At 42.2% G+C, this 72,089-nt stretch overlaps 3 protein-coding genes and 1 pseudogene across 3 annotated transcripts; 1 reads left to right on the top strand and 3 right to left on the bottom strand.

Annotated features, from left to right (window-relative positions):
* Positions 1 to 18,285: 18,285 nt before the first annotated feature.
* On the bottom strand, positions 18,286 to 20,104 carry LOC123040265 (probable cystathionine gamma-synthase 2). Its single transcript, XM_044463156.1, has 5 exons — positions 19,460 to 20,104; positions 19,162 to 19,365; positions 18,943 to 19,029; positions 18,510 to 18,839; positions 18,286 to 18,402 (listed from the first exon to the last, which is right to left on the bottom strand). Exons 1-5 carry the CDS (start codon positions 20,102 to 20,104, stop codon positions 18,286 to 18,288), a joined length of 1,383 nt encoding a protein of 460 aa, XP_044319091.1.
* A 7,996-nt stretch (positions 20,105 to 28,100) lies between these two features.
* LOC123038902 (desmethyl-deoxy-podophyllotoxin synthase-like) lies at positions 28,101 to 30,932 on the bottom strand. The gene is made up of 2 exons (XM_044462292.1): positions 30,045 to 30,932; positions 28,101 to 28,715 (listed from the first exon to the last, which is right to left on the bottom strand). The coding sequence occupies exons 1-2, from the start codon at positions 30,930 to 30,932 to the stop codon at positions 28,101 to 28,103; spliced, it is 1,503 nt and encodes a 500-aa protein (XP_044318227.1).
* Positions 30,933 to 35,338: 4,406 nt separating this feature from the next.
* LOC123040264 (desmethyl-deoxy-podophyllotoxin synthase-like) lies at positions 35,339 to 38,186 on the bottom strand. Its single transcript, XM_044463155.1, has 2 exons — positions 37,290 to 38,186; positions 35,339 to 35,965 (listed from the first exon to the last, which is right to left on the bottom strand). The coding sequence occupies exons 1-2, from the start codon at positions 38,184 to 38,186 to the stop codon at positions 35,339 to 35,341; spliced, it is 1,524 nt and encodes a 507-aa protein (XP_044319090.1).
* Positions 38,187 to 50,596: 12,410 nt separating this feature from the next.
* On the top strand, positions 50,597 to 52,769 carry LOC123038901 (uncharacterized; annotated as a pseudogene).
* The last annotated feature ends 19,320 nt before the right edge of the window (positions 52,770 to 72,089 follow it).

Here is a 72,089-nt window from a genome sequence, read left to right as displayed (position 1 = left end):
GAGCTTTTCACATCTGGTGCTTCGCTTATTTACTTTCCCGTTGCTATTGTTACAATCCCTACAAAACCCAAAAACATTACTTTTGCTACTGTGACCTTTATTATCATACTACTTTGCTACTAAATACTTTGCTGCAGATATTAAGTTATCCAGGTGTGGTTGAATTGACAACTCAACTGCTAATACTCAAGAATATTCTTGGGATCCCCTTGTGTCGAATCAATAAATTTGGGTTGAATACTCTACCCTCGAAAGCTGTTGCGATCCCCTACACTTGTGGGTTATCAAGGCTAATCTCTGGCGCTGTTGCCGGGGAGCATAGCTCTTTTCTCTGAGTCACTTGGGATTTATATCTGTTGATCACTATGAGGAACTTGAAAGACGAAAGAACCAAGATTTTTCCCTCAACTACGAGGGGAGGTAAGGAACTGCCATCTAGCTCTGCACTAGATTCTCCTTCTGTTTTGAGTAAGCTTGCGACGCCTAAACCTGTTACTGCTATGAATTCTGATATGTCGCATGTTATTGATGAAGCCACTTCTGCTATGCATGATACTTATGATGAAACTACTTCTGTGTGTGATACTACTTTGCCATTAGGTGAATTTCTTGATGAACAACTTGCTAGGGCTAGAGAGAATGAAATTATTGAAGATGCTATTATTGATGATAGTGATGATGAAAGTTCTCCCAATGATTATGAATTTCCTGTTGTTCCCGAGGGTTATGTTATGGAAGAGGAAGCTGCTAGAGCTAATTTTGCTTGCAAAGATAGATATGATCTTAAGAAATTATTAGCTAAATGGAAGCAACAGTCTCTTAATGCTAGAATGAAACCTGACCCTGCCTTTGCTACTTCACCTATCTGTGTTACTAATAAGGAATATGAATTCTCTGTTGATCCTAAAATTATTACTTTGGTAGAATCTGATCCTTTTTATGGCCTTGAATCTGAAACTGTTGTGGCATATCTTACGAAGTTGAATGAAATAGCTACCCTGTTTACTAATGATGAGAAGTCTCGCTATTATTATATCCTTAAGATAATTCCGTTCTCATTAAAGGGTGATGCTAAGACTTGGTTTAATTCTCTTTGCTCCTGGTTGTGTGTGTAGTACCCAGGATATGATTTATTACTTCTCTGCTAAATATTTCCCTGTTCATAAGAAACAAGCTGCCTTGCGGGAAATATATAACTTTGTGCAAATCGAAGAAGAGAGTCTCCCACAAGCTTGGGGGAGGCTTCTCTGATTACTTAATGCTTTGCCTGATCATCCTCTTAAGAAAAATGAAATACTTGATATCTTTTATAATGGACTAACCGATGCTTCCAAGGACTACTTGGATAGTTGTGCTGGTTGTGTTTTCAGGGAAAGAACAGTCGATGAAGCTGAATTACTATTGAATAATATGTTGACTAATGAAAATAATTGGACTCTTCCTGAGCCAATTCCTAAGGCAATTCCTGAACCAATTGAGCCAGCTCCTGAGCCTATTCCTGAACCCGCTCCTAAGAAGAGGTGTTTTATTTCTCAGTCCTGAAGATATGCAAGAGGCAAAGAAATCAATGAAAGAAAAATGTATAAAAGCTGAAGATGTTAAGAATTTACCACCTATTGAATAAATACATGGTCTTAATATACCTCCTGTTGAAGAACCACATTGTCTTGATAACCCGACACAGGTAGTAAAGGTAAATTCTCTCTATAGATATGATAAAGTTGAAATTACCTCTACTAAATTTCATAGCCCATGCTTAGATGAATTTGATGACTTTATGGCTAGGCAAGAAAGTTTTAATGCTGATGTTGGTAGAGAGCTAAAGAGCAATGCTTTCGAGATAGGACGTGTGAGCGATCATATGGCTAGAGTTAAAGGTGAACTTAAACTCATTAGCAAATATGCTTCTATGGTTGCTACTCAAGCTGAGCAAGTACTTAAATCTCAAAATTATTTGCTTGATGAATTAAATAGTAAAAATGACTTTGTTGTTAGAGTGGCTACTAGAACTGGAAGAATGACTCAGGAAACTTTGTATCCTAAAGGCCACCCTAAGAGAATCGAGCAAGATTCTCAGAGAAACCATTTAGAGGCACCCAATTCTTCTAAAAAGAAGAAAAATAAAGACTATATGACTTTGCATGCTTCTAGTGAACCTACTGTAGACACACCTGAGAACCCCAATGATATTTCTATCTCTGATGCTGAAGCACAATCAGGTGATGAACATGAACCTAGTGATAATGTTAATGATAATGTTCATGTTGATGCTCAACCTAGCAAAAATTATGAAGTAGAGATTGAACTTGCTGTTGATCTTGATAACCCACAATCAAAGAATCAACGTTATGATAAGAGAGATTTTGTTGCTAGGAAGCACGGTAGAGAAAGAGAACCATGAGTTCAAAAACCCATGCCCTTTCCTCCTAAACCATCCAAGACAAAGGATGATGAGGATTTTGAGCGCTTTGCTGAAATGATTAGACCTATCTTCTTACGTATGCGCTTAACTGATATGCTTAAAGTAAACCCTTATGCTAAATATATGAAGGATGTCATTACAAACAAAAGAAAGATACTGGAACCTGAAATTTCCACCATGCTTGCTAATTACACTTTTAAGGGTGGAATACCAAAGAAACTTGGAGATCCGGGGGTACCAACTATACCATGCTCCATTAATAAATTATGCTAGACTGCTTTATGTGATCTTGGAGCCGGTGTTAGTGTTATGCTTCTCTCTTTATATCGTAGACTTGAATTGAATAAGTTTACACCTACTGAAATATCTTTGCAAATGGCTGATAAATCAACTGCTATACCTGTCGGTATTTGTGAGGATGTTCCTGTTGTGGTTGCAAATGTCACTATCTTAACGAACTTTGTTATTCTTGATATTCCCGAGGACGATAGTATGTCGATTATCCTTGGTAGACCCTTTTTGAATACTGCAGGGGCTGTTATTGATTGCAAAGAAGGCAATGTCACTTTTCATGTTAATGGTAACTAGCAAAAAAGCCATAGCATTGCAACGGGAGAAAAAACATAACACATGCTCTTAACCCAACAACCATCACTCAATAGGTCCATCTCTTTTATTTTTGCGAGGCATCACATTTGTGTTGCCACTTATCCTCCTTCTCACCCTTGCCGGTGATCGCCTCGGTGTTCACACAAAACAAACAAAAACATGTTTGAATATGGTTAATCCTAAGGTCTCTCTCTCTCTCCCTCTCTCCTCCCTCGCCCCCCCTCTCTCTCTCTCTTTCTTTCTCTCACTCTCACGATGAGAAATCTGTTGTTTTCCCCTGCGGTATTTTTTAGAGGTATGCATGTGTAGTTATCGATGTTTTCTTTTCCCTATATGATTGTAGTGGGGTGTTTATTTGCAATCGGGATCGCCGCCAGTACGAAAGAAAAACAGATCTTGCACTATAAATTATAAGTTCGCTTCCAAAACAATATTTTATAAATAATTAATAATAAAAATTAACATCATATTTAGATTCCACGTATTTTTCTAATAAAATTTCATATATAATATGTTAAAATCGAAGTTACGGTTTAAAAGATACGGATAATATAGAAAATCATTTGTTTGATTTAAATATATTCCAAAATAATATTTAAAAATACTTAATAGGTAAATATAATCTCATATTCATATTCTACATATTTTTCTAATCAAATTTCATATATAACATGTTCAAATCGAAGTTACGGTTTAAAAGATATGGATGATTTTAAAAAGTATTTGTTTGACTTAAATACGATCCGCGGATGAATTACCTAGAACTTCAGGGGGGTATTCGAAAAATGTAAAATAACGGTTCGGGTGTGACTTAAATCTGGACGGCGGGTTGATTTCAAGAAAACACAGGGACTTTTGTGTAAAATATGAAAAAACGATTCGTTTTGACTTAAAGCAGGACTGCGGGTTGAATTCTCTGAAATAGAGGGACTTTTCTAAAAAATGCCATGACGGACGAAAGAAACCCAATTTTCTTTATTATTAGGTAAATATGAGCATATAGTACACTTTCCGAGGAAACAATCTCAACTTCATAGCATCAATTCTATTGGAAAAGTTCCAACTATCATTATTGGAGGTTTTGAATTTCCTCTTCCTACTGTCAAGAAAAAAACACGATATTCTTATTACTGGGGATGTTCATATCCCCGTTGAGGTAACTTAGTGTTATTCGAAATTTCACCGGTTCTGTGTTATTTGGAATGAGTTTGTTAACAAGACTTGATCAACCTTGTTAGTGGATTCATTTTGATGATCATGAGATGGATGAAACTAGAAGGTACAACCTTCTGTACCCTCTTTTTACTTTCTGTTATTTAGAATAAATAAGGAAAAATAGTATTATCTGTTTGTTTTCTGAATTATCCATACAATAAAAGATATCCCAAAAATAAAAGTGCTCCAAATGCCCAGCAAATTTAGTATGATTTTTTAATGGAATATTTGAGGATTTTAGGCACTGAAATCACTACAGGAGGGGCAAGCACTAGGCCACGAGAGTGGAGGGCGCGCCCACCTTCTCTGGGCACACCCCCTGTCTCGTGGGCCCCTGGTGGCCCCCCTCCACTTATGCCAGCACCCACACACTCCATCTTCTTCCCAAAAAAATCCCCATCCAGCTCAAGCACGAGTTCTAGCTCATTTTGCTGCGATTTTCGATCTCCTTGCTCAAAGCTCCATTCACAAAACTACTTTGGGAGATTGTTGCTTGGTATGTGACTCCTCCATTGGTGCAATTAGTTTTTGTTATAGTTCTTTATTCATTGTAAATTTTTGCTACATAGGTGACCATGTTCTTGAGCTTGCATGTTAAATTTATGAGGTCCCAAGAAATTCTAATGCATGATATAGGCTCTAGGCACTTGTAGGAGTAGTTGCCACCAATCTTGTTTAGTTTTATTCACTTCTATTTTGAAGTTACTAAAATTTCAGAAATTTTTCAGAAAAAGAATTATGTCTAGGAGAATGTACCAAGGTGGTTCCTCGGTAAAGAAAGGACCCAGGATTGCTATATGTGAGCAAGATGTTGAATTACCGAGGGACGCAGATGTACGAGCTTGTGAGTGGCCATCCGACGATTTTATGGTCGAAGCATGCTTTAAGGAGGAATTTGATGCGTATGTGCGTAATGCTGATCTGGAGGACTTCTTACAAGATAAGTGTCCTCAGTACTCTCAATTGACTGATTCATTTATGTGAAGGTTTAAATATAACTGTACACGTAATTCTCCTAGTGTCCTATTTGATATCTATGATACATCTTACACCATGGACTTAGTGGACTTTACAACTGCTTGCAAACTTCCGCAGTGGGGTAATATTAATGATCCCCACAAATCTGAATTTTAGAGATTTCCTTGCTAGTATTACTGTGGGGGAATCCAGGGATATTGCACAAGCTACCATAGGGAGCATTCATTTTCATGCTATACATTATTTTGCTCTCTTCATTGTTAGATGCATTAAAGGTAAAGATGAAGCATGCCATATGTGTGTCCCTGATCTTTGTGTCCTCAAGAGTGTTGTGTTAGGTTATAAAGATTATAACTTGGGGGAAATAGTTGCACGTAGGTTGCATAACAATGGTAGAGCGGGAGATTTATTTGGAGGAATTTATGCGACCTGTGTGGCTAATTATCTTGGTATAGCCCCACGTGAGGGGGATATGATGTTACCTCCTGCTTATTTAGATTATGACGCTATGGTCCAACATCATTTTCTTAAGAGTAATGAACAATTCCTCCAGTATCGACTAATCTATGACAGACGCAACGCTGTCCATGTTACTCTTCCTGCTCCTCTCCTTTTTGATTATCAGGCAAAAGGAAGATATGTTGTTACCAGGGAGGAAGCAGTTGAACACGAAGGTAGAGCGGAGGCGGCTCGCCAACATGCCGCAGCTCAGGAGGCATTTGCTGCTGCATCTCAGTACGACCCCAGTTACAACTACGGATATCAGCCAGGCTATCCTTGGCATTAGACCAACTTAGGCCAAAAGCCTAAGCTTGGGGGAGTACGTATTTCTCACCAACTTTACATTCATGTTCACACACTATTCGAGTTGTCGGTGCTCATACTCTTTCATTGTACTATCCATGCTAGTTTAATTTTCTTTTTCTAGCTCTCTTCTTGTGTGATTGATAAACCTTAAGAAAACCCAAAAAATTAGTTAGTTTAATTTCCATGCTTGTAGTAGAAATTAAAATGAAAACCCAAAAAGATTTCTCGTTTTTCTTCTTACTTGTTGGGAGCTTTCCCGTGTAAATAGTTTTATTTTCTTTCCTTTGGGGTCGAGAGTAGAAGACCATATTGAAAATGTTTAGTGGCTCTCATATGCATGATTGTTTATTTAACTTAGAGCCCATATTACTTTGTCTTTTCTGTTGAGTTGAATGCTTGCAGATTCCAGCTTAGTCCAATGCACGTGCACAATTATTATTATACACATCGTTCGGTCGTGCAAGTGAAAAGCAATAAAGGCGATATATGATGGACTGATTGAGATGAGAGAAGCTGGTATGAACTCGACCTCTCTTGTTTTTGTAAATATGATGAGTTCATCGTTCCTGATTTAGCTTATTATGAAGTAAACATATTTGCAATGACATTTAGAGATTATAGTTGCTTGTGCCATGCTTGATTAGCTATGAGTTATAATGGTTTACCTTGCGTGCCAACATGCTATTAGAATGATTATGATGTGGTATGATGGGATGGTATCCTCCTTTGAATGAATTGAGTGACTCGACTTGGCACATGTTCACACATGTAGTTGAACCAAATCAACATAGCATTCATGATATTTATGTTCATGGTAGATTATATCCTACTCATGCTTGTACTCGTTGTGAATTAATTTTAATGCATGTTTATGACTGTTGTCGCTCTCTCAGTTGGTCGCTTCCCAGTCTTGTGCTAGCCTTCACCTGTACTAAGCGGGAATACTGCTTGTGCATCCAAACTCCTTAAATCCCAAAGTTATTCCATATGAGTCCACCATACCTTCCTATATGCGGTATTTATCTGCCGTTCCAAGTAAATTTGTATGTGCCAAACTCCAAACCTTCAAATGAAATTCTGTTTTGTATGCTCGAGCAGCTCATGTTTCGACTAGGGCTGCCTATATCTTCCATGCTAGGTGGGTTATTCTCAAGAGGAGTGGACTCCGCTTCTCATTCACGAGAAAGGGCAGGTAACCGGGATGCCCAGTCCCATGATCCAAAAAGATCAAAGCAAATCAATTTAATTAAACAAAACTCCCCCAGGGCTGTTGTTAGTGGGAGGCACTCGTTGTTTCGAGCAAGCCATGGATTGATGCTTTTGTTGGTGGTTGGGGGAGCATAAACCTTTACCATTCTGTTTGGGAACTGCCTATAATGCAAGTAGTATGGAAGATACAATCATCTCATAGTTGTTGCGTCGACAGTGAAAGTATGCCGCTCAAAATGTTATTCAATCTCTATTTTAAAATCGAGCTCTGGCACCTTTACAAATCCCTGCTTCCCTCTACGAAGGGCCTATCTATTTACTTTCATGTTGAGTCATCACCTTCTTATTAAAAAGCACCCGCTAGAGAGCACACTGTCATTTGCATTCATTATCATTGGTTTATATTGGGTATGACTTGACTGGATCTCTTTTACCATGAATTACAATGTTTAGTCAGTCCTTGATCTTTAAAGGTGCTCTGCATTTATGTTTTGCGGTCTCAGAAAGGGCTAGCGAGATAACATTTTGTTATATCATGTTATGATTGTTTTGAGAAAGTGTTGTCATCCGAGTTTTATTATTATGGCTCGCTAGCTGATAATGCTATTGATATGAGTAATTGTGAGACCTAGGTGTTATTGTGAGTATGGTTAGTTTATAATATTTGTTGAAACCTGAATGCTCGCTTTGCATGTTTACAACAACAAGAGCAAACAGAGTTTGTAAAAGTTTTTCTTTATGACTTTCAGTTTATCAACTGAATTGCTTAAGGACAAGCAAAGGTTTAAGCTTGGGGGAGTTGATACGTCTCCAAGGTATCTACTTTTCCAAACACTTTTGCCCTTGTTTTGGACTCTAACTTGCATGATTTGAATGAAACTAACCCGGACTGACGCTGTTTTCAGCAGAACTACCATGATGTTGTTTTATGTGTAGAAAACAAAAGTTCTCGGAATGTCCTGAAAATCCTCGGAGGCACTTTTTGGAAAATATAAAAAATACTGGCGAAAGAATCAAGACCAAGGGGCCCACACCCAGTCCACGAGGGTGGGGGCGTGCCCACCCACTGTGCGTGCCCCTTGTCTTGTGGGGCCCCTGAGGCTCCGCCGACCTCAACTCTAACTCCATATATTCTGTCTCGCGGAGAGAAAAATCAGGGAGAAAGTTTCATTGCGTTTTACGATACAGAGCCGCCGCCAAGCCCTAATCTCTCTCGGGAGGGCTGATCTGGAGTCCGTTCGGGGCTCCGGAGAGGGGGATTCGTCGCCGTCGTCATCATCAACCATCCTCCATCACCAATTTCATGATGCTCACCGCCATGCGTGAGTAATTCCATCGTAGGCTTGCTGGACGGTGATGGGTTGGATGAGATTTACCATGTAATCAAGTTAGTTTTGTTAGGGTTTGATCCCTAGTATCCACTATGTTCTGAGATTGATGTTGCTATGACTTTGCTATGCTTAATGCTTGTCACTAGGGCCCGAGTGCCATGATTTCAGATATGAACCTACTATGTATTCATGAATATATGTGTCCTCTTGATCCTATCTTGCAAGTCTATAGTCACCTATTATGTGTTATGATCCGACAACCCCGAAGTGACAATAATCGGGATACTTCTCGATGATGACCGTAGTTTGAGGAGTTCATGTATTCACTACGTGCTAATGCTTTGTTCCGGTTCTCTATTAAAAGGAGGCATTAATATCCCTTAGTTTCCGATAGGACCCCGCTGCCACGGGAGGAAAGGACAAAAGATGTCATAGAAGTTCTTTTCCATAAGCACGTATGACTATATACGGAATACATGCCTACATTACATTGATGAATTGAAGCTAGTTCTGTGTCACCCTATGTTATAGCTATTACATGAGGAATCGCATCCGACATAATTATCCATCACTGATCCAATGCCTACGAGCTTTTCACATCTTGTGCTTCGCTTATTTACTTTTCCATTGCTATTGTTACAATCCCTACAAAACCCAAAAACATTACTTTTACTACTGTGACCTTTATTATCATACTACTTTGCTACTAAATACTTTGCTGCAGATATTAAGTTATCCAGGTGTGGTTGAATTGACAACTCAACTGCTAATACTCAAGAATATTCTTGGGCTCCCCTTGTGTTGAATCAATAAATTTGGGTTGAATACTCTACCCTCGAAAGCTGTTGCGATCCCCTACACTTGTGGGTTATCAGACAATCTCTTAGGAAGTATCAGGGTTTCGGACGAAAACTCATCTGTTACACCGGCTATTCAATATTTTAATAACTTAGTACAACTCCGGACTTTTTTTGCGTTTAGATGCACAATTCAAATCCACGTCATCAACTTTCAACCCTTTCTGACATAATTTGCTATTTTTAATGCATTTACTGATTTGTTTTCAGAGCTAAATCACTGTGAAAGTGAAAAGCAGTACAAAATGAACTCTGAAAAGGTTGAAACTTGGCAAGGTATCATCATTTCACCCGCATAGCATGTGCAAAAAAGTAGAGAGGGTTACGGCAAAAACTAGAAGGACTTTCTGTACAAACTGGACAATCTCTTAGGAAGTATCAGGGTTTCGGACGAAAAATCATCTGTTACACCGGCAATTCAATATTTTAATAACTTAGTACAACCTCGGACTTTTTTGTGTTCAGATGCATAATTCAAATCCACGTCATCTACTTTCAACCCTTTCTGATATAATTTGCTATTTTTGATGCATTTACTGATTTGTTTTCAGAGCTAAATCACTGTGAAAGTGAAAAGCAGTACAAAATGAACTCTAAAAAGGTTGAAACTTGGCAAGGTATCATTATTTCACCCGCATAGCATGTGCAAAAAAGTAGAGAGGGTTACGGCAAAAGCTGGATGCACTTCGTGTACAAACTGGACAATCTTTTAGGAAGTATCAGGGTTTCGAATGAAAATTCATCTATTACACCGGCTATTCAATATTTTAATAACTTAATACAACTCCGGACTTTTTTTGGCGTTCAGATGCACAATTCAAATCCACATCATCAACTTTCAACCCTTTCTGACATAATTTGCTATTTTCGATGCATTTACTCATTTGTTTTCAAAGCTAAATCACCGTGAAAGTGAAAAGCAGTACAAAATGAACTCTGAAAAGGTTGAAACTTGGCAAGGTACCGTCATTTCAACCGCATAGCATGTGCAAAAAGGTAGAGAGGGTTACGGCAAAAACTGGATGCACTTCGTGGACAAACTGGACAATCTGTTAGGAAGTATCAGGGTTTCGGATGAAAACTCATCTGTTACACCGGCTATTCAATATTTTAATAACTTAGTACAACTCCGGACTTTTTTTGCGTTCAAATGCACAATTCAAATCCACGTCATCAACTTTCAACCCCTTCTCACATAATTTGCTATTTTCGATGCATTTACTGATTTGTTTTCAGAGCTAAATCACCGTGAAAGTTAAAAGCAGTACAAAATGAACTCTGAAAATGTTGAAACTTGACAAGGTATCATCATTTTACCCGCATAGCATGTGCAAAAAAGTAGAGTGGGTTACGGCAAAAGCTGGATGCACTTCATGTACAAACTGGACAATCTCTTTCGAAGTATCAGGGTTTCAAACGAAAACTCATCTGTTACACCGGCTATTCAATATTTTAATAACTTAGTACAACTCCGGACTTTTTTTGCGTTCAGATGCACAATTCAAATCCACGCCATCCTCTTTCAACCCTTTCCGACATAATTTGCTATTTTTGATGCATTTACTCATTTGTTTTGAGAGCTAAATCACCGTGAAAGTGAAATGCAGTACAAAATAGATTGAAAAATCACTACAAATTTGAATATAACGATAAATCACACTAATATTAAACATAATAAACTCTAAATACAGCAAAAAAACTACTCAGAAATAAATAGAAGAAAATATATAAACCAGAAAAGAAAAAAACTATATGAAAAAAATTATTTCCGTGCTGTCCAGTGGGCCTGCTCGGCCTTGGGCGTGCTTATGCAGGCCCATAAGGCCCAGCAGGCTCACAGGGCAGCGCAGCAAAGTTAGGCCCAGAGGCCTGGATTAGATAGGAGCTCGAAGGAGCAGCCTCGGCTGGGTTTATAAACCAGTGCGGCTGCCCTTCGCTCGGCGAGGTGGGACTAAACATTGTGCACCGTGGAACAGGAGCGCACCCCCTTTAGTACCGGCTCGTGGCTCCAACCGGTACTAAGGGGCGTGTCATTAGTACGTGGTGGAGCCACGAACCGGTACTAAAGGGGTCGCTTGCCGCTGCTTCGCCTGGCAAAATTTAACCTTTAGTACCGGTTCATGGCTAAAACCGGTAATAAAGGCCTCCCCTATATAACCAGCACTTCGAAAATTTTCAGTTATCATCCATCTTCGTTGCGCCCCGTCCCCGCATCGCCCCCGTCGCCGTCGTTGCCACCCCCGTCATTGCCCCAATCACCGTCGTCGCTGCCCCCGTCCGTGCGTCGCCCCCGTCCGTGCGCCGCCCCATCGCCGCGTGCCCCCGTCGCCGTATGTCATCGCCGCCCCGTCGCCGTCGTCGCCGCGCGCCCCCGTCGCTGTACGTCGTCGCCGCCCCCGTCGCGCCGCCCCCCTGCCCATCGCCCCCGTTGCCGTCGTCGTCGCCCCCCTTGCTGTAAGATCGATTGCCGCTCGCTGGCGGCATCCTGCACACACACACACACACACACACACACACATGCACACACACACAAACACACGCACACACACACATGTTTAATGTCAAAATGTTAGATTATATAAATGTTAGATTATATAAGAATTAGATAATGTTAGATGAATTAGTTTTTTATACTTTTAGTTATAGATGAATTTATATTAATGTTAGATGAATTAATATATACTAAATTTAGGTATATGAGATTTGATCATCTAATTAAAATTTTAGTATACAGAACTATCTATTTTATTTTTTGTAAGAAAATTAATAGAACTAGTTTGGTTGAATTAGTTGAACTAGTTAGTTGAATTAGTTGAATTAGGACCTATACTTTATTTAGGTATATTTTTAGTAAGTGCTTAGTTGAATTAATTAGTTGAACTAGCTAGTTGAATTAATAGAACTAGTTTAATTAGTTGAATTAATATATAACTAATAAGTGTTTAATGTTTCACCTATGAACATAGGAAATGTCGTCTGATGACGAAAACGATTTCATTATGTGCGAATACCGCGAAGACCAATGCGGCTTGTGCGACAGAAATTTCTTAGTTGATGATAGGAGCTTCATCACCAAGTTGGATGAGACCTTCGAAGTGGATACAGTAACTCACAACGACAAGTCTTTTTTTCATAATTAAGCATGACTTATATATGATGCTTCATTTGCTTCAACTTATTATTTTAAATTTTCACTATTCTACTAGCGTATCCCCTGCCATGCAAGAATTTTTGTCTTGGATAAGTTAGGTTTCAGTCATAACAAAACTATGGAGGTAAAGAGAGTTTACTTGAAGACCGAGCATGGTTATACCTTCAACGTCAAATTATACAATCAAGAAATCTACACTCATTTTGAATGTTAAACTTGGCAAGCACTATGCATGGCTTATGCATTTGAGCCTGGTATGTTTATCACCTTTGATATTCGTCCCGAAGATGATATTGAAGGTAATAGAGACATTTGGGTCGATGTCCAGGCGCCTCCAGTTCTACCATTATGTGAGTTTCTCATGCCATATTTATGTTCCATATTGTTTTTTCAAAAATAGTTGACAACTAAATTCTATTGACAGCTTATTTCCATTCAAGCAAACATATCCAACGCTTGGTAGACAGGACCGTCCACTGTCCCGGGGCTGAACTAAACTGCAAGGGGATAAGTCAATATGTTTCATGGCTTGAGGATCTTGATGCTGTCAAGAGAAATTATTTTCCTAGACTTGCAAATCTTAGTACTCAAAACGTGCGATCAATAATGTTCGTATTGAACTACGGTCACATGTATTTAGAAAAGATGGTAAGATTTTTACTATTTGTCCTCAGTGCATCTTTTGCATACATTATTTTTAAGCTAAACTTCATGTTGCTAAGTATGCTACTATATGATGTTCTCTTCAACAGGGACTCCCGATGATAGTTGTGCCTCAGTGGATCTCGACTAACGGTCGCATGTCAATTGTTAGCTTACGGCCAGGACATCCTACATTGAACACGAGTGCATTCAAGATTTCTAGAACCGAGTAATGCTTAATAGTGAAAGACTGGAGCAAAATTGTGAATGATCGCAGAGAAGTACTAGGAGTCAACAAGCAGAAGCGCAACCCACAATTAGGAGACAGGTTCATCTGCATATGCTCCAATATGATGAATCAGGAGAGCTACACATGTTCTATGCCATTTTACCGGAGAGAGAGAGAGCAACATGAGTGATTAGCATGCTCTTAGTACTTGTCCTCTCATGTCCGTGTTCTTCATCCTGAACTTAATCTCAAAGAGTGATCATGTTGAACTCGATGATATCTTTCCTTCTGGTACAAAGTGAATGTTTCTTCTTTAAGCTGGTATTGGTGGTGATTAGATAGCGGTAATGACTATGATGATTAAATAGTGGTAATGACGACTATAATGATTTTTAGCTAGCTAGTATACCGTTAACTTGTTTGTAATGATATATATGATGCAATAGTTTTTATATTAATATGATGATGATGAGTTACTATATCATTTATGAAAGAAACCATAGATTAGTTTCAATTGGATGGATACAGCTAGCTAAGTGATCAAGTATATGCCATATCCATATTAATTACTTGCTCACCTAATATAAGTGATCAAGTAATATATATGGATATGGCATATATACTTTGATCACTTAGCTAGGATCCATGCATGCATCCAGTTGAAACTAATCTGCGGTACTTTCACCTAATGATTTAACAACTCATTACAATGTAAAAACAATCTCTAAATTAAATTGAAAACACAAAACTAAAGGAAAAATAAAACCAAACCCCCCCGAACATTTAGTACCGGTTGGTGTTACCAACTGGTACAATAGGTCTCTTCGCACCCAGCCCTTGCTCGTGCCACGTGGTGGCACTTTAGTGGCGGTTTGTGACGAACCGGTACTAAAGGGGGGGACCATTAATCCCCACCCTTGAGTGCCGGTTACACAATCGGCACTAAAAGCCCTTACGAACCAGTGCTATAGCCCGGTTTTGCACTAGTGCCATGTCGGCCAGTTGTATCGGTTAAACCCAACTTTTTGCATTTAACCAAGAAATTCTTACTTCTCTTTAATTAGTCAAAATGGCAAGTTTTCACCTCGAAATACCTCAAGATGAGGAGCATGACCCACAACTCATCATGGGGCGGATCCGGAGGAGGAAGATCTGGCTATGGGCTTCGCCATGGAGGAAACCATGGCGGAGTTCGAAGTCGCCCAAGAGGAGGAGGCGGTGGAGCAGACCTTCATCCTGGAGTCCATCCAGTCGGAGGCCGTCATGGAGGCCAACCGGCGGATGCACCCATCTACTCGGATTCCGGCATGATAACTATGGACATCTCCAACGATGAGTAGTCTAGGGTAGATAGGATATCTACGTAGTACATTGCCTTTTCATTATCCATGGCTTATGGATTTGATGTATCAACTTTTAGGTACTTGGATGCAACGGACATATTTTGAGATGTGACCGATCACTGCTCATGGACGCGTCTGTGGGTGTTTGAGGGCTTGGATTTGGTGTCATGGTTATAGACGCTCTTAGCTATCTAGAGATCTATCTGCCTCTAGCCATGAGGAAACATGTGAACCTATCATGATGGATAGATGTAATTCCGCCCCCACCCCCTAACCAGAAGCTTCAATTTCATCCTCAAAAGTATATGTTTCCCGTGCTTTGAGAATTTCACCATGCCGCGACACTTGATAATTTTCCCCGAGCCATCAATCTCACGCGTTTGGTGATAGTGGTACCTTATTCACCTATTGTCTTGTTATTCTGGTCTGGGTTTGGAATATCCTCTACCATGGAGCTGCGAGGAAAGGTCCGCCCTTTCCTATAACTTGTTAAATAAAATAGTATATCGATAATAGGAACAGATGGCATCAAATATTAACCCAATCCAATGAAGTACCTAGTATGGTAGTACCTACTAGTGCGTACGATACAAACAGAGCTGCATCACATGAGAAATGTCAAAGCAGGTAGCGAACTCTCAAAGTTTGAATATCATTTGAGCTACGGTCCATGTGTACGTTTTCATTGTACACACTAGGCTTTAGTTATTATATCTGTGAGGGCCACCCAATAATTCTTACTAACCAACTATTGTATTACCCATTTGGAATATTTTACCTACAGTCGACGTCTTTTACGCTTGTTGACACTTTGTAGTGCATGGAATGTAACCACCTAGCCGCCAGCCGGCCAGAACAATTGGTCGCTGCATAGTCAAGCCGAACAGTGAACAAGTTTAGCAAATTGAGAATATTAGATTTGTGCAGTCCGTACACGTTAACTAATTTAATCACTAACACGTTCTTTGATAGGGTCCAAGAGTCACCCATCAAACTCGGTAACACGCCAGAAATAAGCATGCATGTATGCACATGCATGAACCTTGAGGCTTAACCACCCCAAGGCAGAGTCATGCCGCACGCTTTAAAAAGTTATTTTCAAAAATTTGTGCAGTCGGATTTACTGATTCAACATCTCAAGATGGAAATAGTGCTCAAACACGCATTATGCATTGTCTACCAGAACAATATGACTGTTGTTTGCTACTTGGTTAATCGAGTTGCTTTTCCGTTAGAATTTAATTAGCTAGTTCATCTCGTCTTGTTGTGTGTGTAACCGTGTATGTTGACTATTTCTGAAATTATCGACAATTAACTTGCATACACCAATGCGCGTCTAGACGTCAAGAGTTAAGCCTAGATTGCATAGGTAACAATTATTGTGACCCAAAGGGCGGTTTTGGGCGCGTTCCCATACATTGGCGGTGATTAGGAAGGTGTGCGGGATGGGGTGTCTTCTTCATCTCCTGGCATAGTGGCTTCACCGGTGGGGATGGCCTCTAAACGGGCTTTGTAACTGGCTCATTTTTGGCTACTTCGACAACAGCATTGGCTCAGTGGCAGACCAGATTATCCCCAAAAATGCTACTTTCACAGTGCTCGGATCCATACTGCTTACATATGACAGCCCTTCCACACTCACAAGTCTCGTTCACGTCGGTCTGGAGTTTAACTTGGAACTACTTCCTCCACATGTTAAAGTGGGGCTCGACGTTGAGGAAGCACTCACAGAGATTAATAAAGCACACGATGTGCAAGATAGAGTTGGGAGTGAGGTGGTGCGTTTGCATGCATTAAAATTGGAGAATACCATAGTAAAAGAGATGGATTGGGTAATTAAGACTGCAGAGGAAGAAAGGGATGAAGCTAACCCATTTGTAATCCTACGACTTGGGCACGTTCTCCGCGAAGATGCAACTGTCCGCCGTCTTGATCAACAGTGAATAGGGAATTGTGACAGTAGGTTGCAAGAGGCAGCCTTTGTTAACAAGATGCAACAACATAGTGCCAGTGTTTGTGCATGGCATCTATTAGCCCTTGGTCAATAACGGGACCTTCTCCTTGGCCTTGGCAATTGTGGTGCTTTTCCCATGCCGGCGATCTTGTTGTCCCTCATCGGATGCTTGGACTTGGGAGCCATGGAGCAGCGGTGCAACAGAGCATGGAGTAGGTGTGTAAGGAAGAAGAAGAGGAAAAGGGGCAGGCACATAAAGGCTTTCCTCCATTCATCCCCTCTTTGTAAGCGAATGGAAGGAGGAACGGCGGTAGTAAAGCCCCTCCATGTCGTAGGAAATCCCTTCACATCTCCACTAATGCCTCTTAAAGTGCATGAGGATCAAGGTGTTGTCGTTAATTCTTGAGGAGATCAAGGCACACACCGCCGTGAGATGGGATGAGGCCTAGGTGGGGCCTCCACATGTCATTTTGACCAGTTGTGAGGCGGTGCACATGGGCCGGCTTGTCTGGGTGAAGAGACCAGCCGATCTGATTGAGTCGGGTCCAACAATTTAACTAGTATTACGCGAGAATACGACGCGTGGAAGTCAGTTGTGCCTAAATATCAATGTTAAGCTCAGCTATCTTCATCGAAAAGTCAAGACCGGAGTGGTTCATCCGACTTCGGGAGCAGTCAAGCTATAGGAGATTGATGACAAACTGTTAAGGGAGCTTCGAAGAACCAATTTGAAACTTGGCAAGCGAGAAGGTAGTGTTGTAGATTGGTACCGATCAGGAGGTTGCCAAGCTTGAAGACTGGTCCAGGGGCTACTTATGGTGTTATAGCCTAGGGGTACAACACCTTATAATTTCTAGTCCAAATAGGCTGGTCCGAGGCCTCCTAGATCGATTTCCTCCCAGGCCATCATGCCGGTCCAAGGGCCCTGTAGAAGGAAGTCTCTGAAGGCCTTGTTATCCAAGACAAGGAAGCCAGGGTGATTCAAGACTCCCCTCCACCGATGTAGCCGACTAGGTCGTGTAACCCTATGGTCCACATTATCTTATACATAAGCCAGGGCGGAGCTAGTCGATAGACACACCTACAATCTCTCAATTCAACAAAAACAATCACAATATAGATGAGCATGAGTACGTTTTTACCTCGCAAGGAGGGCCCGAACCTATATAAACATGTCTCTTGTTTCCCCACTCCGACCAATTGACCATGCCGGGATACCCTACCGAGTGATCTACCCTAATCAGCGCCGACACTATGGGAAACAATGTTTTTTTACCCGAATAAAAGTGATTGACATGGCTGTAATAGTGAAACAGAAAGTAAAGTTTTGTATATTTGAACTTCTTTCAATTACATATGGCCCGAAGCACATATTTCTTATCATCAAACTTGATGCTCTTCCTTCAAGAAACAAAAGAATACAGAATAATTACCTTTTCTTAGGATTTCAGCACAATTTGACTACCTACCATATGGACAAAAAGGGTTTCTACATAGCTAGTTTGTCAAAATTGTTACACTATTAATTAGTGATCAACCTAAATTTTCTCCAGGGCTTGGAGAATGTCATCCCTGAGATCCTCAAACTTCTCAATCCCGAAGCTAAACCTCACCAAGTTGTCCTTGATCCCATTCTTGGCCTTCTCCACATCACTCTCCCCCCGATAAATACACAATCCATGCAATATAAGTCAAAATGTCGACCATAAATATATATAGTGAACCATCCTCTAAGATGCAAACGAGAGGAACTCTAGAGCGCCACGTACCAAAAGGACATGACCGCCGGCTGTTGCACGAGGCTCTCACACCCGCCAAGTGAGGTTGCAATGAAGGGTATCTCCAATGCGTCGATGAACCTCATGACGCCGTGCAGTTCTGATGCCACCTCAAAGCTGATGACGCCACCGCAACCGGTCATCTGGCTCTTGGCGATGTGGTGCCATGGGTTGCTGATGAGTCCAGGGTAGTACACCCACTCAATCTTGGGATGGTTCTCGAGCAAGCGCGCCATGCGCAATGCAGTGTGGTTTTGTGTTTCCACGCGAAGCGCCATCGTCTTGAGGCCGCGTATGATCATGTAGGCTGCGTCCTGCAGTAATTCAGTTCCAGTGCAAGTGGTAAGCTTTAAAATCTAGTTTTCTTGAATAAGAATGAGTTTAACATATGTACTACAGTTAATATATACTACATACCGGACTAATGGCGCCGCCGAGGTCGTGATGCCACGCACGTATCCTAGAGATGAGCGCATCCGAGCCGCTGATGCATCCTGCAATGACCTGAAATGGAATAACATGATGAGAAGTCTTAAACTATATAAACACTACTAGTGATCATGGAAGTAAAGGAGCAAAATGGCAGTGTAATTGTACGATCTACGAAAATACATGTGATCTAGGGTAGCTACTCACGTCGTGATGGCCGGCAATGTACTTTGTGGCAGAGTGCACGACGATATCGGCCCCGACGGTGAGTGGCTTCTGATTGATGGGCGAGGCGAGGGTGCTATCGATGCACACCAGAGCCCCTTTGCGGTGACACAGCTCCGCGACGAGCTTAATGTCGATGCACTTGAGGTGGGGGTTCGTCGGACATTCAGTGTAGAAGAGGGTCACCTGCATCATAGCCAAGCATCCCAAGAGTCAGAAAAAATCAACATACATGCATATGGATCCCTTGGTTATATATGTGTTATGGAAATTAACTTACGTCGCCCTCGTCAAGAACGGCCTTGAGTGTCTCCATGTCATTCAGCTCGACGAATGTCACCTTGATGCCCATCTTGGAGAGCTTGTCGCGGATGAAGGCGCGCGCCTCGCTGTAGCACTCTGTCGTGGTCACCACGTGGCCGGTGCCGGGTGGCACGAGCGCGAGCAGCGTGGCGACGATGGCGTTCATGCCCGATGACGTGACAAGCGTCGACTCGGCCCTCTCTAGGGCACTGATCTTGTCCTCTAGGACCTTCACAGTGGGGTTGCCGTACCGGCCGTACTCGAAGCTGTGGAGCCGTCCTTCCTTGAACGCGATGAGGTCGTGCGAGCTCTTGAACCAGTGCGTCGTGCCGCTCACGATAGGTGTCGCGATCGAGTCTGTGTCCATGGCGCCGTTCTTCCCCATCTTCTCCCCGGCGTGAACCGCCAGGGTCTCGTCTGAGAGAGTAGCATCTTGCTTCTGAGCCGTGGCGGCAGCACCGACACCGGCGTCATCCTGCTGCTCGGTGGTAGGGAGGGTGGCATCAAGGACCACCTCGGGGCTCAAAGCGGTGACGCGCTTTGAAGAACGGCGAGCGCGGAGCAGGCGGCGCTGCTCGGTGGGCGAACCCTTGTTGACGAGAGGAGATGACGACCGCGCCATTAATTTCTAGTGGGATCGACGGAGAGTAGTGAAAACAGGTGGAATCGACGAAGAGCTCAGATAGGATCAATGAACAAGTTAGGCAGAGCTAACTGCTCGTTTGTGTTCTTGCTATCTGTGTATACGTTGGTGGTAATATATACTGGCGATCCATCAGTCTGGCTCTGTGAGCGTCGATTCATATCTACGTGTCAGCCTCCATATGGTATCATCCATTACCACATGCCACATGTGTCATCCATGCTCAGTCTCGCAAGCGTGTAATTAAGCCGTGTGGTAATTAAGATGTACTAGTGGATCCATGATTAATCTACTACATAAGGCATGTGATTAGTGAGCTGCAACGTGCCAGTGGGATTAAGAAATACTGACCTGGGCCACGACGAATCTAAGGGAAGTCTTAGGTCAAATCTGCGTGTTTACATCTACAACGCCGTACTGTGATCGATGCTGCGCTGGACAGGACCTCATCATTAATCAAAGCTGGGTCTGGTAGATTTGAGGGAACAAACGAAACCAGTCCGGTAGGATCTACATGGAAGAAACAGCGGCGCATCAAATGGAAACCTAGGTATGAAACCACCGGTATAGAAAACGGTTTTGGAGGTGGTTTCTGGATACACCCCTTAGGCATTTCTAACCGATCCTCTAAAAATAGCGGAGTATTCGGTGGAGTAAACCTGTAGTGGAGTATTTTTACCGGTTTGTCTAGGGCACATCTATTTATTGCACATCTAAGTGACTCAATCAAACTAGAAAGAAAAAGACCAAAGGCAAAAAAAATGCCTGCACGAATTTCTATGTAAAATTAATGACATAGGACTTAGATGTGCAATACTTAGGGCACATCTAGATGTGCTTTAGCAAAACTCTATTTTTACTTCACTAAGTTTTCACTGGACCTAACCGATACCTTATATATAACAGAGTAATATTTTTCATTTGGATTTCACTTTCGGCCACTGAAACACATTTCTTTGCTTCTTTATTTCATTCGATGACATTTTGATATATTGGAGTGCATAATTTACCAATTTTTCGCTACGAGAACAAGACAAAAAAAACAAGAACCACAATTTGATAATTTAAAAGATATCCAACTTCCATAACTGCTCCCACTAGTTGGATTAATATCTTCTCTATGTCTTCATTGTTGATTCTCTCTATTGACTTCTCGAGCTTGTACAGTTCTTTCTTCTTCGATTCTGAAGAATTTGACTTTGCTTCGCACATCTAGTCTCATCTCTAGCCTCTATTCTCGCAACGAGTGCATGATCATCTATCAGATTCTGTACCATCAATTGACCGCTGTAATTTTCTTCCCAATACGAAAACCTGCGTCCATCCTACACACAAATTTGAGTAAACAATGAGCTATCGAAATTGCGCCGGCTACCGGTGAACAAGCGAATCAAAAGAAGCACATACCCCATCTTTTTTGCACTTGAACCACACCAATCTGGGATATTCCGGCATGGTAGAAAATCGGAGTAATAACTAACTACCTACATGCACATGATAATCCCTACATGCAGGCATGCAGCTCACGTGCTGCCGCACGACCCGGCTGCAAGACGCAGCACCGACTGTGCGCCTGCTGAGTCCACGATCCGCACCGGACGGACATACCCAACTAACTGCATGCATTGAAATCTCTAAAAAGACTTATATTTAAAAATGAAGTGTGTCGATCAAGATTATGGCTAACAAAATAACACGTGGCTGGTCACTTGTTGCACGTCTAACTATTTAATCTGGACCCTTGTACTTCGGGTCTAGTGCTACTTGTGAAGAAGGCCTCCATTTCAATATCTTGTGAAGGTGTGGCATCCATGGAAAAATAAAGAAGGTGACCAATATATAGCTAGCTCGATGGTAAAAGAAGGCAAGACCCCATTGGTGATGCAACTTTGCCCAGAAAGAAAAGTTTCCATCACACACACACACACACACACACATCTTCTCCATTGCCATTGACCCGTCCAGCACACATAATCACCTTCCGATCGCCATAACTGTCACCTGCGCAACATACACTTAGCTTAACGTGTGGATGCGCCTTAACGCATGCATACACCTGTCAATCATTTGAAAAAAAAATCACCATACTAATTAAATTCTATTGTATAAGCAACTTGATTTATTCAAAAGCAGACATCAACCGGATTGCTCTAGTAGGCATAAATCTGCATCAGGCATGTTTGCACGCTATTTCCGACTAAAGAAATTGAATTGGTAAATCCATCTGCACAAAATTTAAAAATAACTTTAAAGTGGCATGACCACTCCACCTTACGGTGGTTAAGCCTCCAGGTTCATGCATGCACCATATATATATATATATATATATATATATATATATATATATATATATATATATATATATATATATATATATATATATATATATATATATATATATATATGCGTGTTTCCGGCTGTCACCTGGTGTTACAAGTTTGATGGATGGCCCTTGGACCCTATTGAAGAACGTCTTAGCGATTAAATTAGGTAGTGCGTAGCATTGCATAATTGAATATTGCCAATTTGCTACACTTGTTTCATTTGACTATGTAGCAGCCAATTCTTACAGCCCGGCGGTTAACCCCGGTGGTTACATTCCCTGCACCCCAAGGTGTCAACTAGCGTAAAAGACATCAAGTGTAAGTAAAATAATCTGAATGGGTAATACTATACTTGCTTAGCACAAATTATTAGATGTCCCCGATAGATATGATCACTAATTATAGGCCTAGAGATTCAATACAAGTGTGTATAGATGAAGACGTATACACAAACCATAGCTACAAAGTTAAGAAAATGATATTCAAAATTTGGGAGTTCAGGAGCTCGTTTTGACATTTCCCATATGATGCAATGCACCTCTCCTGCATCGTATGTATTAGCAGGTAGGGGTACTACCGTACTAGACTACTAGGTAGTTCATTGGATTGGGTTAATATTTGATTTGCCGTCGCATCCTATGATTAATATTTTTATCTCCGCAAACATCTTATATGTAAGGATGGACCCTTCCTCGCAACTCCAAGGTAGAACATTTCAACCTGGGGAAAAGGTATGTTTTTTCACATGTTTTGAGAATGTGCCCATGCCGGCTGCTGCGATTGAGAATTTGCTCTAGGCCATCAATTTCACGTGTTCCATGATAGTAACGTGGACCACACCACAGCCAGACATAAAGGATAACCATCTCTAACACAATACATATCCGTACATGACATCAGAGGAATACACAAGCATGTGCTAAGACAGCCAAGCCGCTAGCGTGACACACATAGACCCATGTGAAATTGTGTGTGTGAACCTTCACAGCAATCTATCCATACGGTTACCATGGCCGTCCAGTTGAAGAACTCACATCAACAGGGAAGCCAACCACTCACATCGACCAATACCCAACCACGGGAACTAAAACCACACATCATATGGATCACTCTTCCTGGCTCTCTATATTGTAGATGCACCACCACGCAAGTACCAAAGGGGGCGCGGCAGGATCACGGCCGTGGTGTTTGTGGGCTCAGGCAGGGGATGGGGAGGAGGGGGCGCGGCGGGATCACTGCGGCGGTGTCGCCGAGAGCTACGCGGAAGATAAAAGGAAACAGAGGAGAAAATTAAAAGGAAACGGAGTGACTGCAAGCGAGGATGTGTAATGTGTTTGCTCTCCACACATCATATGCACCACTCTTCTGGATTCTTCTAGCCAGCCAACGTGCTAGCTAGCTAGCGTGGCAGCCAGCCTTCACATGTGTTAGCGAGGATGTGTAATGTGTTTGCTCTCGTTTCAAAAATGTGTTTGCTCTCTAAAGTCTAAACTATGCACATGTTGCCTTTTTGTATTAAGTTTGAGTTTGACTCATCTGTATATTTTTTTTTTGGAATTTGATTCTGTTTATGTCCCTCGTGAACTCATACTGACGGGCTACTAGGATGCGGAAACTGAAAAAGGTAACAAATACCATACGTAGATGAATAAGGATTAGACAGTGTTGGACTAATGTATATACATAGGTTAGGGTATACACGGTGAAAACATATATGGTTGCACGTCCAATAGAAGTAAATACAAAATAAATTATCTTCAGGAGTTGTTGATCCTGATTCATACGAGTGCATGACAAATCGTCGGCGCCATAACACAGAGATTTACGTGTCATAGCAATAGGGTCTTTTGTTGTTCTCAATGAAGCTATTGTTTCAGATCTGGAAAATGATGACATGCTTGTCTTTCGTAATGGACATGTTGGATGTGGTATGGAGCAACTTGGCAACCACTTTATACACTTTGCCCCAAACATTGATGTTATGAGGGAACAATAACAATTGCATCCAGGTAAAATTACTTTGGAAGTGCTGCGGACTTCCGACGGAGTGATCAGCGGGTCGACGGACATGGGGAAGACAAAGTGATCTGCCACGGCTAGCCATAGACTAGTGTACTGATCGGCGTCGTGGGAAAGGAGCTCCGCGCGACCGTCCGTGCACATAATTTTACGTTTTCAGTTAAAATATGTCCAAACTGTAAAGTTTTTCATCCGATTGGTATGAAATCCGGCATGTTTATATAAAATCCAACCATGTTTGCATGAATGTTGCCTAGTTTGTATGAAATCCAGCCATGTTTGCATGAATTTCCGCCATGTGATTCATAAAGTGTTTGAAATATATGCGGGCAGCATTGGATGGCGGCGTCCCACGTCCGTGCACGTGGATTGGACCCCCCCCCCCTCCCTCCGCAGATGGATGCAAGATGAAATTTGCAGGTCGCCATTGGAGATGCCCTTAGGTAGCTATTTTATAGTGTTGCATACCAGCATTTGCAAATAGGTCACAATATTCTCAATACTCCAAAATAATTTGGACCTAGACGAGAGGCTAACGTCCACTTCGTTGCGTCCTTCTTAACTACTTAATTAGATTAACTTTTTTTTCTAGCAAGTTATTGATGTCGGTTGTTTCATTCTGGTTTATTTGTGTTGACTTGAATTTTAATAACGTTCTGGTGTTTTTTTGTTAGATATGATATTTGTTCTGAGACAAGAATGGAGTTGTTAGATGCGTGGTTCTGGTGTCCATACACATTTGGGCCACGGTGACAGCTGATGGTGATTGTGTGAGCCCCTTAAGGGCTTCTATTCCATGCTAAACCCATAAAATTGTTACTGTAATGCTCACATGGGCTGGCCCAATAAGCTCTCTGTCGCTTAGCTTGGCTTCCTACTCCACTCACCCCCTTAGCTTTCTTTTCGCCTGATCCACTTCTAGCTCGGAAGAAACTTGATTTCATTTTTTAGTAGTATTTTTTTATTAACGAAAAATATTTTCATAATTATAGAAAGGAGATCTTGAATTTTAAAAATATTGCGAATTAAAAACCATGATTTGTTTAAAACATTCGTTGATTTGAAAAACTACTTGTGATTTTTCAAAATATTCATGAATTTGGAAAAAAATCATGGATTTTCGAAAGTGATCATGATTTGTTAATATTCATGAAATTTAGGAAAGGTTCACGAATTAAAATATTAAAAGGGAACATAATAAAAATAAAAAAAGACAGAAAAAGAAAAATAGAAAAGAATGGAAAATAAAAAATAGTGGGAAAAAAATAAAAACTGTTGAGCCGCTAAAGAAAAAGCAAAAAACTAAAAACGAGACAATACTTCATAGAACCTTCTTAAAACCAGAAAAATCGGAGAGTGCATTACGGTTATATAGCTATATAGGTATGCATTACTCTCAACTAGCTACACCCCTTACAAGTTGTGCCCATAGCGGCCCTCGCAGCACGCGATGCACCAAGAGACTTCAAATCTAGGAAGCTTTACAGGCTGTTACGGACTCCTTCCAATCATAATCTATGACCCCTGATTTTCATGGAGGTGGGCCCGCATCCTCCCCTTACCCCCAATCAGAAACTGCCACATCAAATCAATCCTTAAACTTGTGTAAGAAACATGTATGTGTAGCATTGCTGTTTAGTAGGTATTTAGATTCTAAATTACTGTGCTTTTTAATACTTTTGTTTTTGCAGCATTTTCTTTTCGAGATTTCGTTTTTGCATTATTTTGCTACTAACACAGCGTTTCTTCTTGTAGGGAGTTAGGCTCTAACTATAACGATCAAATAGTGTTGAGAGTGTTATAAAAAAATTGTGTTGAGAGTTGGGACGTGGAAAGCCCGATTGTTTTCACATACGTGGCCCGAACGAAGACCAGCCTTCTGCGCGCGAATAATGGTGAGGCACATAGACTAGCTAGAATGGCTACTACTCTTGATAGTGGTCGACATGTGTGGCTCATTGTCCTCCGGATCTTCTTTGTATCCCTTCGAATTTTGACACATGAAATAAAGCGTGATGTTCTTCTCAAAAAAAAATATTATGCGAAACCTTCTGAATTTTTTTTTATTGTGCGACACCTATGGCGCAGAACTCCACAAATATCCAGGAAGAAATAAACGAGCACCTGCCCGGAAGACCAGGATCGATGGCAGCACAGACACGTGCATCAGCTGCGGCGACGGCAGGCGACTTGTGGTCCAACCTTCCGAGCGATGTTCTCGGCGTGATCTATGACAAGATCGCGTCTCCGATCGAACGCGTCCGTTTCACCACCGTGTGCCAGTCATGTCGCGTTGTTATGTCACCGCAACCGCCGGCGCCAACCTTTCCGTGGTTGTTATGTCGCGGCAAGGCGGAGCGTGTGTTTTGTCCCATGGACAACACACTCTTCCGAGTTTCGCTTCCGCCCGAGGCGGCCGGGAAACGGCTGGTCGGGTTTCACGATGGCGGCTGGATCGCCGCCACATCCAATAATGATGATCGTGCATCACTCGTTATTGCGAACCACTTTTCTGGCATCGAGGTGCCCCTTTCTGCCAAGCAACGCTCCACGCCAAGAATCGAGAAGTTGGTTTTCTCACAAGCCCCCACATCGCAACGATGTATCCTTGCAACAATCACACTGGAGTGTCTCGCAGTGTGCAGTCTCGGATATCGGGTACATGGCTGGTCGAAGTCTAAGGAGACATTAGGCTTCCACGACATTGCTTTTTGTAATGGAAAGCTATATGGCCTAATCAGGGATTGGAAGCTCGTCATGTTCGACATTGGTATGACTAAAAACGTTACGCCGGTGGTCACTGCCACGTACGAGCTAGGCATGCGCCAACTACCCACGTACAAAAGCTGGATAGTTGTGGGCGAATATAAGCTCTACATCAACGACAGCTACATTGCCATGCACAATGACAAACTATTGGTGGCACTAAGGGTACATTGGTCACAAGAGGAGTATTGTCTTTTCAAGGTGTTCGAGGTCGTCAACACCAAGAATACCCATGATGACTATATGTGGAAAGAAGTGACTACACTGGACAATCATGCCTTATTCTTGAGTGCAACATGCTCCAAGGTAGTGCATGTGCCAACAGGCAAGCGTGGTGGAATAGAGAGAAACCACATCTACTACAACCATACCAACTCAACATTTTATGATTACTTAACAAGATGTGACAAGGGTGGCCATATATATTGTAGTGAGGAACAAAACTTAGATGTTGTAGATGGGATTAAGTCAGTGGGATACAAGGTCCATGACCATCTTACTCTCGGGTGGCTTCTCCCTCCAGACTTTTAGCGGGTGCTCAATGGTGTGAAAATACATTGACATTACTCAACTATAAATTTAAGGATTGCTCTGTTGCCTTTTGGTTGTAAAAGTCTTGGCTCCTTTTATACTTCGATTCATGTTTGGATTTACACTTGAAACTTTGCAATAAAAGAGGTCGTAGGGATCAGCTAATGGAGGTCTAATTTCAATTCAGAGAAGAAACAGGAAATCAAATACTAAAATTGGATATCTTCCCTGTTTGCATGGATGTCAATCTGGTAGACACAAATCATGATAAACAGTAGTACACAAATGAGAAAGGCAACAGCTAGTAACACAAATGTGTGCTCTTATAGTATTGGTCATATTGGTACGCTAACAACCGGGACAACCAGAAGACCGTCTTTCCGCTTCGAGACGGCTCTCAGGGCCTCTGTCATATCAACGTCCGCCGGGGCGATCCCGTGTGGCAACTCCCAGTCAAAGTGGTATAGAAGGCTAGCAAGCGCAAGTTCCATGTTTGCCAGCCCAAAGGTCATCCCAGGGCACATCCTCCGTCCTGCTCCAAATGGTGTGTACTCAAAGTCTGCCCCCTTGAAGTCAATGTTGTTGACCTCAAACCTCTCAGGCATGAACTCCTCTGGCCTTTCCCAATGTATCGAATCTCTGCTGATGGCCCAGACATTCACAAGCACCGTAGCCCCCACTGGCAGGTCATATCCTAGTATTTGGCATGGTGCGCGGCACTCCCTTGGTAGCAGGAGTGGCACCGGTGGGTGCAGCCGAAGAGTCTCTTTGATGACAAGGTGCAGGTAATTTAAACTTCTCAAGCTCTCCTCTGTTACTGTTGCTTGTCCCTTGAGCACTCGCCGGACTTCTTCCTGCACCTTTTGCATCACCCTAGGGTTCTTCATGAGCTCGGCCATGGACCATTCCAACATCGTTGCTGATGTCTCGCTACCTGCAATGAACATATCCTGCAATGGATTTCAGCGATTAGGGCATTTCTAACCGATCCCTTATCCGGCCATAAGAGAGTATATTTGCGTGTTTTCTCCTCTAAGTCGCACCTAGCCGATCTCTTATACCAGTTAGTGGAGTAATTTTTTTTACTCCATCCCTATTCTCTGGAGTATATTTACTCCGGCTCACGGCGGCCGAGTAAAATTCTCTCTCTCTTTCTCTCTACCTCTCATCTGCCTCCTCTTCTCCCCATCGCACCGCCGTCGGCGCGTCCGCCTCCCCCTCTCCTCCCAATGGCCGGACATAGCGGGCGGAGGTGCTCTCCAACGACCGGCAGCTCGGATCCCTGACATCACGTATGCGGGTCATGTCCGCCACTGCTTCCTCGAGCCACCGCCGCTGCGGCCCCCACCCAATTCGAGGACTTCTCAGAGCTCCTTCCGCTGCCGCCGCCGACGAGGACCTACCTCAGCATCCGACAGCGGTCGTGGGGGGTGTGTGTGTGGTGGAGATCACCAACCGGGAGACCCACCAACGGCGGTGGATCGGGTCATTTGACACGACCGATCTCGCGGCCATGGAGTACGACCGGTGGCAGGTGAGGTACCACGGCGCCGACGCCCATCTGAACTCCCTGTTCGGGACAGCGCTGGTCCACTTCGTCCCGCCGGAGCCAGGGGTGGTGAGCGCTCGGATGGCGCGGGAGGTCCGAGAGGCGGGCGGTAGCCGCCGACAAGGCCTACATGAATGACCTCCGTCGGCAGCACCTAGAGATTGTGGAGGTGGAGCAGGCGATATTTGCCGTCAATGGCAGCGAAGTCATTGTCATATCTAACGTGGAGGAGGGAGGCAAGGAGGGCGGCAAGAAGGCTGGTGAGGAGGAGGAGATCGACGTCGAGGAGTGGTGGAGTGTCTTCCCCGGCGACCACGACGACGACACTGGTCTGGACCTATCTCTCACGAGGAAGGACTGGCTCGACCTTCAGTTCGACCGAATTTGAGTGTAGTTTAGTGTAAGTTAATAGTGTAGTTTAGTTTAAGTTTAAATTTATATTTTAATGTTTGGTTGCAGAGACTATCTATGTTGAACTCATGTTTAATGCATGGACCTTTCAGTTCAAATTTGATTGAATTTAGGCAAATTTACTTTTTCTCCGCTACTTTAGGGGATCGGCTAGAACTGACCAAAATTTAGTGGAGTATAAATACTCTACGGTTTACTAGGCTGGATACTCTACTATTTTTTATGGATCCGTTAGAAATGCCCTTAGTGCCTAACAATACTGTAGCTAGCTATTTAGTGTCATGACTCGAGATTCATGATGCATGTGGTCGTAACTTACCGCCATCACTGCTTTGATGTTGTCTGTGGTGAGCGCGAACTCCAAGTGGTCATCTTGGTTCTGGATTCTCAAGAGGACGTCAACCAAGTCCTCCTCCTTGTCACATGCGGCTCTGGGCACTCGATGCTCCTGGATGATGGTTTCCATGAAAGCCATCATTGCCTGACTCTGCCGCTTCATCCGGCGTGGCATCCGGCTAACGAGCATCGCTAACCGGGATGATGGGTAGAGGTCCGGCAAGCCCGGCCTCGAGAATAGCTCGATACCTTCCTCCATTAACCGGAGGAACGTCTCCCGGTCCTTGAACCGACTTCCTATCATGGCACGTACCGTGGAGTCATTCACATACGATGACAATAGTGTGCCGAGGTTCACGGCCAACAGCGATGGCGTCGATGCCACGGCCTGAAGGAGGTGCTGGACCTCCTGCTCGCGGATGCCTCTGAAGGACTGGACGCGGCGTGCGCTGAGCAGCTCGATGGTGCAAATCTTGCGGAGCTGCCTCCAAGCGCTGCCATAGGGGGCGAAGATGAGGCCCTCCGAGCCATCAACAATGATCAGCTTCATAGTCCTGCTGATGGGGCGTGTGGCGAAGACGATGTCGTGCGTCCTCAAGACCTCATGGGCCGCCTCCGCCGACGATGCCACCACTAGGGGCAGGCCGCCGAGCCGGAGCAGCATCAGCGGGCCGTGGCGCTGGGCAAGATCACACAACCTGTGGTGCGGAAGTTTGCCAATCATGTGGTGCAAGTGGCCGATTATCGGGAGTGCCCATGGCCCCGGCGGCAGCCTCGGGCCGACTTGCCGGCGAGCTGAAAGGGTGAAGTATGCCAGTGGGATGATGACTAGAAGTGCAAGGAAGAGCACATAGGGATGGCTTGCATCCATTGCTTTGGGGTGTAGTTCGAATTGCATGGTGAGGATGAAAGAAGCAACTCGATCACATCCTTTCTATATAGTGTTCAGAGCTATCCTTACTGATCATAGTTGACAACGATGGATACTTTTGTGGCATTCATGCACTCTAAAAGTCTAAATAGATGATGTATAATAAATTCCAATGACCAAACCTTAGTACTACTCCATCAGCAAATTAGCATTGACGAACTTGGCCGTTACGTCATTTAGTTTACAAAACTGCCGCCAATACTGAGCAGTACTAATTACTTTAGTCCATTATTAGTTAATTCCATCTGTTTGCTTGGTTTGCTCAGTGAAAAGAGGAAATTGGTGGACTTTCCCAACCATTGCACTCTAAAAACGTCTAAATAGATGATATACTATATAAAATCCCCAGCACATCATGTACTGGGTAGTTTGCTATAGCATGCCATCAGCACATCAGCTTTGACGAACTAGGCCGTCACGTCATTTATTTTACAAGCAGCCGCCATTATTGAGCAGTACTAATTACTTTAGTCCATTAGTTAATTCTATCAGTGTACTTGGTTCTGCTCAGTGAAAAGAGGACTTTCCCAACTATTGCACCGACTGATTCTTTTGGAATCTTTAATTGATGCCTCAAATTATCAAATCTAATGGTTGCCTAAAGTATACAGTATGTATTGCTGTCTTTGACCTTTTCCAATAACCTAACTTGCGGTGTCTGATTGTTGAGTGCATAAGTGAAAAAGCAGAGGCTGCTAAGAAGCAATTGGTCAATTCTTACATCTCACCCTTTATCCTTACGTGACAGACAGCCTTGCAATCACATTCTCAGCAATTGATCAGAGATAACACACACTATCTATATATCACATAGGCACATACACATATTCATATTAATCTCGTAATTGCATTGCATTTTTTTACTCTGATGGTAACATAATTCATAATGCATTCATGGATATTGAAATGTTCACATCTAACAAAATACATGATCTAAGTTTTAAATTCTATAAGGTTTATATTAAGTAGCACTGCATGGAAATCTCTTTCAGAAAATGTGTTTTGTGCAGTACCCCAAAAGGTTAGAATACTAACAAGGTAAAATCGATATATCTATTTCCACAAAATAGGAAATATATTGAGCTTAGTGCTAATAGCATTGAGTCATAGCTTTTTGGGTCTTCTCTATATTGAACACACTAGCCATGTTGCGCGCGGTGGCACGCCGCTCCGCGTCGATACATTATATGTGTAAATATGCTATTCTTATTTTGTGTGATGAAAACAAGAGTTCCTGCTATCCTCTGGCGGCTGGCCGGCTGCTGAGCGGACATAGTTGGTCCCCGCTTGGCACTGCCTTGATTGGGAGACATTATCTTGGAGCTCCACTATCTTGTGGAGCACCTTTGTGAGACTGGCCAGGAGGTTTGTGTCTCCTGAGGTAACTTGGAGCTTATCAGTGAGTACCGCAACTGCTTGGAGACCATAGGATGGAGTTTGGAGGAGCGCGACGCTTGCATGCTCGTTCAAGCCTACGCTGGCCTCACAACCACGGGCTACAAGAGCATCGATTGTTGCTCATGGCCGGCGGTGAGGTAGGTGGTGCCGCTCGTTTGTCATCGTTGCTCACGGCCGGCGGCATGGACACCCGGAGGGCCTCCATTGCCCTTTCTGCGATATTATTCCTTGGTATAATTGTGGTGACGAAGTTCATCGGGTCCGTGATGATGGACTAAGTCATTGGTATACCCATGAGTCCTGATGGATTGGCTCTAGGGGTGAGGAAGCCTGTTGGACCGGATCTAAGGGCATTCAGGAAGTCTGAGCATGTATGACGGGGGAGGTACTGGTGCTGCTAATGCCATGACGACCATTGGCCGGATGCCGGGAGATGTGAGGTTGCGAGCCCCATGTCTGTCATTATCGTCCCGTTGATGGTACGTGTGATTGGGGTTGCCGGTGCTATGGTTGTGCCCACCGGTGTCGTCATCATGACTTGTTGGAACGTGAGGACATGTGGGGCCTCCTCGCCTTCTGACGCCATCTCTAAGGCAGGGTGGCTATCTTCAGTCTCATATTATATCGCCGGTGCTAAGGTCGGATGTGTATTCCTGGCCTCCCATGCCGGTGCCAAGGGGGCTCCTCGACCTCAATATCCGAGATGGAGATGGCATCGGCCTCGCTGCTCTCAGAAGTTTTGATGCTGCAGTCGGAGGCGAATCCATCGATGATGTAGTCCTCCGCTATGTGGTTGATGAAGCAGTTGTCGCAAACCATGGCGCCGAAGTGCGAAGCTAGGGTGGTCTGGTGGGTTGCTGCTAGGTCGTTGTAGTGCCCTACCTGCGATGGTAAGGACCTGGCCTCGAATGCCAGGGTTGTTGATGTCATATCATCTTCCACCGAATCGGAGGTTGTGATGAGGGTGTCGTGTAGCTCGACAGATCTAACCAGTTCTCGGCCTCGCAGCCAATCTGGTCGTGCAGGCATGCGTAGATCGCCTACCGTACGTGCCTCCGTCGATCTGGAGCCCGAACAGACCTCTTGGGCGAGAGTTTGGTACCAAAAAGGCCACTATGGTTGGTGAAGCTGCCGAAGCCGTCTGTCAGATCGGCAGTGCGCACATACGGAGGCCTCCGTGGCTCCCGACAATGAAGGCACAACGCTGACGTAGATCGTACGGACAGGGTGGGCCGTTGGGTTGATGTCGACCTGGGCTGCCCCATCTGCAGTGAAGGTGAAAGAGCAGAAGGTTAGGCTCTCTCCTGGTGGGAGGCCGCCCCTGAAGCCTGAAAAGATCTAATATGGGATCGGCCTCCAGCCAACGCAGCCCAAGCCTGGCACGCTAACTGACGGTGCATAATTTAGCTAGTGCCCTCGGTACGGTTGCTAACATGGCCGGAAGTACGAGATTGGAGGTCCACCAGGGATTTTACCCAGGTTCGGGCCTCTGGTGAGGAGTAATACCCTACGTCCTACTTGCTATTGTTATTGATGGTGGGTATACCTCGTGTGAGGAATTACGATGGAGTGTATGGAAGTGCCACTGAGAGTCCAGTCTATGGAAGTAGATGGGGATGAGAGCCTCGTAGCTCTCACCTTAAGTGCTCTGTGAGGGCTAGGGTATTATAATGAGGAGATCCGATATAGGCGGTCGCCATCTCGCCTTGGGGGACTAAATGATCTATTGATCTCTATCTGCAGCCCCGAGCTCCTGGTTGTTGCCAGGACTATGGTGGGCCGTCTTGGCCCCTTGGCAGGCCAGCTGCTGGGTTCCCTGTAGAGAAGCCACCCAAGGTGTAGTACACCGTCAGCGAAAAGGCTGACTAATGTACCATTTTGGTAGGGCTTGATGAAGATCAAGTGTCCATTCTTTCACAGAGGTTTTGTTCATGGTTGGTGATAGATAATCGGCGTGTTTGTGGGAGGATACCTAGTGGGGGATAGAAGGTTAGTTCTCCAATACCCAAAGTTATACCATATGGTGTGCAGGAAAGATGCCTCAGGGCCATTGGTCCTAGACACAATTCCTTTGGACATCCCATTTTGTAGGGCTTTGATTGGTGATAAATAGACAACATGGTTCCATTTGGTGCATAGGTTCGTATTGGTCAATCTCACATAATCTGTAGCTGTATTTCAATGGAGATTGAAATATAATGACTTTTTTTACCTTCAAGTCTATGTATGCGAACCACATTAATATGGGGCCGGTGTTTTACATGCATCATATTTCGAACACCAAAGTGCCAGTTAAAACCACAAAAAATTTAATGAGGTTCTTGCAGTGGGAGGTACTCCTCCCTAAATATAATCTATAGAAATGAAATTGCACGGAATTAAAAAAATAGTTTTGTGATGAAGGGGAAACAATACACCATGTTTTTCTTTCGACCCCGTTTTCTGCTTTGATTTGGTGTACGACTCTTGTAACAATGCCGTTCTATGGGATTTTAATGTTTTATACGTCATCAAGTCAATGTGACATTATATTTCGTGGATGTTTCAAAGGGATGGGGTGAGTGTGAGTGTATGCGCACACGCTCACGTGTGCCAATGGGCATGGCAGTTGAGGAAGGCTTGTCATCTTGGGGACCCCCCCCCCCCCCCCCCCGCCTCGCCCCCAAGGAGAAAAATGGGACAAGTTCTATGAGGAAATTCCATACCGTATAACACATGCACAATAAAAGATATTAAATAAAGTTTGTTTCACTTTAAATTCAAGGTTGTTCATACAAATTACAATTTTGCGCGCGAGCACACACACACAAGGCGTATAATATTTTTATCAGTGGAGAAAAAAACTTAACTATTATTCTATCATATTTATATCACACACGTCAAGTTCAGTAAAAAATACAAGGGAAATTGTCACTCCCAATTATTTACCATGGACATTTTCTTTGCTTCTAGTTCACTGAATCAAAAGAAGCATGTACTGTTGGTTTTAGCCAAAGTTCCTCTTTCCTCCCTGCGGTGATTCCCATAGTTTCGGTCATATCCAATTCACTAGGTGTCACACCCTCCATGAGATTCCAGTCAAAATAGAATAGGAGATGTGCGAGAGCTAGATCAATACTTGCAACGCCAAACAGCATTCCAGGGCATATCCGGCGTCCAGCACCAAACGGCGTGAACTCATAGTCACGCCCTTTGAAATCTCTCATGTCAGTCACAAACCTCTCTGGTTTGAACATTTCTGGCTCTTCCCAGTATTCTGGGTCCCTGGATATTGCCCATGCATTCACAAGCACCATTGTCCCCTTAGGCACATCATATCCCATGAGACGGCATGTTTCTTGGCTCTCCCTTGGCAGCCCAAATGGTCCAGGAGTGTGCAGCCTCAACGTCTCTTTGATCACACACTGCAAATAGCTCAGTTTTCCCAGGCCCTCCTCAGTTACTTTCGTTTGTCCCACGAAGGCCTCTCTTACCTCAGACTGTGCCCTGGACATGATGGCCGGGTTCCTCACCAGCTCTGCCATGGCCCAGGAAAGCACCGACGTTGCCGTTTCACTGCCCGCGGATAAAAGATCCTGTGTGCATTCATATAATCGCCATACAGTTAGTAAGCTAGCAAATATTAAGAATTTCATGAACAAGAGAGAAGCAGCAAATTTGATTGCAACAACTTCTGTTTGTAGAAAGCCAATACGCCCCCCCCCCCCCCAAGTTTGAGTCTCATTCAAATAAAGTGTTTTGAGTGCCATGACACATTTCATTTGTATAGATGAGGGAGGGGGAATTAGAGGCCATTCATGCATGCACCATGCGAATCCAATTAGAGGGAGCCACTTATTGCTTCGGGGTTGTCTAAAATGTGGGGATTATTTCATTGGCAGTTTTGAGGCCATGAAACTCGTGCCATCCACTCAAGCCTACCTTTGGTTGCTGAGAATTTTCAGCTGAGCCCTTTACACGAGAAGGGAGAGAGTAATACTAGCCTCAGTGAAGAGTAACATACAGTAGTAACATCAACATATTCCTAGACTATATTACTACCTTCATAGTGGATACTCCATCCGTACAACCGCATAAGTTATCTTACATTGTGCACCGCGACCAAGGCGGAGGAGAAAACAAGAAAACTTAATGTTTATTTGCTAATTAATACCATTGCATGCAATGAACTGATCACTGCACGTCGTGCTAGATAGTCTCAAGTTATTAAAAACATACACACCCCATGTCTCTTATTGATTGATTTCTTTATTCATGTCAATAAACAAGAAACGAGGTGGAAGTTAATGCATCACGCCTAAGTGTTTGGGATTATTTGGTTTTCGTAAGATGACCTATTATGCACCGGTATGGAGGGAGTAGTAACATAAGTGTAGTGTCATGCAAAATTTTATTTATTAGGTTATAGACTCATATTATATTGGTATGTGTGATGTTACTCATAGTATGAGTAACTAGCTAATTTAGTCAAACTATCTCTGTTCTTATTAACTTATTGTCACATAGACAAATTTGTTGAGTTGGACTCGATGTTACTGCTGAAATTACTCCCACTGTGGCTAGTCAATAAGAAACATTTTCATAAGGAACGAGCTAGCAAATGAAGGTTAATTAAGACAGTATATATATGTTGATGCAAGATAAAATTAAGATGAAAGCATGTACTCCCTCCTTCCCATAATGTTAGGCGTATTAGTTTCAGCACGAATATTACGCAGGTTTACTCGAGCGATCCAATCTCAAACTAGGAAGGCGTTGGGAGCTAACCTTCCAGAAAAATAGCAATTGTTCGTTATGGGTTTATGTGAATGAATAGGAAGGCATGTGGACCTTAGATTATGGGATTGCATGCAAAACTAGTACGCCTAATATTTTGGGAAGGAGGGAGTATTAACTTACGAAAAGAACGCCCTTTATTGTACCCATGGAAATAGGGAACCGAAGGCTGTTTTCCTCTTGAACCCTCAAGAGGACATCTATGAGGTCCTTCTCCGGATCCTGATGCTGATGGGGCATCGACCTTCTTCTCTCCACGTGTTGACTTACGATACCATCCATGAATGTAAATAGCTCCTCCACATAGACCTCGACCTTATGCATAGCCCGTGAGCTGAGGGCTCGTGCTATCCGCGACGACGGAAACATGTCAGCTAGGCGGAAGCTCCCGACCAACTCTATGGCCTTGGCGGTGAGTCGCAGCAAGGTTTCCCGGTCATCGACCTCGCCGTCACCCACGACGGCGCGCACAATCACGTCGTTGACATGCGCGGATAGCAGCCTGTCGAGGTTCACACTGTCCGAGTCCGAGGACACCGACGAGGCTTCCACCGCCTGGACGAGCCGCATGGCCTCCTGCTCACGGACGGGACGGAAGGACTGGACGCGCCTGGTGCCCAGAAGCTCGTGCACGCAGATCTTGCGGAGCTGCTGCCACTGTTCATCGTTTTTGGCTAGCACGATGTCGTGCCCTTGCTTGGTGAGGAGCTTCACCGTCGGCGTCTGCGGCCTGGACGAAAGCACGGCGTCGTTGGTCCTCATCACATCCTCGGCAGCTTCGCGGGAAGAGGCGACGACAACCGGGATCCCTCCCAGCTTGAGGAACATCACAGGCCCATGGCGGCGTGAGAGGTCGCGTATCGTGCGGTGTGGGAGGTCGCCGCGGAGGTGGTGGAGGCTACCGATGACGGGGAGTTGCCATGGACCCGGCGGGAGCCGCAGGCCACGAGGACGGCGGAACCATCCTATGAGGTACAGGAGAGGGACAAGAGCGAGTAGAATGTGATAGTAGAACTCCATTATCGGCTGGCCAGCATAATTTTTCTTGCTGCTAGTTAGAAGCGAGGTAGAGATGCAATTTTCGGTCTCCTTTTACCACGTATATATACTAGCATGCCTATGACTCTCGTTCTACTAGTTCCGGCCGTCTCTTCTTACTTCTTGCTCCAATAAAGTAGTAATAAGGAGTATTTGGTTCTGTCCAAAGCAATGAGAAAAAAAGGCGTGCTACAAGATTAAGTGTCGCCCTTCTCCAAATGCTATACAAGCTATAATGTGCTATATTTGAAAATAGTGTTTTGCATAAAATGTCAATTATATCACAAAATTAAGGCTTTCATAATTTGCAAGGAAAGCAAACACTCTTACCTAGGCAAAGAAGCATAAGAGAGTTAGGCTCAGGGCATGTACACTCCTACTTTGCAAGGAAAGGGAGCACTACTAATTAAACAGAGAAGCACCGACTGGTGACTGGCCGACACCTGCGGTGTGGTTTACACCAGCGCTGTCTTGCTGGAGCTGGAGGCGTGGCTGACGCCGCTACTTGGAGAGGGGATGAAGAGAAGCTGTTGCTGCCTGCCGGAACCGCGGCCGCCACTTCACACACGAGTCATGAATGTCGTTGCGCCCTCGGTCATGAGATCGTGGGAAATTGGTGACGAGTGGGCTATGCTAGGCTGTATGTGTTCCGTCAGAGAGAGAGAGAGAGAGAGAGAGAGAGAGAGAGAGAGAGAATAGGGCAGATGCGATGCGTCGTCGTCTGATGGTTTGTTGTGTGGTACATGCTAAAAGGGTACAACATTATTTCGTTTAGCGTCGAAATAGCACGCTATAGCGCGAATAGCGCCGTAGCAAGAAAAATAGCTAAAACTTAATGTGGACCTTCCAGATACGCTATAGCGACAGTATCACTTCGAAATAGCATGCTGTTTTTTTCGTTGATCCAAAGTCCAATTCTTGAGTAGGCAGTGTAGCATAGGCAATTAGGAATGCCACCATCGGAAGAGGATTTGGAGCACTCAGGGTGCTCCACCCCCTGTATGAGAATTAAATTAAAAAAACAAACCAGGGAAACTAATTTTTCTTTGGAGTTTTGGGATATCAAACATAGGTGCCCAATGTACTCCAATGTGAAGTTTCGTGCAAAAAATAGTTGGAAATTATTCTCGATTGAAAAAAGACAAAATATTCTATGTATAGAAAAAACTGTTTAGATGGATCGTAGGTTGAACTGTAATTTCTTTGCCGCGGATACGTTTTCCGGTATTTTTTTCATGAAACTTCACAAACGATTGGACACCCATGTTTGATATTCTCAAATTCCCGAATTTTTTATTTTTCCGAATATTTTCTGAATTAAATATTTATATAGGGGTGCGGAGCACCCATGAGCTCCTATGTATTTCTGTGTCACTATCTAGCTAGTATGTATCTATATACCAATGGATGTAGGCAGTGACTTACATAAAAGGTGATGACTATATTTTCGAGGATCTGAATGTATAAACGTTCCCAAACAAGGTAATGAATATTCCAAAGAAGTTATCTATGCACAATGGTGGCCACGGGTAGCGAGACCCTGCAGAGTGGGTGCATCCAACGAGAGCAAGCACAAGACCATAGGAGGACCACCCCTGCCATTACCTTGCTAGTCCTGTGGGAGCTGTGGAAGCACCGGCATCGTCTTTGATGAGATCATGCGGTCAACAACGACAGTCATCCAACGGATCAGCACCGTGGGACGAGTTTGGCAGGAAGCCGGGCTGCTCAAAGGAGATCTCGATGGATTCTTTGCCGGCCTGTCGAGGTGGGTAGTTCGGGAGCAATCGCTATATGTTCTTAGGTGCCGTGGACGGATCGTCCGACGTGTGGATGCGCCGCTATTGTAAATCTGTGGACTTAGGGAATCTCTACCCTCCCCTCTATTAATGTATGATACGTATACTTGTGAGTATTCCAGAAAAAAAATCTTTGCACAATGGCATGACGTATATTCTCACTGAGGCCACTTTCACGTTCAAACTTGATTTCACCTGCAATTAATATCAAGTGATAAAATAGGCTACCATTTTAATTAGAGGTTATTTCACAGGCAATTTTCCCTGTGTGAGAAGTTTTATATGTCTGCCATTGCTTCAATTAATTTGTTGGGCCATTAGTCGGTGCAAAACAAAGTAACTTTTGAGGCTCATGTGTTCTGATAGTCCCGTTGAAGCTATTTTTACTGTGTGAGCTCGTTTTTGCTCTATTTATCAGGTTTGCTCAAGGAGGGAGATAAAGCTACCCTGCATGGGGGCATTTGGCTGTTGATGAAGGGAGGCCACAAGTCTTGTTGGAACGATGGGGGCATCTGATGCTGCTGCTCTGCGGATTGCTGATATTTCAGTCTTTCATATTTTTCTTTACGGACTTCTCCCATGTCAAGTTTGGTCTACCCCGACCTCTTTTGATGTTACCAGCATGTTTTAGCCATACGCTATGTACTGCAGCTTTTGGAGGCCTGTGTTTCAGACGACGTTGAACAGGCTTCTCTTCAATCGGTGCTACCCCTACTCTATCACACATAAAATGGATGAAGTTAGTTCTTCAATGTCGATGGGTGAAGTTTTTTTTTTGGTAGATTAAAATTGACCAACTTAAAAATATTGTAGATTAGATCCTCAATCATTTCATCATGGAAATTGTACACATGTAGAATATATCAGTATGTGTATGTGTGGATGTTTTCAGAATTTTTGGAAGTTGAAAAAGGAATGATTTTTGAGTATTTGCAGATATCACTGACTGTACAGTAACCGCACTTTGACACTTTATAACATTCATATAAGACAAAAGTATGTAGTTGTTATTCCTCATCTGCCAGAAAATCTCTGTCTAGGGAATACATAATTTCCCATCAGGAAAATAATAATTGACGGTGAACCCATCAAGCACAATATTTAAAACATTGCAGTGAACCCATTAATCACAAAAAGCCCTGATGAATATGTGGTCTGTAAAATTCAATTTCACTATGAGGTGTGAGGCGGCTATGGACAAAGGCACCCAAGGAACCTCCAATTGGTCACGTAGTAGCATTTGTATTCTCATTCAGATGAAGGTACAAGCAACTATGATACAATGCACAGGACTAGATAGTACAATTTGGCTCCTGTCGATTTACTATTCTTGTTGATAAACAAGTGAATTTCTTGTTGTCAGAGTTGACAATACAACTTGGATTGTTTTGCGTGGTGTAAGATGTCACTACACACATTCTTTATAGCTTTTGCATATTGTGGGCACTCCACTTGAGTAAGAACTAACAATATTTAGTATGACTAGGCAATATATGACTCCATTGGAAGATCTAAACAAGTGGATATAACAATCGTGTTGCTAGAGTGGTTACCAAGGAATTACACCGCTGTTTGATGGTGCCTAGTTGGTGGGATGCAATGACAATTAAACTATCGAAGCAGCCTCTGAACATCATTGAGTAAGGCTATAAATGGTAAGACCGGGCACACTTAGAGTGATTATAGGAGGTATGACTGCATCCCTCGTTCAGGAAATCAATTCGATGACAAACAAGTGGCCATGCTAATGCGTCATGCTAGCATTCATAAGATAACTCGTTTGTACTAGTTTATCTTTTCTTGAAAAGGGGGCATGCACTGGCCTATGCATCAAGCGGTGCACACAACCATATTATTAATTATTCAACAAATGGTCCGACAAAAACATACACCAAACAATCCGAAGCCACTATTTACACCTACAAACTTGATAATGTGGAACGCCTTCAAACCTCATCATCTAGAGCCGGGCTCACCGCCGATCCGCCCGCATGACGTAACAGGCGACGGAGTAGTAGCTAGCCTGTCTATGGCTCTCGTTTTACTACTTCTTACTTCTTCCTCCAATAACATATAAACGTAATAAGGCGGCGGGTTAACTGTTCATGCACATGTTGCATTATTCCCAGCTCCTCAAGCATTGGATCTCACTGTTGACTTAGCAAATATATCTAGCAGAAAAACTAGGAGTGAATATTTTTATTCTGTTTAAAGTCCAATTTTTGAGCTGGTGTAGCATAAGCATGTCACCGTCTAGCTAGTGCTGTATCCATGTACAGATCGATGTAGGTAGCCATGACTATATTTTCTATGATCGGAATGATTTGAATATTCCGGAGAAGATCTTATCCGTGCACAGTGGCATGATGCAAATTCTACATTGAGGTGACTTTCAAGTTCAAACTCGATTGCGCATCTGATTCATACAAAAAGAGATAAAACCGGCTTTCATGTGGAAACTTCGTCGAGGTGAGATCCTGACAAAGGACAACCTTGCTCGCCGCAATTTATATGTATGTAAGAAGTGTTGTTTTTGCATCACGACGATATAGAATTAAACACCTCTTCTTTCAATGCACTTTTCCGCCTTTACATGGGAGAGGATTTGCGGCACGCAAGTGCGGGGGCACTGGGTCCCTCAAACAAGCTTTATCTTTTGGCTTTTGATTTTCAAATTTTCATATATTTTTAATAAAAAAGTAAAGATTAAGTTACGTTTCCGCATTCATGTTTCTCGTGACAAGAACTTCCAATTAAGATCCATTTTAAATATGTTTTGATGAATTTTAAAAATAAGTGTTAAGTTTCAACAATTGAAACTTAGTGAGGGCAAAGAATAAAATCACGATTTTTGTGCCTGTAACCGACAAAAAAATGTCTTAAAATTTTGTCTATGAAACTTGGTAAAAGCAAGCGAGAAAATCGCATGTTTCAGTTGAAAAATCGTAAGTTTAAATGACTGAAACTTAAAATGTCCTTGTGCGGGGACCAACTACTTCGTGAATCGCGAGGCAATCGAGTGGCCGGCAAGGGCTTGGCAGGTGTGTTCCCCCGCAACTGCGTGCCCCTACGAACCTGCTTTACATGGTCAGTCAACCAAATTGCATCCAACTTGTACCAGACTCACATGGTTGCCAATATTTATGGTCACTAGCTTGATGGTATTCCACACAAGTATATATGTAGATGCACCCAAGAGCCGAAACGCCGTGTCCCAATTATAAGTCTTTGTGTCCAATGGTAAGGGTGGGGCATTTGCCTTATTATGGTTGCTACGGCTTTGTAGAAATGACATGTTTTTCAATGGTAAAATTTCATCTCCAATGCATGTTATCTATCAGTGTACACACGGACTCCATTCGTGATCTACTCCACAAAAATGGAACACTGATCTCTGTTCACAAAGGTCTATACTCACCTTTGGAGAAAGTGGAAGGGGGGTGTTTTTACCCCTTATGGGTGGCGGCATAGTCTACGAATAGCCCCTCCACCCACTGCGCCCTACGCATAGTTACCATCTAATATGTCTTTTTTTATGTTGGTGTTTTAATTATGGTGTGTGTGAGTTGGTGTTGGTTGTGTGCATTCTAGTCATGTTGAGGCTCGGTGTAGTTTTATATGGTTGTCGTTATTCTGTATGTTGGTGTATTTGGTTGGTGTGAAACGAAGTAGCCTCATGTGGTTCAAACTCCTGTTGAAGTCATTTTTAGCATGAATTCATTTTTACTCTGTTCGTCATGTTTGCTTGACAGTCGACGGAGATAGGGGGTCGGCTGTTGAATAAAGGAGGCTACCAGTGGTGCGGGTGTCTGATCTGGCTGCTCCACAGTTTGTTGTGAGGTCTTATCGATGGGGGTTGTCGTTTGCACTTTTGCTGGCACTTGTACTAGATTTCGCGCCATATGTGTTTCGACAGCGAGAACTCTCTCTCTCTCTCTCTCTCTCTCTCTCTCTCTCTCTCTCTCTCTCTCTCTCTCACACACAGAGAAAAACCAACAGATAGCCATATTAACTACGAAGATCAAAGAAAAGATGAAAAGTTAAGTTCGCAGGCTGGGCGGTGTCTTCTCCTGTGAAAAGCATGGAGCTTCTTGATCTAGTGCAAGAAACCAGTCGCCACGTGATTGCCTTCCTCTTTCCTATAGGTCTTCACGGCTGAAAAAATAAGCACCATTTGAAAATATAGTTAGCAGGGTGTGCAACAAGAGAGTAAATCTCAGACGCCGCATCACATTTGAGATTTCCAGTAATTATTGTATCTTTGCTGGTCTAAACAAAAAAAAAGGGTATTCGAAATTGTGGAGACAACCTCTGTGGTGTGTACCCAGAGAGTAAATAGCAAATTAAAAGAACCACCACATTAGAGGCTAGATTCGTAATCCCTTTCAACCATTTTCAACCTCTAGGTGTTGGTAAACATTTTGAAGATAGTATTGATCGTGAAGTAATCACCCTTAACGCTTTGACACTTGTTCTCACTAGTGGCACCCAACTTGTATGTGCTTGCGTCACAACACATATAAACACATTTTCCCTGGGCAGCTAAGTGGACAAACAGCCTCCCCTCAAAAACGAAATGGACAAATAGCCCACCTATCAGGCTGTGTTCGGTTGGCAGGGTTGTGAAGTGGTTTTGGATGAATTGAGATGGATTTAATCCCCTACAAGTCAACTCCCCCCCCCCCCCCCCCCCCCCCCCCCAAAAAATCCCCTCCAATCCTCTTGAGAAAGGGTGTAACCAAACAAGGCCTTAGTGGTCTCCCATATCTGTCCGACTTAAATGCGGTGCATATATAGTAAAAAAAGTTGTACCTATTGAGTTCTCATAAAGCATGGAACGGAAGTGTTACTCCTCCGATCCATATCACTTGTCGCTCAAACGGATGTATCTATGCTCAAACGGATGTATCTAGTAGATAGATTTGTTTGAGCGACAAGTAATACAAATCAAAGAAAGTAGAATATTCTTACAAACATAATCGTAACCATGGAGAAGGCTTATGATGCATACACCAACAGATGAATTTTGAAGTTTATAATCAATTACACGTTGGAGTAGAAAGGCTCACTGGGTACTAATGGATCATTGCAGTTGTTTAAAAACATACTATGTGTGTTCATTGATCTGGTCATCTCGTCTTAATTATTTCAATAACAGGCAGCGAAGTGTGTTAGAGTATATTTTGGTATATGTGTATTTGGTAGTGTAGGATTCTATCTCTTCCCTACCTTATCTCGACGAGGGTTTCTTGACATGTACACGATATATACTAGCGCATGGAGCTCAACAATCGATTCCACCGATTCTCCCCTCTCTAATCATCTTATATGGTATTTGACGCAAGTTCCTAGACCTAGCTCCACCACCGCTTCTGCGCTGAGCCGCCCTAGGGAGGTCGATCTCCATTATCTCTATTGGGGGCTACGCAACCCGTAGCTAGGATTCGTCTGCCGGTCATGTTGATCGGCTGCACTAGAGAGTCTTTTTAGGGTTCGTCCTTTGGTCGTGTTGACCGGCTGTCCTAGAGAGTTTTTTTATCCGTTGATCATAGCCTTTTCTCTCTTACTGACTAATTGATCAATGTTTCTTTTTTATTTTACAATCTATGATCATTTTGCGTCGCCCGCCGCCATTCTTCGATCCTTCACACACCTCTACTCCAACATCGGCTTCAACTGCATTGGCCTCTTCCTCAACTATGCGGCCTGGTGCGGCGCCTGAGCAAAATGCATGCCGTCCACTCGATGCAAAATGGCACATCCCATGCGTGGGTGCGACAGTGTCTTGCATGGCTTGCCTAATATATATTCACCCATTGGGCTCAGTAATACAAAAAAGATTCCACTAATTCTCCCCTCTCTGATCCTCTTACAATGTGCAGTTGTGCACATGGTTACCGTTACCTGCTGCCAAAGCATTCCATGTCTAGGCTGACTTAGTAAATACAGATAGAAAACAGCTTGAGGGACAAAAATATTGTCATCTAGAATGTGTCTATATATGGATATAGGTTGTGGAAGAAGTATTTGGTGCAAGACGACTTGTATTCACCTCATGGGTGCCCATATATAACACATACATTGGTAGTTTTGTCCACGGCTAGTACCCTAATTATAGAATACAGACTTGGGAGATAAGCGGGACAAATACACCTAATACATGGAACAAATACAATCGTCCGTCAAGCTAGGTACAACATTCATATCTGCTGAAAGTAATTTATTATTGTTATTTTAGTCCATAGATTAAAATGAAGTATTCAGAGCTCGGGAAAAGATGCCAACCATGAACAAAGGCGTGATGTCCGACCATACTATTTCCAATTTTTGCATGCAAAAAAGAGAGACTATCTTCATAGATATTTATTTGACATCATTTCATAGATATTTGGAATAATTTCATAGATGTTTCTTTTTTTTATTCATCTCATATTTAAACACATAATATCATCACACAAGCATATGTCTTTTTAATAGTGTTCTCCAATATTTATACAAACATTCCCATAGATTTTTATGTAGAGAGGGCGGTTTCTGGCTGATATTTTACTAATCATTATAATTAAATGTTTATTTGAAGCACAAAATTATAATTTTTGGGTATTTTCTATTATACTCGCATGGGACACAAGTACGTGGCTGCATTATTCCTCATACGCCAGAAAATCTCTGTCTAAGTCATTGGAATGTGGTCAGTAAAATTCAATTTCAGCATGAGGTGCGAGGCGGCTATGGGCAAAGCAACCCAAGCAACCTCCAATTGGTCAGGTAGTAGCATTAGTGTTCTCATTCAGCCGAAGGTTTAAGCAACTAGGGTACAATACACATGACTAGATAGTAGAAACTTGGCTCCTGCCGATTTTAGTATTGTAAATAGCAAATGAAGTGAAGTTTGATGACAGCATTTCATGCTGTGTTGGAGTTGACAATACAACTTGGCTTGTTTTGTCCAGTGTAAGATAAGCCAATATTTTGAGTGACTAAAGGACAAATGACTCCATTAAAAATAGTGGAGTGCTAATGTATCGGTCACTAAACACCTTGTTTATAGCTTTTGCATATCAAGGGTACTCGTGTGACTACATGACCAATGACACCATTTGAAGATCTATGCAAGTGGATATGCAACAATCGTGTCAGCTTCTTTACTTTATTTTTTTATTTTTATTTTGCACTGGAAGCAAATTGCCATTAAGTGTCGTGTGGAGCAATAGCTAGTTGCTGGGATGGAATCATTATCCATTTAAGTTAATTTAATCTTCTTAGACAATTCAACTTTCATAGTAGGAGCCTTTCAACAACATTGAGTAAGGCTAAATGGTAAGACCAGGTTTATTTGGTCTTTGGAGTGGCTACAGGACAAATGACTACGTCCCTTGTTCAGGAAGTTAATTCGATGAGAAGCAAGTGGCCATGCTAATGTGTCACGCTAAAGTTCACAAGACAACTTCGTTGTACACATTTTTTTATATTGACGTAGGACCTGTCAAAATTAAGTTTGACTATATACCAGATACTCCATTTGTCGAGAAAAATGTGTGTATGTGCAATATGCTAATCGACAACCAATTACTCAACGGAGCAACCATACAAGAGCAAAACAAATTGGATGACATACTCTCTACAAGAGTTACTAGGTGGGCGCCGGAGTGGTTGTTGTCTCCTATGGGCTCAGTCGAGCTTAACGAGCCGAGCGATAGATCGTCCATTAACCCCCACGAGCTACGAGGTTTTGGTCCATCCCTAGCATGATGCATTAATTTCGGCTCTAGATCGAGAGCCACGTCCATGAGTGATCCTCTTCTTTAATCTTGATTGAGCTCATGAGATAGAAGATGTACCAAGAATAGCTCTAGCTAGGGTATATGTGGTAATTTCATTCAACTTGTCTCAATTAACTATTTCCAAGATTTTCTATAAAAAACTATTTCCGATATTTAAAGGTTACCGTTTTCTGATTTTATGTAAGCGATAGATGTTTCTGATTTTGTGCGATTTTCTAGCCTATTTTCCTTTTGGTTAGTCCACCAAGTACCTTTATAAGTCTATATATAAATAGAAGATAATAGATAGATTCCCAGGCTCCTGAAATTTCATAAAACGTATAACAAATCGAATATAACAATTACTTGAGAATACTGCTAAAGAAATTAAGATCGAAACTTTACAATATTTTATAAGTATGATATAATGAAGATTTCTGACATTAAGAGCACTAAAGATGTTATCCGTCCAATGCAAGGGTTTCTTGAGAATACTGCTAAACAAATTAAGATCAAAACTTTGCAATATTCTTATCTAATATAATGAAGATTTCTGACATAAGAGCATTAAACATGTTGTTTGTCCCGTGCGAGAGACACTTGTTAGGCTTTTTATCGTATTATTACCCCATTTATAGGGAAATTCCTATTAATAGTACCTAGGTATATCCATCGGGGCACTAGCTGAATGCAGAACCCTGCCCTGCATGATGGACTTCTAATTGTTTGTTACCTTGCATGTTGCATGGGAGGTCATGGTAGTATCAATCGGCCAGCCAGCTCTTGTGTGGCCCTCTTGGAAAAAACCCTGACCAACATAGGAAGACAATGGGTGAATAAGGAACCAATGTGATCAAACATGTGAAATTGATGGCCCGGGCAAATTCTCGAATGCGGCCACGTAAGCAAATCCTCAAAGCATGTATCTGAAACATGTCTACCTTTGAGCTCCGAGGAAGGGTCCATTGTTTGCGTAGATAAAATATTAATAGTAGGATGTGACAGAAAAATCAAATATTAACCCAATCATAAGTACCCAGCACGGTAGTACCTAGTACCTACTAATGTGTACGAGAGATGAGAGGTGCATCACATGGAAAATGTCAGAGGAGCTGGCTAACGATGCTCAATGTTTGAATATCATTTGGTACCTTGTGGGAGCTATGGCTCAAGTATACGTCTCCATGGTACATACTTGCTAGGGGAGTCAGTAGGAGTTAATTAGGAATCAAAATGGTGAGCCACCTAATAATTTGTACTCCCTCTGTCTCAAAATAAGTGTCGGTGATTTAGTATAGCTTTAGCTCGTTTTTTTAATTGTTTGGATTGCTTACTGCATGTGTCATGCGGTAGTACAGTTTTAGCTTTTAGCTGTACTAAATCAGCGGCACTTATTTTGGAACGGAGAGAGTACTTACTAACAAACTATATTGCCCATTTGGATTATTGTACTTACACTTAGTGTATTCTACGCTCATTGACACTTTGAGGTGCAGGGAATGGAACGCCAGGGTTGACCGCCGGGCCGAAACCATTGGTTGCTGCATAGTCAAGCTGAACTAGTATCACCTAGGCACACATTAACTAGTTCAGCCACTAGGGTTAACCGCCGGGCTAGAAAAATTCATTGCCGCACAGTCAAAGGTAAAGAAATTGTAGCAAATCAGCAATGTTCAATTATGAAAAACGTACGCATTACCTAATTATTTTCAGTAGAGTCCAAGTCATCCATCAAACTTGACACACCAGAAACAGGCATATGCATTCATGAACCTTGAGGCTTAGCCACCCTAAGGTGAGTCATGCCGCCACCCTAATGTTGTGACCAATTCAACATCTTAAGATGAAAATAGTGTTTAAAGATGTGAGATGCATATGCCTACCAAGAACAATATGATAGATGTCTGCTACAAAGTTAATCAAGTTGTTTATCTAGTCTATCTTATCCAGAAATAAGAGATGAAACCTCCACCGAGCCTCCTCAGAGCTCAGCGACTCTCGGCCGTCGGATCATTTCCCTTGATGTGTTTTCGTCCGTTGGATCGACATCTGGAGAAAGCTGGGCCATCGGATCAAAATAATTTACTGCTGGAATGAATAGTTACCGTCTCGTTCGTGCCACCGTGCGTAATTACGCTGCCTCGCCGAGGGCATTTCTGTCATTTCACATACAAGGGTATAAATAACAGTGGTTCCTCTGGAGATGACCTAGCGGCCGCCTCCTCACGCACTCCCGCACTCGCGCCCGCTCCTCCCGCACGCGCGTCGCGCCCTCACCTCTATCTCCCCTCCAAACCCTGCCCCGCGCCCGCCTCCCTACCCTGCCACCGGTGCCGCCGCCGCCGCTCGCCCGGGCACCCATCCCCGGCCTCACACCGCCCATCTAGAGAGATGGGGGCCGCGCGCGACGAGGCCGGCCTAGCCGCCGCCTCCTTCTCCCGCGACCGCGCCGCCCTCTCCTCCTTCCTCACGCCGCCGCCCTCTCCTCCTTCCTCCGCCTCCCCGCCGTGCCGCCCCGCCGCCTCCTCCCTCGCTCGCTTCCTCTCCTCCCGCAGCCGCCTCCCCCCTCCCTCACTCGCTCCTAATCCGGCGACGACGGCGGCGGCTGCCGCGCCAATGCCGGTCTACTCCCCGCCGCCATCACCTCCAGTAACGACGCTGCTCCCGTCGAGCTCGAGCGTTCCATCGCGAGGAGGAGCGGAGGTTGCCGCAGCAGCAGCTGCTCGGACGTCTCTCCCTCGGTGGTGCCGGATCCGGTGTCCACCATCGCCGTACCTCGGGACTCCTCCTCCCCCCCCCCCTCCCCCCAAGCCCAGTGCTGGATGAGGTCATGGCGTCCCCAAGCTTTTTAGGCTGGCTGCTGCTCCTCTGTCCGTGGCGTCCCAGAGAAGCAAGGTGTGTTGCTGCTACTGCCTACAAATTGCTCCCTACACTGCTTGATGTTACTATTCATCCATCCATAGCGAGAGATGTGTTGCTACTGCCGCTGTAGGTTGACATTTGTGCGCTCTTGCTGCTGTAGATTTGATTATCTGTAGCTTTTTAGGATGCTGCTACTGATGCTGTCGCCTCTGTTGTATCCTTTGTATGTTGCTGCTGTTGGATTCTGTCATTCAAAACTACTTCATTGGCATGTCTATTAGTTTGGGTTACTCCTGTTTTAGGTGTTTGTCTTGAGGATTACTCGATGGATTAGTCAAAAGTATTTATCTATTGGTCTGGGTTGGTTCTTGCTTTAGTTCTTTGGGTTGAGGATTAATTACATGGCTGCTTAGCTCTAGAGATTATGCATGTCATAGTTGCAGTTCTTAGATGTTTGATTGAGGCCTGTCAGGCAGAGAGGATGAGATGGGTTGTGCACGGCCTTGTGTTTTTTGAAATTTTCTACCTGAGTTGAGGATGGTGCTTTGGCTTGGATGGAAATGTAGTGGACAATGTGTACCTGCCATGGGTGTTCTGTGAATCATACTGAGATTCCCAAGGGCTGGATTTGTTTGTGTTGGATTGGAGCTTCAGAAGGAGAGGGGAAGGGGCAGTCAGTAGTTGTTTAGATGGTGTTACTCTTGATTTGTTTTTATTAGTCTTACCTTGGTTATTTATCTTAGGGAGTTTTTCTAGGGAGGCTTTGGATTGTATCCTTGGATCCTGATCCCTGAATGATGTAGCTGCAATTGTGTCTTGCAGGTTGCATATCAAGCAGGCTTTGTCTGGAATAATATTTGCTGATAAGGAGGATCCTGGACTAGAGTGGGTGGAGTACAAATCAAAGAGACCAACATGTTCACTATCGATAAATATCAGCAGGTGGACTTAATTCGTGGACATTTATTTTGTTTTGCCTCCGAGGTTCGAGCATTTCTAAGGGGTTATATTGTTAGTGCACATATTGGATTCTTTCCGAGAAGGAATTTGCATTGAGATATCACTCCAGTAGAATGCTGGAGACTGTCCTTCGAGCCGTTGTGCTCGGAGAAGATGACACCGGTGAATAATCCCCCAAGTAAACAATATTAGGATTCCACTATCTTAGGCGTTTACTTGCATCATGATGTCCTCATAGTAAGATTACCATATATGTTTTGACTTCAACAGAAACTTGAAGATTCCTTCACGGAAACCATCCATTGTATGTGAGAATTGTATTTACTCTCTTGATGGTAATGATTCAGTCAGAGCTTTCCACACAATGGACCCAAAGGGGGTGTTCGACACATTTATTGTTTTTCATGAAAATCAAGGGAAAGTAGTACCACTCACCGGCTCTTCAACTTATGATCCTGAGGTGAGTTCTCATGGTCAAGTGTTGTAATCTTGGTATCGATGTACTCACGACAGGTTCATTCTAAGATATACCATTTTTCCTTTGTCACTAGATTCCCACCAACGATAGGATAAATGTGTGACCAAGAGGAGCGGATTGTATGGAGCAACGCTTGATGAGGCTGATACAGTTGTCCTTGAAATGGACAACAATGGTCATCTGATTCAGGTATATTTCAGTCTATGGTAGAGGTAATTCCAACAAATGCTTTAGAAAAGTGGGTCTAAATAACTATGGTTGTGCTCGTAGCTAATGCATTTCAAGAGTAGCGTGGCGTGCGTGGATTGGTGGCTTAACTTTAATCATGCCGACATCGAAACCCTTGTGTTTTATCTAAACTTTTTGGGCATTGTTTGTTGCTTGTTAAAGTTTAAATCAGTAGACATTTACTATCTGATGATTCAATATCAGGCCTATCAATCACGCGACTTGCCTGCTAAGCTGATATAATATATGAGTATTTTTTTGGCACATATATTTGTTCTGCTATGTTAAAGACATGTATAATTTATCTCAACTGTGTTATAATTTATCTATTTTATTCTGTACAATTTAGGCCAATATCGGTGTTAGTTCATACTTGCTTCTAAGCTTAGTTTGTAGAGCTAATGTCTGACTATCTCTCTGGGTTCTGACTATATCTTCCTGAGATCATTTCTCTTATTTGCTTCTACAGATTTGAGTCAATTATTGAAATATTTTGTACAGATATGTGTATGTACCTGTTCATTTGTGATGATGACAATGGGATCAATTTTGTTTCTGTCAAAAGGAGAGGTAACTATTTTTAATCCTTATGCCTGTAGTCAGTTTGACAACTACAAATTGGATATAGATAATTTAAGTAATCTTAGATGCAAAGAGAAAGCTTTCATTTCCTACAAACTGCAAGCTACAAAATTGTCCGTTGTATTTTATCACAAAGTAGGAGAGAGAACTATTATTCAAACACACCAAGACACATTATTATCCATGTTACATATTTGCCCGAACATCCATACATGTTGGCTACCAATTCTTCACCATAAATCCAGAAGAGAACTAGCATAACAATTGGAGCTTTGTCCTGCAGTTTATTTAAAGCTACAAACTCCGAGCTACAGCCTGGAAGACAGGTTTTTGGGGTTGAGCTTAGCATGCATAGTTGATGCAGAATGCAACTATAACCGGCGCAGCGGAGCGCGCCTTACCCATAATTCTGCTTATTGTGGTTGTCGTTCTTCGAGTCAAAAGGTTATCCAGTCGGTTCCCAGTTCTGCTTATTATTGTCCTTGCTTAGCCATGTAATCACATGCTAGATAGGTCACATGGTTGATTAGAAAAGAGCATTGAGGGTCTATGCTTATTGTGATTGTAGTTCTTCAAACCAAAATGTCATTATTGGTTGCTAGATTAATTTGGTTATCCAGTCGGCTCCCAATTTCCAGTTTCTTATTATATGAGGAATTGGTGTTTTACTCTTAATTATTTTGTTTAGTTTTTTTTCTGATTCTTTGCTTGTTGTGTTTCTGATTGGGAGCTCTCACTAGTAGAAAAGGGGCCAATGGTCCAGGCCGGTCCAGCCCATTAGTCCCGGTTCAAACCAGAACCGGGACCAATGGGGGCATTGGACCCGGTTCGTGAGCCCCGGGGGCCGGCCGGGCCACGTGGGCCATTGGTCCCGGTTGGAGGGACGAACCGGGACGAATGGTCCTCGCTCCTGGCCCACCACCATTGGTCCCGGTTGGTGGCATGAACCGGGACCAAAGGCTGCCCTTTAGTCCCGGTTCATGCCACCAACCGGGACTAAAGGGTTGGTCATCGTTGCGGTCACAGTTTAGTCCCACCTCGCCAACCGAAGGGGATCAGACCGGTTTATAAGCCCCTCCCTCTCTTCCTTGTTGAGCTCCTCTCAAAATGAAAATAGATGCCCTTATACAGGGAATTTAACCTAAATTCATACCGAATTTCTCTGAAGTTAGTAGAAATTTATTATGAGTTTAGGTTAAATTTTTCCTATAAGCGCATCTATGCTCATTTCTGAGTAGTTTTTTATATAGTTTTTTTCTTTTCTGCTATATTTATTCTTTTCTTTTTATTTCTGAGTTGTAATAAGTCATTAAAAATAAGCATCTATGCTCATTTTTTAGTAAAGTTAATCACAACTATTTTTTCTTCTATTTATTTCTGAATTGTAATAAGTCATTAAAAATGAGCATCTATGCTCATTTTTTTAGTAAACTTAATCACAACTATTTTTGCTTCTATTTATTTCTGAGTAGTTTTTTATATAGTTTTTTTCTTTTCTTCTATATTTATTTTTTATTTTTATTTCTGAGTTGTAATAAGTCATTAAAAATAAAAAAAGGCGCAATGCTCGTTAATTTGCTTCAAGCCTTTTGGAATAGTGTCAACTGCACTGCACATAGCTCTGTGCAGTCTACCTTATTCCTCAAGGCTTGAAGCTAACCAACGTGCAGGTGAGCATTGAGCCTCTTCTTCATCGTCTCTGCACTCAGGGCTTATAAAGAGCTGCGAGTGCCTCTCGCTTGGCGAGGTGGGACTAAAAAAATAGCTGCAGAAAGAATCAACTAAAAAACAGCTGCAGAAAATAAAAAATTAAACGGGTCCATTGGTCCCGGTTTGTGGCAACAACCGGTACCAATGCCCCTCTTTGGTACCGGTTGGTGGCACCAACCGGGACCAATGCCCCTCTTTTGTCCCGGTTCGAGCCACCAACCGGGACCAAAGGTCTTCGTTTCCCGCCCTTTGGTCTGCCGAAAAGAGGCCTTTGGTCCCGATTGGTGGCTCAAACCGGGACAAAAGAGGTGCATTGGTTACGGTTTGTGGCACCAACCGGGACCAAAGCCTTTGCTATATAAGTAGCACTACCGCCCCGCCCCGACTTCGATCTCTCCCGACGCCGCGCGCCGTCCCCTGCCGCCATCTCGCCGTCACCGCCCCGCCCTGACGGCGTCGCCGCCCGCCCTGCCGCCCCGACGCCGTACGTCGCCGCCCCGCCCCGCTGTCGTCGCCGCCCGCCCTGCCGCCCCGACGTCGTACGTCGCCGCGCCCCGCCCCGCTGTCGTCGCCGCCTGCCCTGCCGCCCCGCCCCGACGTCGCCGCCCGCCCTGCCGCACCTCGCCGTCGCCGCCCACCCTGCTGCACCTCGCCGTCGTTGTCGCCGTCGCCGTCGACGGCCGTGAGCAACTTTCTTTTATTTTTGTTAGATTTTTTTAGTTTTTTTTGTATAGTTTATAGATTTTTTTGTTAGATTAGATTTGTAGTAATTTAGATATGTAGTTCATATTGTGTAATTTAGATTGTGTAATTAATTTGTTCATATTATGTTAGATTTTTTTTGTTAGTACATTTTTTGTTAGATTAGATGTGTAGATCCTTTTTTTAGATTAGATGTGGTGTAATTTAGATATGTAGTTCATATTGTGTAATTTAGATTGTGTAATTAATATGTAGTTCATATTTTTAATAAGTACTTCATATATATATATAGTTGAACTAGCTAGTTGATTTAATAAACTAATTTATTTTACTATATATAGAAGTAGTTTGTTTTTAGTAAGTAGTACTTTATTTATTTATAGTAAGTGCTTAATTAGTAGTTGAACTAGATAGTTGATTTAATTAATAAAACTACTTTATTTAACTATATATAGAAGTAGTTCCCGCATCGACGTCGGCGATGCCTATCCCGCATCCTCGTCGCCGTCGACTCGGCGGTGGAGGGTTGCTTGATCAGGGCCATGTTCGGGACTGGGCTCCGCCAGGCTGGTATTGGGAGGTGCTAACTTTTGGGGGACGTAGGTTGGTGAGGAGGCAGCCCATTGTTGATCCGATCCTTGTTTGGTGGCGGTCGCGTTGGCCAGTGACGGTGCCGAGGCTTCCGGACACCGCGGAGGTGGTACGTCACCGTGTCAGTGGGGAGGACGAGCACGTCCGTCGCTACATGGTTGCATTGGAGGGCAGGTTCGACAATACCTGACAGGTTCTTCAGGGATCTCACTGGAGCTATGATCCTGTGATGGTTCCTTATCTTTGGATGTCTACCGCCCGCGTCGATACCCGTCGGGCGCTACGGTTCTAGTTGTATTAGTGATGCTATATTAGTGATAATATTCGACGATGTACGGACACCAAGAGATGATGTTCTTTTGCTTATACTTATTGAATGCATGCTAATTTGAATACTACTTTATTTTATAATTTGGTTTTGCTTATTTTATAATTTGGTTTTGCTTATTGAATGTTCATATTGGATAAGTTCTCCTTCATTCCCGTTCGCTAGACAATTTGGTGTAATAATGCACTCGAAAATGAAAGGAGGAGCTACGTACATCACCGATAGTCAACCCGTGATTAATAATCTAGTTTAATATTTGAATTATGAACATAGGCCGAAAATGTCGTACTCGGACGACGAAAACCGCCCGGGGGAGTGCGACTGGTACCACGACGACCGAGGTATCTGCGACAGGTTCATTGAGCTGGACGAAGATCGTCGCTTCAGCATTAAGCTCGAGGAGACCTTCGATGTTCATACAGTACGCAACCGACGATATTTATTCATGACTTCAACTATTTAATTTAATCATGACAATTCGACTATTTTAATCATGAGAATATTTTTCATCTTTTCCAATTCGACTAGTTTATCCCATGCTTTGCAAGACGCTATGTCTTGGAGAGGATGGGTTTTGAAGACCATGAAAGTTTTGAAACCAAAAAAATTATCCTAAGTACCCATCATGATGTGGATTTTCAAGTAAGGCTGTACAATGCTCAGAGTGTAACCCATTTTTGTTACAAAAATTGGGAAGCACTTTGCAAGATGTATGGTCTTGATGAGGGTATGCTTGTCACCATGGATCTTGATGATCCTACAATCGAGCAAGAGAGATCTTCGATTTGGGTCCTTGTGGATACACCTCCAATTCTTCTTCATGTGAGCTTAACATAGTTATTAAGTAATTTATATTGTTTATTTCAAAATAGTTGACAACTTATCTCCATTGACAGCTTATTTTCATTCTTCAAAGAATGTGCGGAAGATGGTAGACAGAACCTACTACACCGAAGGCTCCGAATTAACTTATCAGGAGAAAAATCATCTGGTCGCATTTTGTACAGATCTTGAGAATTACAATATCTACAATCAAACTCCTCAACATTATGGTCAATACGTGCCACTAGTGCACGTGTTGAATTACGGTAACTACCATGGAGATACCCTGGTAAGATTATTTTTTACTATTACAACATCCGTGCATCTTTTTGCACACTTCTAAAACTAGTACATCATTGCTAACTATGAAGTTATTATTATGTTTTTCAACAGATAATCCCGAATGATTGTGTGCCTCATCTGATGTATACGCATGGTAGCCTTCATGTTTTGAACATACAACCAGGTCGTCCTACGAATCTCAACTGTCCATACCGTGTTTCTCAAAGAAGTGGAGACATAACAATCAAAGAATGGAAAAAATGTATGGACAGTCGTAAGGAGCTTCTTGGAAGCAAAAAGCAGCGAAGGGCAAGAATCGGAGACAGGATGATCGCCATTCTTCATAATGGAGAGTCAGGGTCTATATTGTTTTATGCTATTTTATCTTAAGGGTGTTTAGGTCCTACCTGATACTGATGATCATGTGCTAAGAACAATTACGTAGGGTTGGGTTCGATGACTATGAGGATGATGATCGTATGACTTATTATTAATAATGAGTAGAAGTTGTATGATGATGCATGATTAGTAGGACTTGTTATTATATATGATGATGTATGATGCGAGCATGCATGAGCATGTTATATCAGCGGGTGAAATGAACATAGCAGCAGCGTTGATAAACCAAGGACGAAGATATAAGAGAGGACACTTCTCTCTATTAGCTAGCTAATAACAACCTAAAAATAACCCCAAAATCCCTAAAGCAGCCACTTTTGTAAAAAAAACATGGACTTTTGGTCCCGGTTGGTGCCACCAACCGGGACCAAAGGCCCCCCTGACTAGGCTCGGTGGACCGGTCATGTGGAGGCACATCTGTCCCAGTTCGTGTTTGAACCGGGACTAATGGGTGGGGGTATTTGTAACGACCCATTAGTCCCGGTTCATGAACCGGGACTAAAGGCCCTTACGAACCGGGACTAATTGGTGTTTTTCTACTAGTGTCTCCACTGGGAAGATACCTCCATGCCCAGCCACCTCTTCAGTGCCACATCCCAGTCAGCGCCTGAGGCGGCGTAATTGGCGTCATCGTCCAGCGGGAGCACGGACACAGCATAACCCTTGCTCGTTCATGTGTGTGATGTCGAGCATGACCACGATGATGGGCGTCGTCGCCGTTGGCGTCAGGAGCGCAAGTCGCTGCTCAAGCCGCTGCTCCATTGGGGTCACCATGGTGTGCGGTCATTGTAATCGCGTTGCACGTGCGCTCAGGTAATGCATCCCAGGTTCCACTCTCTCATAGATGTCCATATATACACAGTTCTGATCTCCTTTTTTCTGTTGCTCCATACAACATACAAAAGAAACGTTGATGTGGTGAGAGCTCGGTGTCGTGTCTGCCGGCTGAGCGGCAAGCCGGAGCTGCAAGTCTCTGAACATTTTGGTGCTACTGTGAGGATCTCATGTCTCTCACTCTGTGTATCTCTCATTAGCCCTTTCTTATACTATCATGTTTTAATATATTTGTGCAAAGGGTTTGTGTGAGGCGGTCCCCGTGAAGTACAGTGACAAGGCAGATGGATTACGCCACTTATTAGTATGCTTAGTGGTTATGGCTCCATATTTGGCTCTTTTTATTATGTTCCTGTTCTTATTACCTCCTCTTATGTGTTCTCACTTTTGGTATCGAACTTCATGTTGAATGACTATCTTTTGTGGTCGTATGAATGCATCGAGCTTTGATCCTGCCTTATAACTAATGTTGATCTTGTGCTACATTGTGTTTTACTTTGATCACAATTGAATGTTTCTTTACTTTACTGTTAACATGTATAAGTGCAAATGCTATATGTGGGTTTCTACTGACATATTGTTACGTGCTTCGGCAAAATGCTTGGACCGGCACCCTCGCGCCCTGGCGCGATCCCGATCTAGTATTTACTAATTGGAGGCACCATACGAGTTACCATGTTAATTCTAGAAAGACGCCTAAAAGTAACCGTATCACCTCAATTGTACGGTCAAGATCTAAAAGGGTCCACGGAATTTTATTTGTCGACAATCCCACTCTAACAAGGAAAAGAAAAGGTCCACGGTGTTTTTATTTGCACAAAGTTTCTTTATAGCTCGTCCTACGCGGTGCCCCTTATCTGTGCCGTTGGTCGCGGTATCGAGATGTGTGCTAGCACAGTATTATCACAGCAGCCACAGAGTGATTAGTCTAAAAAACGAAGGCCATCTGGATCAAATGATTATTAAGATGGAGCAAATGAGATGGGGTTAACAAAGCGCTGACCATCTGGATCGTGCTCGTTTGCTACATGGGTGCCTTGAAGGATAAGAGTCAAAGCAAAAGTAATATAATGAGGAGGTGAGTGGGTCAAGACAGCGGTAGGCGCACGTCAATTCATGTGGTGAACAGTGGCCTAACAAGGCCTGCCCAGATTTAGAAATTCGTAGACTTTTGCAGAAGATTAAGAATTAAGCATCCAGAGCCAAGTGTTGTGTGCACATATCTCAATAAAATATGGGTGTGAATGAAAGGCTGAGATAGAGGGTACCGCGTAGCCCCAGCTACGAAAAACTGCTCCCTTTTATTTGTCTACTAGAGTCCCGCTCTAACAAGGAGAAACAAGGGTTCGAGTTTTAATTTTCTAGAGTCCCACACGGCCAAGGAAAACCAAAATCTCAAGCCAATGCGAGCACGAGGCTGCGCTTAACTACTCCATCTAACATCGCCATGGCACCGTCCTCTAACAATATGCCATCGTGGCTGTAGACAATGTAGACTGCACAATAGAAAAGGGAACCTGCACCGATCCTATTTGATTGATTTTCAGATTCACTATGAATAAGTGGGATTGGATGTCTATATGCGTGTTGCTCAGCGTTTTAAATCTAGATACGTTAACCACTACTAGCAGCGGCAGGCATGGAGTTCCAGGGCACAGCCTTCACCATCCTTCCAGCTTGTTCCGCCTTTTCTCCTACTCCATCTATGCCACGTCAGCGGCGGCGTGGTGGTTGCCTCAGCGCATTAGTTGCCGTGGGCATTCTCCTCAGAGCAGTAGGACATGCAGTTCCAGATCCGATGGAGACGTCCAGTTGGAGCCTAGCCAGAAGAACCTCTCGCGCATGCGAGCCGAGAGGAAAAGAGTTAGAGCGCAGCAGGCCAAGCGAACGTCGTAACTGATTGTATCGGGTACGCACATGAACAAGCGTGCAGACTATCTCCATGGAAGGTTTTGGTTAACAAGAGTCCCGGCAGCCTATAGGAACAGAACTACAGAGGAGAGATGAACAAATGCTAGAGTGGACGTGCTCCAAGTACGCATGTGTACCTGCGGAAAATGCCAATGGCGCTCGAGCTCCAGAGAGAACGATATTTAGAAAAATAAATCAAAAGTCATATTTCAAAGTTTCAAAAAAAAAAGAATAAAGTTCCATGGAGACATATATGTTTTCCGCACGAACGTGTGAAAAATAATTTGATTGTTTTTGCGGTTTGTAGGGTGTACAAAAAACAAAAATCCCACCCAACAACAAAAAAAGTCGGCCCATCTTAGAAATACGTTTTGCCTTTTTTTTCTGTACGCCACTTGTGAAAGTATATGGTTACGAATTTTCGCACATATGTAATATGTGTGTGTGTGATTGTTCACAAGAATTTTCAAAATTTGACACGCTGTAGAAATTTGGTTTTTGAAAACGACCTCCCCGTAGCTTGGTCCCAGAAATGTCGTGCGCCTGTGTACGTGTCCATACGCTGCAGAATTAATGTCTTCATGTCAGTGAAAGATTTTCCAGTCAAGTTAGTACCACTGGAATGCATGTAATTGTCTTCAAAACATATGTAACCCACATTAAAAAAACATTCATTTATTTTGACAGATTTGAAACCATATGGAGTTTTAGTTAATTAACTACTTCTCTGTTTTACAAAAGTTAGCATGTGCGCTGCACGGGTTATGAAAAGTCAGATGTGTAACAGAAGAACTAGATGATAGGCTTACTAATTGTGCACCTATAATTCAAGTTACTTTCTTTTTACCTACAAAAAGAATTGTTTGTTTGGCATCGATTAATATATTCCAACGTACGTGGAAAAATGTAATTTGAGACATCTAATTTGTGGACATATTGTAGCAACGGATGGGTTTTACATGGAGAAAAGAAAGTAGGTCTGCACTTAGGCTCTAACTCCTCGGCTACTTCACAAGTATTTTCTGATGGGAAGTCAGTTCAAACGGGATAATTCGCTGTCAAACTCGTTTCTACCATAGTCATAATTCCAGCATTTCCTTGGTTCATCTAATTACGGTAAGCTAAGACAGAATGAAGGCTTCTATTTGTTTTCCTTTCGTCCCTGGCCTCTCACTAACAAAAAATAAATAAATACAAGATATATCTGACCTTAATCTCGAAAAATTAAAAGATGCATTTATATACCAATGTTGTTCATCAGTCCAATGTATAATAGTGTAGATTAATGAACAACATAGTTGCATATGGCTCCACTTTTTATAATAGAATCAAGTAAATATTTATAAAATAAATATTTCAACAGGGAAACAATATTACATAACATTAATTTGTATGAGGTCATAAAATATGCTAGCCTGTACAGAGGGAGTACCTACTAATATTAATACTAATTGATATATATATGTTCGCCACCTGAAAAAGGAGTACACACTAATAAAACAAGGTGTATTTCGCCAATTTTTTCATCCGTTCGCCACCTGAAAGAATTTTTTTCTACCTTTTTTTTGAGAAAGGAATTTTTTTCTACCTGAGGTGGTACTAAATTCTTATGCGCTTGTCGGCTAGAAAATTAATTTCTGTACGTGGCCCGAGCGCTGTGGCCCAGCAAAGCCAGCCCACCTAATTTTCTAACCAGGCCGCTAGGACATTCTATTTTCCGCACATGGCGAGAAATTGTCAAAGTTTCGCACAGAACGACCAACAATGGGCTGGCCCATTTTCATTTTTTATGTGTATTACTTATATTTTTATTTTTAGTTTAGAATTTATTTAAAAAATCATAAATAAATAATTTTTTTAGGAAATGTTCAGAATTCCAAAATTTTGTTGCTATTTTGAAAAATAGTCGGAACTTGCAAAAACTTGCACATTTTTTAATTTTTTATTGTTTTTCAGAATTATTAGAGAATTCTAAAAATTAAAATTGCATTTAAAAAAATGCTCCAACTTTGAAAAATATTCATGTTTTAGTGAAATTTTCAATATTAGAAATAATGTTCATGTATAAAAGATACACATTTTCTAAAAATCTTATGAATTTTCAACACATGTTCCCGTTTTAGAAAATGTTCACAAATGGAAATAATGTTCATGTTTTCATAAAAATGTTGGTGTTTTCATAAAATGTTTTTGAATTTTAAAAGATGTTCCCTTTCATGTTTTATTCGTTTTTTTTGAAAGTGTACATAATTTTAAAAAAATGTTCAGGATTTAAAAAAGTGTTCATGTTTCCTAAAATATGTAGAAACATCATACCTTAAAATCCCCTCAATTGAAATGATTGAAAGGAAGAGTAGATTGAATAACTCATGGGCTTTTGTCTGGCGTACGATGACATAACAAAACTCTTAAATCCCCTCGATCAATGAATGGAAAAATAGCAGATTGATTTCTTCACACGCGGCGAAACCGAGAAGCTAATTTTTTTTCATGTGCACACAAGGTTTTGCCCGCACATATAATTCTCACTGACTATAAATACATACTATTTTATCTCCCGTTGCAACGCACGGGCATGTGTGCTAGTAGAGTTTTATTAGTTATTCATCCTGGCTTGTTGTGTGTTGTTAGAAATATAAATGTGCTCGACGTATACCATAGATACCTCTCGCTCCTAGCCTCTCCTATTGCGCAAGTACTGGGGCAGGTCCACTAAAACGGCGAGAGCGTGCACGTCTCCTCCCAGGGAGCAACGCTCTTCACCTAGAAAAAAGCGGGCACCATGCTATTTCCTTCCTTCTTATTTCTTCCAATTTATTTTACTTTATGTTCGTTTGCCTCTATTCTTTTGACTAAAATGCACGAATAATGTCTTTGAATAAAAACAAAATGTTCACGATGTCAAAAAATATTCAAGGATACAAAAATGTTCATATGTATGTCATAAAATGTTATAGTATGCCAAATAAGTTCTTATACGTGTATTAATAAAACCTTTATTCTATATTTACAATTCACATCAATATTTAAATTTTCTCATCGTGTATCACAAATTAGTCATCGTGTATTTAAAATTTTGTTCATTATCTATTTTAAAAACGTTCATCAAGTAGTTGGAAAAATGTTCAGAATTTAATTCAAGAATGTTTATCATGTATTGTTTTCAAATTGTGTTGGATGAAATGTTTATGTAACTAGAGTAATTGTTCAAACTTTATTTGAGGAAATGTTCTTGAACTACAAAAAGTGCTCACATGTTACGAAATGTTCATAATTTAACTAAAACAATTTTATGTTTCAAAACATATTCATCGTGCAATACAAAAATGTAACCATGTATTTAGAATTTTTATCGTGTATTTTTAGGAATGTGATTAAAAAATTAATAGATGATGAACATTTTCTAATTACATAATGAACATATTATAATATGTGATAAAATTAACACATGAAGAACCTTTTTGAAAAACATGATGCATAGTTTTAATACAACATGATCAGTTTTTAATACAAGATGATCCACTTTATTAACCATAATGAACATAGTTTAGTAAATGATGAATATATATTTTAAAATACACGAAGAATTTTTAATGCGATGATGAATTGTTTATTAAAACAACACAAATATTTCTAGAAAAAATATGCGCATTTCTTACATCCATGGTAAAGCAGAAAAAGGACAATAGGAAAATGTGTATAATAAGAAAGAAAAGTAGAAATAACAAAAGGGGAACAAAAGATGCAATATAAAAAAATGAACAGTGTATTTCATACAATGGAAACAATTCATATAATTAAGATTTTTTAATGGTCATCAACTTTAAAAAAATAGAACAAACGCGAAAAACATGATAAGAACGAGGAAACAAAAATAATAATAGAAGAAAAATCTAATAAGATAAAATAAAATATAAATAAATAGGAAAGTAGATAATAAAAATGCAAACAGAAAAAGAATCATTGAATAACAATCCAAAGGTAGGAAAAATCAACTCACGAAAAAAAATACAAACTAGATTGCCAAAAGAACAAACGAAGGAATGGGGAAAACCGGCCGAGCACTTTTATTTGTCTCAGCCCATTGTATTTCAAAATGGCATGTGAGACAAAAAATGCTCATCAAGGAATTAAAAAAAACATAAATTTGAAAACTAGTCATTACCAAAATATGGTATTTTAAAATTATTACTCCGTCCAGTCCATATTAATTGTCGCAGTTTTTGTACATCTTTGTACTAAAGTTGTACTAATCTGTGACAATTAATTTGTATCGAAGGGAATACATATTTTTAAAATATCCATGAATATAAAGACTATTCAAGAATTTTAAGAAAAAATAAAAACAAAAAAGTGAAAACCCATAAAAATAAATGTAAAAAAACTGAGAGGAAGAAAAATGAACAAAACAAAATAATAAAAACGGAAAACTTAAGAAATCCACAGAAGAAACTAGAAGACAAAAATAAAAACCGACAAAAGCCCATATATAGTTATGTCGGTCCATGTGCACTGCAGGGGCGCACATTGCTTGACACGTTAGTTCATGATCTGGGATGCATTTCATTGCTTTTCAGTGAACAATGCTTTATGTTGTTGATTTCGAACGAGCTATGGTGTTGCTTTCAGTAGAATTTGTGAACCATGTGTGTTTTGAATTTAAATTCACGAACTGACATTTTGAAATACTGTTGGAAGGTATGCTTTCAAACCATCAATATTTAGTTAAATATGTCATCTAATTGATGCTCACATGAGGTTTACATATTCAATAAGATGAGAGAAATAGCAAACAAAAAGATGTTTACAGGAAACTAAGTTTGAAAGTAAGTTAGAATGCAGACTCGAAAAAGTTGGGACTTTTTGGACTTAAGTTTGGGGGATGGCTTAAAATAAAATGTCAGTCCTACTGCGTATGCTTCTGTCTTGAGAAACTCAGCACATGCTCTATTGATGTGTTTATCTTCAGCGATCAAGCTTAAATAGGAGACTGGCGCTCACAATTCAGATTAGAAATAGATGCTTACTAAATCAAGATGTCAGCTTATTTTCACCAAAGATGCATCCTGGTAGTGGCCACATAAAACCCTTGTCAAGTTACTATACAGATCACAACCAACAGTGCGACAATAGAAATCACTGAGCTAACGGTTTACCAATGCCTGATCCTCTTTTCTGCTTGCTTACACTGGGGAAGAGGTTACACATTTGACTGCAAATGTTGCCGGGTGCCTAAAGATCTTTCCAGGTCTTTTGGGGCTATATATCACAACTATTTCTTGTCTGTATATTGGCGATTAAACTCCACTTGTCGATTGCTCACTCAGTTAAAAATAGCAGCTCCCGTCACCTGAGCTTTAAGACATCGAAACAACTTCAATAGCTCCAAAACATAGCGAATTTGCAGCTGAATAGATCACAATGACCATACTAGATAAAGATGATTCCGGATACATAAGCGGCAAAAACAGTGATAAGCGAAAGACAGAGTGAACTTTCGAAGGAACACTACAACATATTCGTATAATACGAAACACAACATTGTCTAAGCTATAAAGTTATGGAGATGTCCATTGCTTCCACAACCAACCAGGCACACATTTAGCACGAGGTTTGTGATGTAACATCACGGAATCAACTTGCTAGAGGAGTGACATGACCTATAAAGATACCGGCTGCTCCCCAAACACAATTGGGCAACAATCAGCTCTAAGTATCAGCAGTCTTCTACTGGATAAATGATGCTACACAACTACTAACGAACCATACAACAATTCGTAATAGTAGATCGGGTCAAACGGATCAGCATGTGATACATTCATTTTGCATCATGCTTTTATATTATATTTATTGCTTTATGGGCTGCTATTACACATTATATCACACTACTTATGCCTTTTCTCTCTTATTTTATAAGGTTTACATGAAGAGGGACAGTGGCGAATCTAGCATGAAATTGAAGGGTAGGCTCAAACATCATGTTTCTATGTCTAATTAGCAAATGCATCGCGATTTACATGTTAAACACCCCAGGAAAATTGTCAAGTAGTATGTTTAGGTGAAGTACGATATTTGGAGGGTAGCCTAGTGGAATCGCCACTGAAGAGGGAGAATGCCGGCAGCTGGAATTCTGGACTTGAAAAGGAGCAAATATTAGAGACCTATTCTGCACAACTCCAAAAGTTCTGAAACTTCACGGAGAGTCATTTTGGAATAAATAAAAAATATTGGGCGAAGAAAGAACCAGAGGGAGGCCACCAGCCAGCCACAAGGGTGGAGGGTCTCGCCCTACCCCCTGGGTGCGCCCCCCGTCCTTGTGGGCCCCCTGGCAGGCCCCCGACGCCCATCTTCTGCTATATGGTGTGTTTTGACCTGCAAAAAATATCGGACGGAAGCTTTCAGGACGAAGCGCCGCCATCTCGAGGCGGAACCTGAGCAAAACCAATCTAGGGCTCCGGCGGAGCTGTTCTGTTTGCCATCAAGGCAATATCGATATCATAGTAGCCACAAGTGATGAACAAGATCCCACTTCTGATACCACATTGCCCAGAGGCGAAAAGTTTCCATCATACACATCTTCTCCATTGCCATCGACCCGTCCAGCCCCCATAATCAACCTCCGATCGCCATAACTGTCACCTCCACAAAATACACTAAGCTTAACATGTGGATGCGCCTTGGTGCACATGAATATACATGTCAATCATTTGAAAAAATTTAACGTATTAATTAAATTCTATTGTATAAGCAACTTGATTAACTCAAAAGAAGACATCAATCGTATTGATCTAGCACGCATACACGTACATCAGGCGTGTTTGCACACTATTTCTGACTTAAGACATTGAATTGATAAATCCGGTTGCGCAAAATTTGAAAATGACTTTAAACTGGCATGCCTCCACCTTGCGGTGGTTAAGCCACCGGTTCATGCATGCACCATATATATGCATGTTTCTGTCACCTGGTGTTACAAGTTTGATGGATGGCTTTTGGACCCTATCGAAAAATGTCTTAGCGATTAGATTAGCTAGTGTGTACAGAGTACATATTGCATAATTGAATATTGCCAACTTGCTACACTTGTTTCTTCTGACTATGTAGCAGCCAATTGTTACAGCCTGGCGGTTAACCCCGGTGGTCACATTCCCTGCACCCCGAAGTGTCAACTAGCATAAAAGACATCAAGTGTAAGTAAAATACTATGAATGGGTAATACTATACTTGCTTAGCAAAAATTATTAGGTGTCCCCGACAGATATGATCACTAATTATAGGCCTAGAGACTCAAGACAAGTATGTACAGATGAAGACATATACACAGACCATAGCTCCAAAGTTAACAAAATGATATTCAAAGTTTGGGAGTTCAGGATCTCGTTTTGACATTTCCCATTTGATGCAATGCACCTCTCCTGCATCGTACGCATTAGCAGGTAGGGGTACTACCGTACAGACTACTAGGTAGTTAATTGGATTGGGTTAATATTTGATTTGCCGTCGCATCCTACGATTAATATTGTATCTTCGCAAACATCTTATAGGTAAGGATAGAACCTTCCTCGTAACTCCAAGGTAGAACATTTCAACCTGGGAAAAGGTATGTATTTTCACGTGTTTTGAGAATTTGCCCATCCCGGCTGCGGCATTTGAGAATTTGCTCTGGGCCATCAATTTCACGTGTTCCATGATACTAACGCGGACCACACCACAGCCAGACATAGAGGATAACCATCTATAACACAATACATATCCGTACATGACATCAGAGAAATACACAAGCATGTGGTAAGACAGCCAAGCCGCTAGCGTGACACACATAGACCCATGTGAAATTGTGTATGTGAACCGTTACAGCAATCAGGGCCGGGCCGGCAAAATCCGGGGCCTGTGCAAAACTAAAAAGTGGGGCCCTATCCTACAAAAAATGTACTAACAAGAAATTATAGTATATATATCTCGCAGAAAAAATTGTAATGTATATAATATAATGTCTTACATAACAATTGGACATATAAAAAAGTCGTACCTATCCAACTCCTGGTTGCTATTTATTTGAACATCCTCTTTCTTTTAGTATTCTTTATGAGTAGAAACCGAAGTTAATACCTATATAAGAAGTACAATTTGAATATATTGGTTCAAAGAGGCGTACAACTAGTGAACACATTCGAGTTTGAGCTAACATGTGCACTGTCCAAGAAAAGGCATTGCAATATTTTATGTAGTACAGCACTAGAAATATGTAAGAAACTAATATTTAGAGGCTCTCTTTCTTTTAGTATTCTTTATGAGTAGAAACCAAAGTTAATACCTATATAAGAAGTATAATTCGAATATATTGGTTCAAAGAGGCATACAACTAGTGAACACATTCGAGTTTGAGCTAACATGTGCACTGTCCAAGAAAAGGCATTGCAATATTTGGATGTAGTACATCACTAGAAATATGTAAGAGACTAATATTTAGAGGGTCTCTTTCTTTTAGTATTCTTTATGAGTAGAAACCGAAGTTAATACCTATATAAGAAGTACAATTTGAATATATTGGTTCAAAGAGGCATGCATACAACTAGTGAACACATTCGAGTTTGAGCTAACACTAGCGGGTAGTGCGCGGCGGCACGCCGTGCCACAAGAATTGTTAAGGTATTTAGTTTCTTTGTAATGCTCGTAACTCGTCCCAAGACTTGACTCATTGCAAAGTAGTTCATACAAGGAAAGGGTACATCACATGCATAAGTGATTTAAATCATGTAGTGGTAGTCGTACTGGATGCAGGATTACCATGGTAAATGATGGGGAACTTGGATGGATACCTTATAGTGGAGTTAAGCTAGGACGGACGATAACATATCTTGAAAAGCAAGATTTTATTACATAAAACGAGAGATACATTTCATACAATGGTAACAACATTTCAATAGTAAGGACCAAATTTGTTGATTTGGTGATCTTGGATGATTCAGATCATTTTTATGGCCCCTTGCAAGATTAGTGCTAGCGATGAAGCGGTAAAGAGCTTGTGCAAACTCATGGAACGACTAACAAAAATAAAACGCCATTTTTCAAAATTAAATTTAAAGTCACATAATTCTCAAATTAAACATCGAATTTAATTAATACATCATAAAACCTGAATAAAATATCTCATTGGTTTAATTTGATGCAAAAAAATGGAAATTTTAGTCCATGGTATTTTTGGCAATTATGTATAAAACAGTGCAAAAACATAAAATATAAACTTAAAATGTACTTTTTGGGCAAAGAACTTAAAATGTACTTATTTTTTGAGAAATAGAACTTAAAATGTACTGAAAGACAGAAAAGTGCCAGAAATATTTTAGTCCAAAATACCCACGGCAACCCATTAGAGAGCCCAGTGCAGTAGCTAAAACAAGAAAAACAAATCATTTATACTGGGCTGAGATAACTTAGGCCAGAGCCCATCGACAGAAATGGCCCATTAATGCCTCAAGGCCTGCTCATTTTCTTATGTTGTCCTCGTTGGAGGATGAGATTAGACAACAACATATAATTAGATTGACAACCACTGCATTAGTAGTTTCAAACAATTATCACATGAGCATATATCTTGCAAACAGAATGTTCAATGAAATGTTGATCCAATACTGGCACACACCTATGTGCATGTGCATATAGAACTGAAGAGCTAACTATCTGATCTTAATACAATAACTTAGAATACCCGCTAGCCAAGCATTTTCATCAGCCAGGTGCTCGTTCTATCGGCATCGACATATACTGAAGCAAAATGTCAAAATGATGACTTGTTTTCAAAAAAGCAATGCATGAGCAATTGTCATTTTCACCCTCTTTGACAGATCACAAGTACTAAAAAAATTACTTAATCCCCTTATACTTCATTACCTTAGATCATCCCCTCAATAATGTGCTGGAATTTAGTCTATATTGGGGCAGCCCAATAACTATTTCAGAAATTCCTAATAAATCCTAGAGGCCCACTTAGCCCATTTGTGCAAGGCAAGGGATACTACTAAAGTTTAGTCCCACATTGCTAGTTTAGAGGGAGTTGGACCTCTTTATAAGGGAGACTCCTTCCCCACTTGTATGAGCATGAGAACAAGAGGGACATCCACGCGCGCTCCTCCTCCGCCGCCCGCCGCGCCGCGGGTTGCGGGTTGCGGGTTGCGGGAACCAGAATCTCTTCCTCCTCTCGCCACAAGTTCCTGAGCACTGCGCTGCTGCTACGTTCTTCCTCATCCCGGCTTGCGGCATGCACCGCAGGTCGGGACAGTAGGCCTCCGAGACCGCACCTTTTGAGTCCTGTACGGAAGAAGGGTGATAAGGTTTTTGGGGAGCGCTCAGCGCGACTGCTGGATGCTTCATCACGGACGATCCGGTCGACGACGACTACTTCCCTGACGTCGACTACCTCCTCGACGACATGGAGGACACCGATCCCAAGTCCAGTGCCTCCGCTCCTGCTACTGTCACGTACGTGTTTCCCCCCTTTCTATTGGAGGTTCTGCTACAGTTCCTTGTTCTAGTTTTTGCCCTAGATATGTTAGACTCTATTTCATATATGCAACCTGCAATACTGTCTGCTTTAGATATGTTTAGTTATGGTTCATATATGAACATGTTGTTTACCTTCTCTTTGTGAAATTGCATGGCTTGTTTTATCAGTGCCCCACTAGTCCTGCTTTATCTAGTATTTCTGTTAATAAAATCACTCGGTAAATTGCTCATATTTCCAACAATCCAAAAACCTTATCATAGGCAATTTACCCCGAGTGGTTTTGCTGCTTCCATGAGACCTCCTATGTTTGTGGGTATCCACTATAAGAGGTGGCGCGTGAGAGCAGTCTTATGGTTTCAGACCATGAGCTGCTATGACGCCACTCTTGGCAAACCTGAAGGAGAGCAAGATGCCCAACAGGCACAAGCTTTTCAGAAAATGGATACCTTGTTTAAGGTTGCTCTCTTGAGTGTTCTTGGTGAGAACATAGTTGATTCTTATGCGTCAATTGACAATGGAAAAGAAATGTGGGACGCACTCGAGGCCAAGTTTGGGGTCTCGGATGCCGGCACTGAGCTGTACATCATGGAGCAATTCTATGATTACAGGATGACTGAAGAGCGCTCCATGGTTGAGCAGGCTCATGAGATACAATCATTTGCAAGAGAACTTGAGAACTTCAATTGCATGCTACCAGACAAGTTTATTGCCGGGGGTATCATCACTAAGCTTCCTCGTTCATGGAGGAACTTTGCTACCTTACTGAAGCATAAGAGACAGGAGTTTTCCATTCCGGATCTCATTGGTACTCTTGATGTGGAAGAAAAGGCGAGAGCAAAGGACACACGTGCTCAAGGTATTGAGGGAGGATCTAGTGCCAATGTGGTACAGAAGCAGAACTTCCAGCCCCACAAGTTCAAGAACAAGGGCAAGTTTGATGGTAAAGCAAAGTTTGATGGGAAGAACAAGGCTGTGCAACACACGAACTTCAAGAAGAAGAATGGCAAGAAGAAAGGTGATTGTCATGTGTGTGGAGATCCTGATCATTGGGCTCCTAGTTGCCCTACTATGACAAGCGTCATCCTGGGAAAGGCGGCAAGACCGCTAATCTTGTCATTGGAGACACTGAC

Source organism: Triticum aestivum, chromosome 2B, assembly GCF_018294505.1.
Source record: "Triticum aestivum cultivar Chinese Spring chromosome 2B, IWGSC CS RefSeq v2.1, whole genome shotgun sequence".
NCBI classification, from domain to species: Eukaryota; Viridiplantae; Streptophyta; class Magnoliopsida; order Poales; family Poaceae; genus Triticum; species Triticum aestivum.
This window is presented reverse-complemented; position numbering and strand designations above follow the sequence as displayed.

What these genes read in the sequence shown, in the direction of transcription:
- LOC123040265 (XM_044463156.1), bottom strand. Translation starts at nt 20,104, where the DNA reads ATGGCGCGGTCGTCATCTCCTCTCGTCAACAAGGGTTCGCCCACCGAG. An exon ending in ACATTGCCGGCCATCACGAC is followed by an intron (nt 19,030 to 19,161) that starts GTGAGTAGCTAC and finishes ATTCCATTTCAG; the next exon opens with GTCATTGCAGGATGCATCAG. An exon ending in TCATGTCCTTTTGGTACGTG is followed by an intron (nt 18,403 to 18,509) that starts GCGCTCTAGAGT and finishes TATCGGGGGGAG; the next exon opens with AGTGATGTGGAGAAGGCCAA.
- LOC123038902 (XM_044462292.1), bottom strand. Translation starts at nt 30,932, where the DNA reads ATGGATGCAAGCCATCCCTATGTGCTCTTCCTTGCACTTCTAGTCATC. An exon ending in ACATCAAAGCAGTGATGGCG is followed by an intron (nt 28,716 to 30,044) that starts GTAAGTTACGAC and finishes AATCCATTGCAG; the next exon opens with GATATGTTCATTGCAGGTAG.
- LOC123040264 (XM_044463155.1), bottom strand. Translation starts at nt 38,186, where the DNA reads ATGGAGTTCTACTATCACATTCTACTCGCTCTTGTCCCTCTCCTGTAC. An exon ending in CAATAAAGGGCGTTCTTTTC is followed by an intron (nt 35,966 to 37,289) that starts GTAAGTTAATAC and finishes GAATGCACACAG; the next exon opens with GATCTTTTATCCGCGGGCAG.